Source organism: Papaver somniferum, chromosome 9 (genome assembly GCF_003573695.1).
Source record: "Papaver somniferum cultivar HN1 chromosome 9, ASM357369v1, whole genome shotgun sequence".
NCBI classification, from domain to species: Eukaryota; Viridiplantae; Streptophyta; class Magnoliopsida; order Ranunculales; family Papaveraceae; genus Papaver; species Papaver somniferum.
Window position 1 is genome coordinate 29,287,456 of NC_039366.1, and position 72,089 is coordinate 29,359,544.

General features: G+C 36.5%; 5 protein-coding genes and 1 pseudogene across 8 annotated transcripts; 3 read left to right on the plus strand and 3 right to left on the minus strand.

Annotated features, from left to right (window-relative positions):
* Window positions 1-1,613: 1,613 nt before the first annotated feature.
* Window positions 1,614-3,739, minus strand: LOC113314268 (probable RNA-binding protein ARP1). Of its 2 annotated transcripts, none has more exons than XM_026563057.1 (6): window positions 3,400-3,739; window positions 3,137-3,281; window positions 2,798-2,918; window positions 2,456-2,498; window positions 2,147-2,357; window positions 1,614-1,912 (listed from the first exon to the last, which is right to left on the minus strand). In XM_026563057.1, exons 1-6 carry the CDS (start codon window positions 3,571-3,573, stop codon window positions 1,863-1,865), a joined length of 744 nt encoding a protein of 247 aa, XP_026418842.1. In that variant the 5' UTR covers window positions 3,574-3,739; the 3' UTR covers window positions 1,614-1,862. The 2 variants fall into 2 exon arrangements, with proteins under 2 accessions (XP_026418842.1, XP_026418843.1); XM_026563058.1 differs by having other exon boundaries at window positions 1,618-1,932; window positions 3,400-3,736.
* Window positions 3,740-6,221: 2,482 nt separating this feature from the next.
* On the minus strand, window positions 6,222-13,109 carry LOC113311672. The gene is made up of 11 exons (XM_026560478.1): window positions 12,815-13,109; window positions 12,394-12,618; window positions 12,029-12,306; window positions 11,798-11,925; window positions 11,571-11,728; window positions 11,345-11,463; window positions 10,888-11,157; window positions 7,831-10,787; window positions 6,931-7,042; window positions 6,638-6,718; window positions 6,222-6,483 (listed from the first exon to the last, which is right to left on the minus strand). The coding sequence occupies exons 2-11, from the start codon at window positions 12,611-12,613 to the stop codon at window positions 6,406-6,408; spliced, it is 4,401 nt and encodes a 1,466-aa protein (XP_026416263.1). The 5' UTR covers window positions 12,614-12,618; window positions 12,815-13,109; the 3' UTR covers window positions 6,222-6,405.
* A 14,019-nt stretch (window positions 13,110-27,128) lies between these two features.
* LOC113311673 (F-box/kelch-repeat protein At3g06240-like) lies at window positions 27,129-28,298 on the plus strand. The gene has a single exon (XM_026560479.1). The coding sequence runs from the start codon at window positions 27,129-27,131 to the stop codon at window positions 28,296-28,298; it is 1,170 nt and encodes a 389-aa protein (XP_026416264.1).
* A 12,912-nt stretch (window positions 28,299-41,210) lies between these two features.
* On the plus strand, window positions 41,211-43,119 carry LOC113313527 (syntaxin-related protein KNOLLE-like). The gene is made up of 2 exons (XM_026562315.1): window positions 41,211-41,573; window positions 42,010-43,119. Exon 2 carries the CDS (start codon window positions 42,040-42,042, stop codon window positions 42,976-42,978), a length of 939 nt encoding a protein of 312 aa, XP_026418100.1. The 5' UTR covers window positions 41,211-41,573; window positions 42,010-42,039; the 3' UTR covers window positions 42,979-43,119.
* Window positions 43,120-44,604: 1,485 nt separating this feature from the next.
* LOC113309187 lies at window positions 44,605-46,729 on the minus strand. 3 transcript variants are annotated; one of them, XM_026557602.1, is made up of 5 exons: window positions 46,517-46,729; window positions 46,170-46,333; window positions 46,035-46,080; window positions 45,354-45,848; window positions 44,605-45,259 (listed from the first exon to the last, which is right to left on the minus strand). In XM_026557602.1, exons 1-4 carry the CDS (start codon window positions 46,683-46,685, stop codon window positions 45,709-45,711), a joined length of 519 nt encoding a protein of 172 aa, XP_026413387.1. In that variant the 5' UTR covers window positions 46,686-46,729; the 3' UTR covers window positions 44,605-45,259; window positions 45,354-45,708. The 3 variants fall into 3 exon arrangements, with proteins under 3 accessions (XP_026413387.1, XP_026413386.1, XP_026413385.1); XM_026557601.1 differs by having other exon boundaries at window positions 44,605-44,994; window positions 45,354-45,898; window positions 46,007-46,080; XM_026557600.1 differs by having other exon boundaries at window positions 45,354-45,898; window positions 46,007-46,080.
* Window positions 46,730-56,742: 10,013 nt separating this feature from the next.
* Window positions 56,743-68,786, plus strand: LOC113311675 (annotated as a pseudogene).
* Window positions 68,787-72,089: the final 3,303 nt, after the last annotated feature.

Consider the following 72,089-nt stretch of genomic DNA (forward strand, 5'->3'; position numbering starts at 1 on the left):
AGCAGATAAGATAACACAATCCTCCAACAACTTTTTGGGTTTCTATTTTGCGCCAAAAACAGGCAATGTAGTGGCAAACTCCTTAGCTAAATATGCAACGACTTTATTTTCTGAAACGGATTGGACTTATAATCCACCAGCATGTATAATTCAAAAACTCCTAGTATAAGAAGGAACGTCTCTTCTATATTAGATGGCTCTACTACTTTTGTAACCCAGACTCTTTAAGTCTTTTTTCTAATGATATCCTTATTCACAAAAAAATAAAAAATAAAATAAAATAAAAATAAATAAATAAAATATGTATGTAGGGTAGCTATTAGCTGAAGACATGGTCACGTGGAATGGCTTAGGGGTTAACTACCAGTGGGTTTTACTTACTAGTGGGCTAGCTAAAATTTCTACCTGGATTATTTTTATTTTCTTTTTTATATTCCAAACAAGCTTTTACAAATTTTAGGCAGCACCACCCAGTCTCCCTTACTTCCGTTACCGATTTAGATACGACATTGCTTTCACACAGTTAGTTGATGTCACATTTTCATAATCTGGCGATCCTGATATAAGATATTTTTCATACCATAGAATTATCTCATTGGGCCCATTTGATGATTTTGGGCTAATCGAGATGTTGCTAAATTTATTATTAGGTTTTATTAAGGAGTTATTTTCTAATTGTGCTCTTCCTTGATTGACGATCGGGATCTAAAGCTAAAACCCTATGAACTTGATCTTCTCTCTTCCTATAAAAGCATCACAATACCCATCAATACAGTGTTGAAGAAATTACTGTTCATTGCGGTTAAGGTCAAGAGAGAGAAACCAAGACCCCCACAAAGTATTACGGCTACCACTAATTAATCGAAGACAGACTACGGATTAGTGTATAATGTATTTCTCATAAATTGTTCAACATATTTATTGCCTGATTGTCATGAAGTTCATAATCAAAAGATCCTAATTTACCTATCTATAAAACTAAATCTTACGTCTAAATCTGTGAGTTCTTTTTTAATCTTGCCCCGTGAGATCAAATTTTTTTCTAGAGAGAGACTTGAGCCATATAGGTAAAATAATAAAGTGGGACATTATTTATTAAGGGGTAGAATCGGTTGACATGGTTATATTGATATAATCCGTTGACATGGTTGTAGTTTTTTTACTGAACCTAAACGGAAAGGAATTTGAAGCTAAGTTTTTGGTGACATGTTCTTCTTATAAGTCTTTACATTCCAACCAAAAATGAGAGCATTCCGAGATGTATAAAACCGCCATCTACGATTTTGAGTATTAACCGTTGAAAATTAACGGTTGAAATTAAAATTTGTGGATGATGAAGTTTCGTATTTCGGAATACTCTCATTTTTGGTAGGAATGTAGAGTTTTATATGAGGAACATGTCACCAAAAAATTAACTTCAAATTCATGCCGGTTGAGCCCAGTAGAAAAAATGGCACTAAAATGTGAAGATTATGTCAATATAACCATGTCAACGGATCCCATTCCATTAATTAATGTTGATCAATTTATGATAAATTCCTACATCCATTTATGAAAAGTTGATCAATGTAATTGTTAAATACCTGAATTTGTCACTGAGCAATTATAGCAAGTAATAAGTTTGTCATATAAATTTTACATGTTACCATACATGACTTCTTCTACAGCATTTTTTGTTCTTTTTGCATCTCAAAGTTTGAGAAACAAAAGAGTGAGTTAGAGAGAATGAATAATCATACTATAAACTTGAATAAATAAAATTTTATTTAGAGAGATACAATTGAATTAATTGTTACAATTATAATTTTCATCTTAATGATAATGGTGGAGATTGTGATATTCATTCTCGTTGTTGTTAAGCTTTAAGCTTCTCTTCCCACATCCCCCACCATCTGTTTCCCAACAGCAGTACCTATTCCACAGCCAAACAAACTGTTTGTATATATCAGTTACAAAGGAAAGTCATCAAATAAAGATCACTATTCAATTGCTCGAAAATTTACATTACAAGTCGTGTTAAAAATTGAACTTATGAATTTTTTTTGCATCTACTCACTTGGACTCAAACTAAAGTACACTCATTCGGTTAAGGTGTGAGGCAATTAGAATTTGTTGTGTACAAGCACATCAATGATCAATGAAATACCTGTGTTTGATGATGGTTTTGAGATGAGAGTAGGGACAGCAGACATGGGGCCCGCCACGTGTGCTGGTACACCCATAGTCTGTTGATAGAACTGCTGGTAGTAGGGGTAGGGCACTGGCACCATAGTCCCTGCCGCTGCTTGTCCACCTGGATACACCTGTTGTTGTGGGTAATGCCCATTCATCTGGGACCCACTTGTGTAGTTTACCTTCTGTACATTATTACATTATCACAAATTGCATCTGATCAGATTCGAACGAACAGCTAAATCCATATCAAAATTCATGATTGTTGATTATTTAGACTCACCTGATTGTAAGTGTAATTAGCCGGAATGTAGGTCGGAGAGTATCTGATACATGGAGAAAAAAAATGTTAGTCACGGGCGGTTTTATGCACACTTGCTAAGAAAAAATCCAAAAGTTCCACCGAGCTTGTTCTAGGTCGTGAACGTTACCAAGCACTAGATCCTAGATTTTCAATTCAATGTCGAAAATTTTGCAGAAAATTTATTAAGCCGGATTATGATTATAAACGCAAAGACTTTGAAGAGGGCTATCAGTTTGTATAATTTTATTTGCCTCAACAATCGGCAGAAGCATATATGTATATCCCTACATGAAAGACCAATGGCTCAAAGTCAAGACATACCCGTAATGCACTGGAACAGCAGGATGATAAGGAGAAGCTGGTGTTGCAGTTGGGTAGTACCATTGCACTTGGTTTGCTGCTGGTACTGGTGGTGTGCTGGACCTACTTCCATGGTTTGATCCTATCATACATTAATATTGCAATAAGCTAACATATTATGATCTACTTACTATATTATATATGTTTAATGAAACTAGACATTTCCAATTCATCAACCAAATACTACAGTTTAATCTGATCCAACATTGTGAAATTCTATAACATCTTAAAGAATAAATATATTCAGGATTAAAATATGTTTAGAATTCTGCCTGCTTTCGTTTCTTTCTATGTTTATACCTTGTTGGGTCGATGGAGTAGAAGTAATGACCCTAGGACGACGTGCACCTAGTGAAGCCAGGTTGCAGTTAGCTCTGCGTCCATTAATCATGGGTGTAGCTTCTTCACAAGCATTCTTAGCTGACTCTGGTTCCTTGAAGGTCACCTGCATATATAGCAATGACGCAGAATTAGGAGCCCGAACATCATTATATATATATGCAAAATTGAATAATGTGCATGACTGCAAATATAAAGCTAAGAAAAATAAATAAATAACTTACAAATCCATATCCTTTGGATCTAGAAGTGAGTTTATCACAGATGATAACAGCTTCCAAGATATCACCATACTTCTCAAAATGATCTCTCAATGCTTCTTTGGGAGTTTCCCATGCTAATCCTCCTACAAATACTTTTGTAAGTGTGGTATCACCAAATTGTCCCATAATATTCATTGTCTTCTTCTTTGTGTAATGTGGATGATGGCTTTGAATTATCAGTATGTTTTTTATCAAAGAGAGAATCGGAGAAGAGAAATGGTTTTAGAGAAAGAAGTATGGGTTATATAGAGAGGATGAGGAGGAAAAGATGTGAAGAAGTGTTTGCAGCTTTAGATCATTAGAGGAATAAAGAAATGGAGATTAGAAATTGGAGAGAAAGAGAGTAGACATTAGACAGATAGACTTTGCATAGCTAACAACGTGCTTTGGTGTCTTTTCATTTTTTATTTGTTTTTGTTTGTCCGAGCTTTTGTCTTTGGAATTGGCTGTTTGGTTGTAATACTGAATGTCTGATCTTTTACATTTAACTAATGCTAGTTAACTATGGGCAGTGTGAGCAGTTTTTATCAGTCACTTAATCAGAACCAGTAATCGGCTGTTTTTCAATATGTTGGCGTTTGGAGGTTCATCAACTATTTGCATGTTGTATTTGGGTTTTAGTGGCACAACCAGAATTGATAAAAAAGAGGCTTGAAATCTTAAGTTTCTTGTAAATTTACTAGTAAATTAACCTCTAAAACCTAGTTGGCAAGGGAAGACAGTTACACCCACTTGGTCTATGTTGCTTCTGCCATTGTTCATGTTTCTACATGATCCAAAATTCACCGCATGGTTCAAAATTTGTCATATATTCCAAATTTTGTTTTAAGAGACAAATCTGCGTGGCTAAAAAAGTCGGATGACCCAAAATCTGCATTGTTGCCTGAAAACTGTCGCTTGACTTGGAGATCTGGTTTTCATTTCTTTTTACCTGAACTTTTTACTTTTTAACCAAAAATTCGCCTCCTCACCTAAAATTTGTAAAATGTAGCATAAAATACGTCTTCCCGAGATATTCAAGATCTGCATTGCATGATCCAGTTATAAACCGGGGGCGGTTGGTTATTATTATCTTTGGATTTGCATGTTGTGGAAATGCAGCGAATGGAGATTCAGTTGTTTGATTTTGCATAATTGCATCCTCCTCCATTGTTGCTGTTGATGATTATGATGATGATCCATATGGGTTACCACGTGCTATCTCTGTAAACTACAAATATCCATATATATTCTATAGTGTCTATACAGCTCTAGACCAGCTCAGAATATTAGTCCTCTCATTGGTTGTAGGCCACCATGATCCTTGGCAGACAAAATATGTTACTATAACCTGAATCAACGGCGCTGTTTATATCTCCACAGATTCTGTATCCACAACAAATGGCGGGTTTGACGCCGTTTGTCCTTCCAGTTACCTAATCGTACTCAGGGATATTAGAATTTAGAAGGAGTCAGTCGCGAGTAACGTGGCCAGCTCTATTACTAGCTAAGCTAGCTAATGCATAGAAACAATATAAAAATGCACACAGTACTCTCTGGGAGCATATGGGTTGTATAAAAATCTCAATGACTCGATCCAAGGGGTAGTTTGGTTGCACTCATGTTTTTTTGTTGTTGTTGGAAGAAGGTCTGTACTGAAATTGAAAGAAAAGAAATTACCGAGATTTTCCGATTGAAGAGCAGTAATTTTTTTTTGGACAGACTTGAAAGTGTCCAGATGAGAAGACTAGAAACCAGCGGGCAGACTGACTAGTGGTCTAGCTAGGATTCCAAGCCAGAAAAAGGAAAACCAAAAATAGGTAGACTCTCTTCTTTTTTGACTTTTGCAGAGAAAGTGAATCACGGATAAATTTACTAGCTAGCTCTCATGCATCATGATAACGAGTCAATCGAATCCTTGTTTGAAAGCTAGATCATTTATTATGCTTGAGCAATGACTATACCCTAAAACACAAGCCAAATGAGATGGTTAGCTGGCAAAAGGATTTCATGTACTCAAAGTCATTATAGAGCCATAGAGGCAGGCAATAGAGCCATGGGAATGGAACTTCTAGTTCTTGTAATGTTTTTAATAATGTAATGTGAACTTTTAGAGCTTTTCAGAAGAGTGACTAGCAACTACTGCTACTTCCCAAGGCCTCTGAGACTGCATCACTCTTTCTCTCTCTACAACTATGCAAATAGCTTGCGAGCAAGTAGTAATTAAAATTAGAGGGGTGTGTGAGTGAGTTGGATGCAAGAACTATTAGGAGTAGGAGCCGACACAAGATGATGGTCACGTCGTGGCAACTGGCATTTCCCTTCTTAAAATATTAACAACACAATTTATCTCATCGTGCCAACAATTCCTTGGTTTAAGGATTCCTTTTTGTACTCCGCTCTGCTCCCCTGTCTTTGGGTGGAAAAAACTGAATCATCAAAACGTATGTGTGATTAAGCAGTGGTGGTTGCTTCCTCCCTTCCTTGAGCTCCTCCTCTCCCTTTTCATCTGATCTCAGTCTCACTCGCAAATCTCAAGTACACACCACTCAGCTTCACGTGACTTGCACGTGCAGCATCGCATGAGATGTGCCCTTTTCACGTTCAATCACGTGCCAAAGCAGTGATGTGATTTTGAGCCTAAGACCATCCATCCTAACGAACTTAGCTGGTTGCGCTTCATGTGCCCATGACCTGTCCTCATTCCTCGAGCATCATCATAATACTGCACACACCATTCTGCAAATGAAGTATGCAGATCCAAATGAAGTTTATGGAACTAAAAGTAAGATATCAGTGCAAATTTTTTTTATTGCGCTTTCTAAAATGTACAGTTCTTCCCTGGAGAGAGAGAGAGAAGGGCCAGAAAGATTGCAAAATATAAAAACTACAAATCTTTCTTGTAGAGAGATAAGAGTGAGTTGTTTTGAATCAGTCACAAACTGTTAGCGAAACAAAAGAATGATCAATGCTGCGGTCGGTGGTGAGTCAGTTTAAGGGAGGTGCTGGGAGATTGGTACACTTTGTGCAGTCAAATGGTCCTATCTCTTGGTGCTTGCGTTTGACCTTGAAAAAACAGAAAACCAAGTAAAACGTTTATTAAAAACTCAAATTGAGATGATGCAGTGGGGTTTATCTTTAGGACCATTTTCTATTGGAGATCCGAGAGATAAAAATGATATCAAGAACTTATCAGAGAATTAGAAGTAGGCTATCATACCGGGGACCAAGGACTGGGCTCTGGAACAGGCTTGTCAGGTGGTGAGTTCTGTACTGCACCCGTCTTCATGGTTAGAACGTCCTGCAAAAATAGTAAAACGAAAACGTTGTAGTATAGAACTTAACAGAACTAATAAATACCAGAATAGCAGTCATTTTTCTGATCCTTCACAACCAAAACTTAGGGGTCAATTTGTACTGCATGGATTACTAGGATCACTATATGCTGGGAACACCACGATGTAGCTACTAAAAGACCGTAATGAAATAAATATAAATCACATTTGAAATTACCTCTCCAGCAGCTTCAAGAGCAGCTAGCCATTCATCGGAAAATGGAACAGCATTCAGCTTATACTTCAACGCAAGAGCATCTTTATTTGGGACTTCAAGAGAATTTCCTTTGCTGTAACAGACGTCAGGTATGTCAGACAGTAGGTCCTTTCTAAATTTATTGCATTCAGTGTTTTATCTATTCTCCACATAATTTATTCTCAAGGTATGGTTTGCATAAACATGAAAACCCAATCAGTAGTCAATTAGCTATGAAACTCTTTAGTGATACTAGTAACCTATGCTAAGTTATGTCACACTTCCACTAACGCATGCAACCACATTAGATAACTCGATGGAAGGAACTACTACCACATAATATGTAGTAACATTACATAACTCAATCAAAAGAACTACTACCAGATTAAGGAACCCTATACACAAAAACAGCTCTATAGGGGCATGACTGATGCCTAGATTGCAAAAACATGACAAGTAAAGTGAACTAATTTATTGTACTTATACACACTATGATAAGTAGATACAGGTTTAAAATTCAAACATGTTTCATAGGGGGTTTACCAACCAAGAGTTGCAGTTCCAACTGCAATATTGGGTTGAAACGTAAACATGGATAAGTAAAGTACATGTCTAGATCAACAACGTGATAGGGAATGTGAATGGCTTATCATATATATGTGGAATGTGACTAGATACAAACTCAAACTTGTTTCAAAGGCTTTTGCAGTCAAGAGTGGTAATTCCAAGTTCTAGGTTCAGATGTAAGGTTATAACTACCAAGGAACAGATGGAACACATATGTGGCTGTATTTACTGGTAATGTGATATCAAGAAGTGATTTTGTCCTGCATCAAAGTGGTATGTCATAAAACTATATGAAAGATTAAAACGGGTTAATACCTTCCCATGATTGATGCCTCGGACTTTTTGGGGAGCACACCATCTTTGAGCTCACATTGAAGTTCACCATTTGGAGATCCACTATTTCCAGGAGTAGTATGGGTTTTCTCCAATGAGATACAGTTCTTCAGATCATTGTCCGTAAAACCATTGGAAGTAACACAAGTGGCTACTGAATTTGCAGTTTGGTCTTCACTGATCTTTAAAGTAGATTGCAAGCCCGCATTAACTTTGTGCTCTGATGGATACTTGTTCGGTGTGTCACAGGGAGATTCATGATTTTCAGCTAGGAGTTTACTCTCTAAACACTGGAAAGCTGCAACTTCTTCAAGAGGATGCTCGATCTTGCTGCCATCCATAGCATCACGTTCTTCCAGTTGCAAACTTCCACACATATTTCCACTAGGATATGTTGTTTCCATGCTGGCGTAAACGATACTATCATGAGTAATAGTTAGCAAGCCTAATGTATTACCTTTCTCTAATGCTTTAGAAGATACAGATTCTAGTATTGATGCGCTATCACTCATATTCACCGCAGGATATCTACCATGCAAATCAATCTCAGCTCCACTAGAGGAATATCTTCTATCATTTAGCTGATCCGCGGAATATAAGGGTGAAGTACTATCATTGATCTCCGAGAGAGGATTTCCTTCTTGCTGATCTGCATCAAGTTCATTAGGTAAAGGTTCTGTAGAATTCAATCTTTCCCCATTTTGGAATGATGTGCTATCATTAATCTCCAACATGTGATCAACTTTAACTTCGCTAGGACAAGGCTTTACAAAGTGTTCCTCCGCATCTAGGAGTGAAGTGCTACCCTTCATCGGCGACATATGATGGTTTTCTTGCAGAACCAACTCAAGTTCGTTAAGGTATGGCTTTCCAACTTGTAGTTGTTCCTCAGCCTGTTTATTGACATCTTCTGGGCAACAATTCTGACTGATATCACACTGATCTGGAAGATGACTTGGAGGCTCAAAATGAGAATTATTAGCTTGAAGTTGTAGGATCTTTTCTATGCTGCTTACTTTTAAACAACTTTCTTTTAGTTGCGTTGCGAGACCTACTGGGGTTTGAACATCAGAAATACTCCCACAGTAATGGATTGCTTGGGATTCTTCGGACCTACTTTTCTCTAGTTCATCTGGGCATTGATTTATCAACTCTGCTACTTCACCCAATTCTCCATTGACAGAATGAGCAACTTCTAAGCATTCAACATTCGCTGCTGAAGTACATGCAACACTGTTGTCATCACCATCACCTAATTGTATACTGGGAATAGAGACACATGTGTCTTTCTGTACATCCCACATCTCCAATCCCTGGCTCACACCATGATAACCAGTACATAGTGGCGATAGGTCATCATCACTCATCTCCAAATCCATGTCCACTTCATGTGATACCGGTACAACTTCATCAGGAATGTGATTTGCAGCAACTTCTTCACGAATGTGATTGGAAGCAACTTGTTGGTTCTCAAAATCATCATGTGCTTGGTTCTGTTCAGGATATGTAACACTTGCAAGCAATTGATTATTCAGCTCTGGCCTCAGGCTTACCTCATGCATAATCTGATCAACTTCATCTTGTATGTGATGCCTGGCATCTTCTTGCTTCTCAACATGACTATCTTTGTGTTCTTGTTCAGAATATATAGGGCATGCAGTCAATGGGCTAAGATGCGGCACCAGGTTAACCTCATCCATAATCTGATCCACTTCATCATGTATATTATCTCTGGCATCTTCTTGCTTCTCAAGATGGTTACCTTTTTGGAACCGTTCAGGAGATCCCGCGTGTAGTGGCGATTGGTTGTCACTCAGCTTCAAGCCCATTTGTACGCCATGATAAATCTGCTCAACTTTAACATGGTCCTGGTCTCTAGCAATTTCTTGCTTCTCAAGCTGATCATCATTCTGGACCTGTACAGGAGATGTATGACATACAAGCGATGTTTTGTTTAGCTGCGATCCCAGGTTTACTTCATGCATAATCTGATCAACTTCACCATCTCTGTTATTTCTGACATCTTCTTGGTTTTCTGGAAGGTTATCCATTTGAAATTGTTCAGGAGATCCAGCATCTGGTGGCAGTCGATTTCCACTCAGCTCCATACCCATGTGCACATCATGCATTATTGACTCAACATCATCATGTTTTTTATTCACAGCAGTTTCTCGCTTATCAAGCTGATCATCATTTTGGACCTGTACAGGAGATTTATGACATACAGGAGATGTTGTATTTAGCTGCGACCCCAGGTTTACCTCATGCATAATCTGATCAACTTCACCATCTTTGTTATTCCTGGCAACTTCTTGCTTTTCTGGATGGTCATCCATTTGGAATTGTTCAGGAGATCCAGCATGTTGTGGCAATTGGTTTCCACTCAGCTCCATACCCATGTGCACATCATGCAATCTTGACTCAACTTCATCATGTTTATCTCTTTGGACCATTGCAGGAGATGTGTGGCATACAGATGTGTGAGTTAGCTCCGAGCCCAGGTTTACCTTGTGCTGACCAACTTCATCATGTGTGTCCCTCCTTGTGTTTTCTTCCTTCACCTCCTGCTTATCAACATCAGTATTAAGATTATATGATTCCTCTTGACTGCTTGTCTGGTTAAAAGAACTCATGGAAGCAGACACATTTGCTTCAACCTGCACATTGCTTGGTTCAATCTTTGGTTTCAACTTTGTATATGAAGCAATACTAGCAGCAGGCGGAATCGAACACTTCGAAGTTGAGCTTAGGGCATTTACTTCAACTTTAGTAGTTTCAGCTTTTGACAGTCTAGCAGTCTCATCCAGTTTAAGTAGAGGTTTCGGCTCCACAACACGGTTTGATTGACTACGTTTCCTTGCAATAGGAATACCCGAGTCTCGATGATTGCTTAATTGAGCATTAACTGATTGATTGCTTTGAGAAGCTGAAGATTTTGGCTGCAAATTCACAGAACTTCATAAACAACAGTTGCTAAAATACACATCAAAATTGCGCCTAGCATTAGAGAGCTTTGCTAACATAAATAGGTTGTTGTACCTGGTCAAAGAATCGAAGTGATGGCGAAGGCATCCGCAAACCAGTTATTTTTGTAGGTTGAGTTTGTGGATTTGGAATATCCTCACTAATACAGTTAGTGTTATGTGCCGCAGGATTGTCAACTTCAGCACGAGATTCAGTAACTACTGCATTATGTTTATCAGCACAGAGAACAGGATGTGGAGTCGTCTTCTGACCAATCTTAGTACCTTCTACAGGCTGTGGAGGCCGTAAATCAGTTGATAAATGCTTATCCTTAGACAAATTTACCTGTTCAACATATGCAAAAACATTATGGGATGGGGTAGAGAAGTTGTTCAGATACTTCCTCGCCACAAAAAAAGGTGGCCAATTGCACATAGAATAAACATGTGGTAGGTAGGTTGATTAGATAAAACAACAGTCAGTACTATTATAATTGGAGAAACTTATATTGATATGACTTTCCCATCCTTACCGAAGTTTTACTTGAACGAAGTACATATGGCCTACTGGAGGAGGAGGATGCAGAGTTGGCTTTTTTCTCAGGAATCAATGAAGACCCTCTTCTCAGTCCTACACTTTTGTCTGCAATAACTGATTACAAGAGGAGTTATATGGATATCATTCACATAGTATCTTTAAGTCCATGAAGCAATATGCATAGCTTACTGAATAATTAGAAAGTAACACCGAGAGGATACCTGGTGGAAGATTTCGATCCAGCTTTGAGGCTTTTGAACCCACAGCAGTGTTCTTGGATATTGTAGAAACTGAAGAAGATTCTGCCTTTAGAATAGTGGGTTTTGGAATCTTGGAATCTTTAACTGTTCTATTTACTGTATTTGCATTCGGAAGCCTCCTTTGAGTAACAAAAGGTTAAGGCAATGCAATATTCACTCAAATTGATAAGCAAAGAAATTTTAAATACATATTAAAGACAATACGATTGAAAACAATAATGGAAGGATATGAAGATAAAGTGGAGGGTCTTGGACAACCTCCACCTGGAGACACACTTCCAGGCGGTGCCTTGGTCAGCTGCACCTTTCTTGAAGCCTTGAGATGAGATGACAAACCAGATAATGCTTACAATCAGTACCCATAAGTCATTTAAAAGTAAAATTATGCAACCTTGACAGTAAAATTCATGAAAACTTACCAGAGTTATTGGAGATGCAGCTTTTGGAGCGGAAGAATGGGTCATAGACATTGAATCACTTGTAATCCTTCGACCTTCATTTAGAGGTGGCTTCTTAGGTGATCCACTGAACAAATTTCCTCTAACGGAATTTAAATCTAATTCAGCACCCCTCACTTTTGCTCCTTTATGAAAAGAACTACCTCCTTCTTCAGCAACACTAGACAACAACATAGGACTAGACAGTAGCCTAGGACTAGGTTTACTAAGTCTAGACAATTCCGAAGGATCCAAAACACCTGAGTTACAGAACCAACGCAACCATTAACCTCAAAACACCACAACATTCTAAAGATAATTACAGAAATGGTGATAAACCAACACACCTTCATCAGTAAAAAAAGCTTTATTCCAAGCTAAACTTTTCCTCAAATTGTATCCCCCACGCTTTTTCCTCCTTTTTGTTTGTTGAGGATCTTCACAAGGACTCCTTAAGCTTAGATTCTGGTCATTTAAGTTCTCTTTATCATTACTCTTCAACATTGCTGGTGATGAACAATTAACCGTAGTAGAAGTAGTAGTAGAACTCTCACCCTTATCCTTCATTACCACTGCAAATTCAAACATCACCATTAACAAATTAGGGATAAAAATGCTAGATAACAATGTAGATAATCCTGCATGCAAAAAATCCTTAATCTCTATTGCATTTTGACCTAATTTTTAGAAACTCAATTAAAACAAGCATTAGTGTTCAAAATTAAAACTCCAGAAAACCAAATCTTAGAAAAATGACGGAGTACTTACCAGGAGGAGGTTGAAATCGAGAATGATAGACCGGATTATTAGTAGATCTATCAAGTTAAAGTGGAGAGCATGAGAAATCAATGAGATTCTCATCATTATCGTTAAGATTTGCAATGTGAGTTGTTGTTGGTGTCGGGTTTTTGAACTCCGTTTTCAAAATCAACGATGTATCTGACATTAAATCATCATCTACTCCATTAATCTCTATCAGTGATAGATCATCACTCTCCATCTCTTCTCTCACGGAAAATTTCGAGATTCGATTGAGAAAATGAACAAAGCCCTAATTTGGAACTCTCAGCTTACGGATAATAATAAATTTCTGTGTTTTTTTTTTATCTTTTATTTTTTTCTTTGAATTGAAACCTTGTCAAGCGGGAATGTACGGGATAAGTAGGACGATGGTACCCTTGATTATGAGCAGTAACGTTTGTCTTGTTACGAATCTTTAAGGGTAAATATGTATTTGTGTTGAGATTACAGTTTCTGGATTGACAGTGTATGTAATTTCTCTACACACCTACAGAAATTTCTCAGCTTTTTTACAGGTTACCATATTTGCCATTTCGGTCTGTGTCGATGGGTAAGTTCAACTTCTTCTTCATCATCTTCAACTCTACATGTTATGCTCCAAAATTAAGGCAGTATGGAGTGTGACCTTTTCGCATGGCAATGGCTTTGGAATTAAGAGAGGGCACCATATGGGGATACATATTAACTTTTTGAATCGGTATGTCGAGCATATGTTGCATACTAGGGAAATCGCTAACAGCAGGAAAGCTGTTGTATCCCGTGAAAAATGTGTTGCATCGATTTGAGCTCATGGCTGATTTGCTTGGTACACATTCTACTGAATCTGCTGCCATATTATTACCTTTGCTTTGTTCTGGGTATCCAATCCATCCATGTAAGGATGCCTCTAAGATTTCCTTTATTGATTCCATCCAGCGAAAGTTTATATCGGCAAGATTTGCAATTGTTTATTTGATGTAAGGGCTGCACTGCACATCAAACATCTTTGGTCATAGTCATTGCTTTTACCACCTTCCTAATTTATGGCCAACTGCCATTACTTGGGCCTGCTACTGCAGGACAAAAAGGATCCTTAGGAATGAATTTTAGACAACCCCTTGACTAACCTATATACACTAAAAGATCTTTTATATTCTCATCTAATCCTTCCAAATTTCATAAATCCTAATTAAATTTTTGTTTTGATCTTCTTATTCAACGATTTCCGATCCATCCAAAGTAAGGTAAATCTCCCTCAAACCATTCTTTGATTACCATTTATCCTTCGATTTACAAGTTTAAAACCATTTTGAAAATCGAAATCTCTTGTTTACCCATAATCGGTTTAAGTAGATCTATGGAGGCAGGTTATGTTCTTCGTCCCATGAAGAACATGCAGAGGAATCAGTTTATATGGTGATTAGTATAAATTGATTTTGGGTAGAAATATGAATATGAAAAGACTTCACCAGAATCGGTTTACATGTGCACTAGAATAAACAGATTACAAGTAGTATTTTTGTTTGAAATATGAGGTTTTAAAATGGATTTTATATATATGTCATATAAACCGATTGTAGAATTGTCTCCTTAGATTCCATTTTACAATGGGTTTTTATGTATGTACCCCATAAACAAATTCCTTATGTTTCATTTTCCTGTTTACTTTTGAGGTTAAACTTGGATTACATGTCTTGTTTTGTAAACCGATTATTAAAGTAGTTTTTTTTTATTGCAGAAATGTACTTCAGCCACCTGAGATTCTATTCACGCAAGCTCACACGATCCATAGGGAACCCCAACCCACTATAACTCTACAAATTCAAGTATGGATGTGAGACCAAACTTGAGCATTCCCTCGAATTGGTGGACAAGCTTGCACTCGAAGAGCTCCTTGAGGTCATCGAATTTGCTAAGAGGAGGAGGGATGCGATCGCAACCGGGTGGGATCGCAACATACATTTAGAAGATTTGTTTGAATAAATGGAGGAAGCTCGAGCTTTTGCTGCTGCTGCTGCTCCGGCTCATGATGATGTTGCTGCTGATGATGACGATGGTAATCTCTATTGAACACCTTTTTAAGTTTTAATTTTTAAGTTTTTAATATTTTGGGTGGCTGGTTTAACTATTACATAGATTTTTGGATGATTAATGTTTGTTTTCTTGGATGATTATGCTTTTAATCATAATTATATTTTGCATGATGTTGATGATGTCTTGCATATTCGAAACTACAGGAAAACAATTGGACTAAGTAACTGCACTTGAAAACCGATTATCGTGGTTCCATATGAAATCGGTTTATGTGGTAGCTAGTATAATATGATTTTGTACGCCTTAGAAATGCAGTTTTTCAGTATCTTTTTCTAGTTAGAATCGGATTACGTGTGCATCTATATATATAAACCGATTGTTGTCGCTGGAAACTCACTATCGGTTTATGTTTCCAAACTTAAAGTACGATTCTCAGAGACATTCTTGAAGACCGGTTGTACTAAATTATTTCACACTTTTCAAAAAAAATTTAGCGGTTGGGGTCTTTCTCTATACAAAGAGACCTCATCCCGGGACCCAATTTGCCCCAAACTACTTGCTCATTCTATTCTCCCTTACTCCATATACTCCACAACTACTCATCTCATACCTTCGCATACAAAAAATGACATCGTTTGACTCCGCCGAAAATTTATCCATCACTAAAGCATGGTATGCCAAAACTCGAATTAGAAAGCAGTCCTTCATAGGGTAGACTCCGCAACCTTTTGGACAAAAATACAACAAATATATGCAAGATTCTGGGAACCCGAATGGAAGAAGTGTTCAACAAGTCCATGATAGGCACCAAGTCATTGAAAATGTGATACCTGCTTATTTAGCTATCCAACATCGGATTTTGAATGCTATCCACTTTAGCTTTCTCCAATGAATAATTTGTAAGTATTTTGGTGGTTTATTTTACGTAATCCATGTTGTTTAATCTTATAATGAAGCACCACTAACAAAGTAAGTTCGTGTTGTGTGTTTGTAGCACGAAACCGTGAAAGCCAAATACTTGGAGGAAAAGGGAGAAACATTCATATTCGATGAAAGCTATCCGGAGTATATCCCGGACTTAATGATGGGTGAATAGGACTCGGATTCCTCCATCGAAGATTGATGGTATAAGAAGTTTTTGTATAGGTTTTGTCCGTATATCTCTATATAAACCCTCACGGGACTATAACTCGTCTACTATGGTCACCTGGGGGTTAAAGGCTTGATGAACGTGCTAAGTGCATCCGTGATTCCTACGAAAAAGAGTAGATTTGAAAGTTTGAATGATTTCTTTTCTTACGAAAATGTAACAATCGGTTCACATATAACTACGTAAAATCCGATTGTGAGAATTAGAATTTTATACATGCATTTGTGAACCAATTTTGGTGTCCTCTGTAAATTTCGAATTACCAACCCAGAATCGGTTTAAGAGAGCATGGACATAAACCGATTCTATGGGTGTTTCGAGAAACAAAAAACCAAAAATTTCCATTTTGTTTGATGCTTTGAAGATGGGTTTAAATTAGTTAATCTCAACTAACACAATTAATTAACACTAAGACAATTAATTAGCAGTAATTAAACGGAGATAAAATGGATAACTAAAAAAATTTGGTTAAGGAGTCTAAAATTCATTTCTAATGACCTCTTTTGTCTTACAGTAGTAGGCCCCAAATGGTAATAGGTTCTAAATCAGGAAGTTTTTATCAAAGAAAGTAAAGGTAGTCGATGTTACATTCCATGTATCAAAACAATAACCTATTGTTCATATCCATTACTCTTACTCTATTTTTATGTGCAGGGCTGAAGAGATCCAAAATAAAGCAAAGAGTTCGAACCAAGTGGATAAAGTAGAACTTGCTATTTAGTAACCTGGCTTGATTGGGATATACCTGGATTAATTGAGGTATACCTAATGATACAAAATTTGGATCATTTTGAAATAAAACAGCACACCCCTTAACCATATATTTTTTAAATGGTTAATATATTCTTATTTAATTAACACTAAAAATCTGATTAGGTTAATTAATTGAGTAGATTAAAACTTCTCAAATTATGAATTTGAGTAATGAAATTTTTGATTGAATTTTGGGAAGTTTTTTGATGAAAAAAATTTGTTTTGAAAAAATCTTTTGGAACGGAAATAAATGCACACTACCCAAACACTTCTAAAGAGGGATTGCAAAGCTGTGGTATGAAATAATACTCAAAATTATATAAAAAATCAACACTTTCAGTTTTGAAAGTATGAAAAGTCGGCAAGGTCGACGAATAAAGATCATGCCGACTTTATGACACACAGGAGACGACATAAAATAATTTATTAGTCGGCAAGGTCATCAAAAAATACCCTGCCGGCTGTTGAAAATACCCTGCCGGTTGTTGAGAAAAATGTATTAGTCGGCAAGGTCTTCAAAAAATACCCTGCCGCTTTTAAGAAAAATGTATTAGTCGGCAGGGTCTCCAAAAAATACCCTGCCGGTTGTTAAAAAAATTTTAGTAGTCGGCAAGATCTTCAAAAAATACCCTGCCGACTGTTGAAAAATTTGTTAGTCGGTAAGATCTTCAAAAAATACCCTGCCGGTTGTTGAAAAAATTTACAGTCGTCATGACTGTTATGAAAAGTCGACAAGATATGCATGTTACGACCTTGCCGACTAAAAACACAGAAATCACAATTTTCGATTTTTAACCTAATATAACAATCAAATCACACAACACAATGATGGGTTTGAGTTTAAACATCACTTATAGTCTTCTTTTCGCCGGTAGAGTCAACATTTTTTTTGGAAAATCAAAGTTGAAGATTTTGATATGGCTTTGGATGATGGAAGATGCAGATGAAGGGAAGAAAAGAAGATTAAGAGTTGTTTAGTTTTTTAATTTTAGGATTAATGAAATTAATAAATGGGTTTATTTTTAAGATTTAATTAGTGCAAGAGTATAAAAATAAAATCACCTTTTTTAACCTCCCCTTAATAAGGACACTAGGTCCCCTTAAAATTGGGTATATCCCAATTAATCTGGGTATACCCCAGTCAAGCCAGGTTTAGTAAAGCTTTCATATTAAATTTTTAGATTCACTAATTTTACTCTAACTTTCATGCATCCACATAGTCTGAGCAAATGGTACTTGATTCACATTTTGCCGGTCATTAGTTTGGGTAAGCCTTCAAATTTGGAATATTTTAATGCTGGGATTATTTTGTTTTGTAATTTATGGATGGATTTATACTGGTGTTTTTAGGAGCGATCCCGAAAGAACTAGGGGTGACACAAAAAGATAAAATAGGTTGAAAATACTTATATGTCCCTTCATAATCGGTAGTTTAGTATTTTTTTTATCTACCGATTGTGACCATGTATTTTTTTTATCTACCACAATCCGCAGATAAATAATATCACGAAACAACCGATTATGGCAGGATTTTGGCACAATCTCATTTTGGGGCTACTCTATATTCGGTACTTATATGAACTATCTTGACTACCGATTATGGTAGGATATTTTTCAAAGAGAGCCATTGTATAATCGGAAGTCAGGATAACTTCATTTATAGGCTCCACCAAAATTCAAAAAATAGAGAATTTTGGCAAAATCTCATTTTGGGGCGACTCTATATTCGGGAGTTCAATAACCTAAATTCACTACCGATTATGGTACAATTTTTGTCAAAGGTCTATTGTATAATCGGGAGTCAAGATAACTTTATTTACTACCGATTATAGGCTCCACCAAAATTCAAAAAATAGAGAATTTTTGCAAAATCTCATTTTGGGGCAACTCTATATTCGGGAGTTAAATAACCTAAATTCACTACCGATTATGGTACCATTTTTTCCAAAGGTCTACTTTAATCGGGAGTCAAGATAACTTTATTTACTACCGATTATAGGATAATCAAAATTCAAAAGATAGAGGATTTTATTTTGGGAATACTTTATATTCGGAAGTTATATAAACTAAATTGACGCCCAATTGTGGATTAACTTCCGATTGTAAAATTATCTACCGATTGTGAAGGGTAGTTTGGCCATTAAAAAAACACGAGAGATAAGGGATAGCTATATTTTATGTTTGGGTGACCTTTTTTGTCTTTTTGTGTCGCCCCTAATTCTTTTGGGGTCGCCCCTAAATATGCCAGGGGATTTATGTCGTGGATACTCTGATTTTTTTTTCTTTTTTTTTTGCTAAAATGGATACTCTGATCAAAGTCTCCAGTTATGAATCCTTGCAAAGTTGACGAAGGTTGAAAAGTTACAGAGGTGCTTAATTGACTTGTGGGTGTTGTTAATTTGTTCTTATTTATGAACTTATCAGTATATACAAGTATATATATACTGATAAGTTCATAAAGAAGAATAAATTACTGATAAATTCATATATATATATATATATATATATATATATATATATATATATATATATATATATATATATTGAGAAAGAAATGCTCGGTGCGTAGCACGGGCACAAATCTAGTATGAACTTCTCAATATATATATATATATATATATTGAGAAGTTCATACTAGATTTGTGCCCGTGCTACGCACCGAGCATTTCTTTCTTTTCTAATTTGGTGTGCGCGGGGCTTCACCCTCCCGCAGCGATGCATTTTTGATTTGGTGTGCGTCTGACTTCCCGTCTCCCTTGGTGATGTACTTTTGATTTGATGTGGTGAGGCGAACACATTAAATAGCTAAACAAAACATACGAAATATGTGCAGATTTTTTTGTTTGTTTTGTTTTTTGAAATCATGCGTAAAATTTGTGGTTATTTTTTTCCTTTATGTATTAATTTGAAAAAAATTATAACCATAGTACGATAAGTACGTACTCGACTTCTGATTCGAATTTGGCTTCCATAAAATTCCAAACATTGTAAGTAAAAAATTTGTCTCCTTTAAAAGCCTAATGTTATCCAGCTTTACTGTGATATTGTACCACATGCAAAAATATGTAAAACGGACGTTCTTTACTTAACCTTCTCACTGAAGATGCAAAAAAAATTATGACTTTATCTCTCCGACCAAGCACTCTAATTTCCATATACGGTAATTCTATTATTTTTATAAGCCTCTCTGTCCATCTTCGAGTATCACCACAATATGAAGTTAAATTTAGCGTGTATAGTGTATAGTTCTTCGGCAAAAGATAAAGTCAGAATTCCCATAGAGATTGTTTCCGGGCTAGTATCAACCAGGGTAAGTCAAATGTAAATTTAAAAAAAATGAATTATGATGATCAAAATCAATAGTTGGATGTATGTTTTTGTTATAGTCTTCTAATCAGGTCAAAGATTTTCTTCCTACAATATCACCACGATGAAAGTTGATAGTTGTTCGTTCGTTTCTGATATATCCTCCAACCAAGCATTTCTTCCTCCTAACAAAATATTTATGAAAATTGTTTATAGAAATTTTTAACTTTGTAATACATACATGTCTACCATATATTTCACCTTCCCTGTGGCATATAGTCCTATACCTTATACTGCTAGGATCAAATCAGTGCACCAAGCCACCAAGAGTATTGAACTCTCCACCTTATTTTGTTCAGAAAAAGTATAACCTTAAATGCAACATTATGATACTGTTTGATTGATTATATTTTGGGTGCCCAGTGCTATAGAAGCATCCCAAGTATAACATAATGGATCATTTTGTGCTAAACACCGCATGGTTGCTTTTGTTTTCCTTATGTTTTCAATGTGAGGTTATAATTTCTTCCTCTTAAACATTCAATTACTTACCATGCAAGCAAGTAAGAAGGAATGCAAAATTCCAAATAATCAGAATATGGAATTGTGAACATAAATTCGGAAATCTGTCTTCCGAAAAAAGATTAAAACTCCATTACACAAATTCTCCATTACACCAGCCCCATGGATACCTTCTGGCATAATACTCTTATTTTGCATTGTACAGGTTTGTCCATCCCAAATTCAAGCTTAATGGAGCAAAATTACGCATTCTCCCATTTGAAAAGCTTGAAAATTATGATCCGCTACAAAGCCACCAACAGGTAGGTGCGACTGGTGGTAATAATAGTGAGACTACACTCATAACAAAGTTAACTAAAACAATTAAGATGTAATCACGTCACACAATTCTATAGATACAACACAAAGTTGTTTTCTTTTTTGGGATAATTAGAGTTTGGTACTCGGGTTTAGACCAACACTAAACTTTGGTCTAACATTTGTCCAACGTTAGGACTTGGTACCTGGACCAAACGTTGATCCATGTTGACTCAATTAAATATTAACTTCTATTTAGAAAATATTAAAACAATAAATAAAAATAAAATTGACGTCTTATTTACTAAAATAACCTTCACTTTTTTAATATTTACAAATCCACATCACTAAACCATGACTTCCATTTCTTCTCATCTAATTCGAACTTCAGATTAGCCTATCTTCAATTCAATCTCAAACTCAGCTGCAATATTCAACTACACAGACAACATAAACCCCATTCTTCTTTCTCTCATTAGTATCTCACAACACCACCAGTAGCAACTTCGAATTATCAAACCCCCTGTAACTACCACCAACATTCCACTCTTCTATTTGCGTTGTACACATAACTCGACGTACTCAACACTACCATCACCATTCTAGCTCACAATTCCATTCCAAATCAAACCCAATCTTCTAAATTCACTGTTAGCACATCTACAACTCAAAAATACCTCTAACTCTCAGATTCGTACTCAACAGATTCTGACCACCAAACTTAGCCATAATCTTTAATCTCCCTGAGTCAACCTAAAACCCATCAACATCTTCCATATGATTTCTTGAATCGACTTCCTCTTCTCTGATTTCATATTGAGATTTGATTTCGGTTTGGGTTTTGATTTCATCCCTGAGTCAATGATATTTGGGTTTTGATTTCATCTGATTTGAATTCCATCCCTGAGTCAACCTAAATATTGGGGGTAGAAATTTGGGTTTTGTTTAACACCCAAATTGAGATTTGATTTAATCAGTAAACTAGGGTTTTGTTTGTTTCGGTGAATAAAATTTTGTTTGATTCAAAAATTAGGTTTCAACTTAATGAAATTGAGATGTTGATTTGAATCACTAAACAAGGGTTTTGCTTGATTCCGAAGTTGGGGTTTCTATTTATTGAAATTCGGGTTTTGATTTGGGAGAGTAATTGATGGCTTTATGATTGAAGGGTTTCCGGCGGTTTTATTCCTTACAGAAATCATGGGAACTTGATTAACAAAAACAAATTAAAGTAGAAAGAAGAAAAGGAAGCAATACCCAGTACACGAACCTTGAATTCGATTGTAACCACTAATTGAGACGTATACTGTTCATGGATGTTTATTTTCTAAGAGTGAGAGATCCAGAATTGAGGCCGAGGAAGAAGATGAGTTTGGTAAGAAGGCGGAGAAAGAATAGCCAAGTATTAATTGGTCTGTTGCATGCGAGCCGTAGATTAGTTGTTTTTTGATATTAGATCCACTTCAAGAATTGATTTGTAAACTCAGTATTTTAAGGTTTTTTATTTCACAAAATCAATTAAAGTCAGGTCATAGACAGTCAAAATGGGTCCACGTCTGGTCCAGGTATTGTTGGAAACAGTGAACAAATAATAAAACCGAATCTCAAACAGCTAAGTCGCGGAATAGGTCGCCATCTTTAAGGTATTTCACGACTCTGCCTCTTTGATTGTGCAAGCAGTCAAAAATTGTCGAAAACCTATGGGATAAAACATCTGATACTCTCTTGTTCGATTTCTCTGCACTATGAGAAATCGAATCACAATACTCTTTCTAACACTTGCCCAGAATCACAAAAAAAACCCAGATAACTTTCTCTTTTCAGAAAACCAGCCTTATAACACTCGGGTTCGCTCTTGCTCTCGCTTTAATTGGAGACGAAGACTCTCCTTTTCTGCTAGCTCCCTTCGCCGAAGAGAAGCATCCAACAAATCCCTATTGACAGCCTGAGAACATTATAAGCATTAACAACCATCCCACGTTATAAATATACGGTTAAAGAAAAACAACTCATCATCTGATCAAAAGTACCCTTCAGACCGGCAGAGTAGAAAGATACGACATTGATCATCTCTTCATCGGACAGAGAGGCAAAGTCGGGAGAAGTGAGAGCCCCCAAAGAATTGCACATCGGGCCCGAGATAGTAAAGAAGGTAGTTCCACCCGAGATCGGGGCATAGATAACAGGAGGGACGTTTTCCAACAACTCGCCCCCATGAACAACATTTTCTTCACCAACACCAGACTCTTCTGCCTGCGTCGGCTCCTCTTTCTCGCCCACACCACCAATATCGTCCTCCTCATCAAAAAGATCTTCATCATCATCACCATCAGATACCAGAAGCACAACACCATCGGCGAGGGTGACACCTCTACGAGTAGACTGCTGGGGCATAACCTCCCCTGGGGCAGACTCATCGCCCTTCAGTTCTTTCCCCTTTCCACTAGGTTTACCACCTACAACGGTAGAAGAAACATCAGAAGATTTCTGAGGCAACTTCCTCAGAAAATGAGACAAGGGAATCCGATCGTCGGGATCCTCACCATCAGTCGCTGAAACATTCTCCACATCTCCCTTATCAGCTTTTGATTTCTGCACATGAGTCTTCGTTAGATCCATTCAAGGCAACAAATAGGGGCAAGTACATGTGCTGTAGGTAGAGAAGTATATTTGTTACCTTCCTTGCCTCTCCCTCGAATCCTGTGCTAGGACCTCTATCCCTTTTCGTAGAAACCGAAGCCTTAAATTTACTGCTTTGAGACTGAGGCTACAAAACAGGAATACATCAAAACATGACCCATCTAGATACCCGAGCCGACAAAGTCAAAACATGCGAAGCAACTTACCCGACCAACGTTTACCACCCAAAATGGATAGGGCTCGGCTGGAGGAGGAAGTCGACCACTCAGAAGAGGACCATAAATAGCAAGAGGGACCCGATCCCAAACAACATCACTGGTATGACGGGCGTGCTTGTTAGAAGTTCCTCTCTCTGGATCCTCATCAAACAACAACTTCTTGACACCCTCGGGGAGAGTCTTATGACGATGAGGACTAGCAACAAAACCATCAAGATCACCATTAGTGGAAGTTCCACTCCGATAGTTGGAAACAAAGCTAGCAGGGGGTGTAGTCGCCCGCCTCAGAAGGATCATAGGTCGACCATGGAGTGGGAGTGTATTCGCCTCGCCCTCGCCTCTCCCACTCGTTTAGGAGACTAAAGGTGTTGCCATTCCATTGAGCTAAAGCACGAGAAGGAAGAATATTTGGAAAAGCTTCATACATGAAGGGACGGCTAGGATTGTGCAGTGGGAAGCGCAGCCCGAGTTCCAACTGACCTTTGGTGATGATGGTCGCCTCGGCTGAGTGAGGAAAGTTCACGACATCAGCTTTTTTCGAAACACCTTTTTGGCCCGATAAGAGTTTAATGTCATAACCATGGAGATCAAAATCGTCTTTCAACTGCTGGATGAACTGTTCATCAGTCAAATCCTTGGCAACTCTCTTATCATTCCTACATGAAAACGAAGGAGAACAGTCAGAAAGGATAAAATTAAGGGCGCAATAATCATGGTGCGAAGGAATGTCAACAATAAACAAAGAATCAACAGAAACACTATCATCATCAGAAAAGGTATAACTGACACCCCTCTTCTCTGTCATGGAGGGAGCCGAAGAATCCATGGAAGAACTGTTGGGAAGAAACCTTGAATCAAAGAAGATAACAAATGACAAAGGTCACAACAACAGCAAGGGGAAATCAATGGGAGGATCAAAGGATGATTGAAGCTCTCAAAGAATCAGAAGACAAAGAGATATCAGAGCAGCAGTTGGAAGAAGAAACTAAGGAAAGAGAGTGCAAGTTTTTGGAAATAGTAAAAGTGAAAAACCAAGGGTTTATGGCTTGAATTTATAGTCCCAACTATTGTAACCGACGAAGAAGGTAGACAGGTCATAAAGACGATTGTAGTGGGGGGAACAACATGGCGTGAAACACTGCATGGCAACGGGCGTGAAAGGCGAAGAGGTTTCTTCCCCTCGTGTCGATCACACGAGTGAAAGAAGGGGCATAAATGTAGGTGTAAATAATCCACAGATCCAGGTGGAGCAAACCTAAGTAGTGAAGCATCGACAACAGATGAAGTGCGAAGCACCAAATCATCTTATTTGACCTTGGCGCGAGAAAAGAGACACCAAGGGAACCCGTGAAGATAATATGTGTAAAGGTCGGAGGTGACTCAAGAGATAGCCATCGAGTACAACAACAATAAATGCACTGACCAAGTAGTTGAGAAGATAAGAAGAATCTGGTCAAAGTAAGACTCGGCTAAACATATCAAAGGCGACGTCGGCAGCAATCATTAAGCAAACGACACCAGACAAGAGGACATCGGGAGAAGGTATTACTAGGCTCGGCCCAGTATCTCGGACGAAACCTTATCTTTAACCCGAGAAGGATATCAAGGAAGATGTACCACGACTTACACTGTAACTTGGATATATCATCACTTATGGCTATAAATAGAGAGTTATGTAGAGAGCTAAGGACCAAGTAATCAGTAAGGGTGGAGAGAATATCAAGAGCTTGAGAGAGTGAAGAGAGTGCTTGTTAGTAAGATACATGCTTTGTAACCTTGAATCGAGCAATAAGATCATCCTTTTACCCCGTGGACGTAGGTAATCATACCGAACCACGTATATCTTGTGTTCTTGTGCATCTCTTGCTTGTTTACTTCCTTAGGTGTGTGTATGTATCTCTTTGGATGTAGTTGTAGGATTTTCCACATCTACAGAAGTCATATCAATGTTGTTTGGATCAAGGGCTAAGTGGCAAAATGCCCCAAAATCGATCTCATGGTTGTGAAAATGCCCCGGACGTTAAAGAAAAGATTAAAATGCCCCAAAATCTTATCAAAATGCCCCAACCGTTACTTTTGTCGTTAGATACGGTTATGTGGTCAAATTAGCACGCATGTGGTCCCGCACGTGTGAAAAGATGACATTTATACCCTTATGACAAATAAGCAGACATAAGGGGGACTGTTTTGGACGGTCGCCACTACCAAACGAACAACCAGCAACCACCACCGCTGTCACCATCACTACCACCACCATCCCCACCACCGGCACCACCACCACCACTAGAACAACCAACACCAACACCAACACCACCGCTAACGCCTCCTCCTCCACCACCACCACCACCGGCACTGCTACCGCCTCCACCACCACCACCACCGCCTCCTCCTCCACCACCACCACCACCAACGCCACTAATACCACCATTTCCACCACCAACACCACCACCGCCACCACTACCACTACCACCACCACCGCCACCACCAACACCAACGCCACCACCTGAATCCTAAATCCTAAATCCTGAACCCTAAATCCTGAACCCTAAGTCCTGAACCCTAAATCCTGAAACCATAGATTCTGTCGAAGGGCAAAAGAGACCATTCATAACACAGTTGACCAGTCAAAATCTGTCAAAATGCACCATTTTGATTATTGTAGGTAAAAGTAACGGAATGAGGTTTTTTGATAAGATTTTGGGCATTTTAATCTTTTCCCTAACATCCGGAACATTTTCACAACCTTGGGATCGATTTTGGGACATTTTGTTAGACTTATGTTATGTGTTGGCCTCCAACTCATAGAAACCACCAACGGTGTTATAGTGTATGGTTTACGTTTATGATCTTATTTTTATATTGGTAGTAACAGAGAGAAATGTCTGATACAGGAGAAGAACAACAAGAGGTTACTAAGGCTAAACGAAAAATGATACATGGCCAATGGAACAGAACAACGAATACTAGCTTTGTTTGTTGAGGCATGTAAACAGTGCTAATTAATTACTGGATTTATTAACACCCTTATCAAAGTCTTATTACTCTTTAAAACCTGGCCAAAGTGAGGTATACTCCAATTATCTCGGTATCCCCAATCTCGCCAGGTTAAAAAGCAACTCCTTTTAATATGCCGTACAGGGAGTTAATTATTATTATCATTTTATTTTATTTTATTTTTCGCCCCCAACTTTCTTAAAAAACAACACCTTTTAATAGGCCGTACAGTTTCACCGAGATGTTCTTTAGTATGTATCTCAGTCCATTTCGATAGAAAAGGAGTCGTATACGACCAAGTTACCTCTCCTACTTTTAAGGGATTAATTTTGTTGGAAATTCTGTTAAAAAGATGTAAAACGTGATCATTCATATACAAACCCGAAAGATGGGAGGAGTATCTTCTAAGTCCAAGATGGGATCGATGGACGAGGAGGAAAACACGAATGAAAAGAGATGCCCGCACCTACCAGCAGAAATTATCATCGAGATCCTTTTCAGGTTACCTCATCGATCTCTCTTAAAATTCAGGTGTGTATCAAAACTTTGGAGCGTCTTATTTAATAGCCCTAAACTTATTGATACGATCCAACACAACTTTAGCATCATGGATAGAATCCGCAACGATATGTATTGTATAGATAATGGATCATTATCCGCATCATCATTACTTGATGGTATTGACAGCCGTATTCAGAAGATTCATTGCCCAGTCGTTGATGATCACTTTAGGATTAGTTTTATGGCTTCTTGTAATGGGTTGTTTTGCATACGCACTACTAAACGGCATGATTGTAGTTTATGGGATCCATCTAGGGGGGACTACGAACGAATACCTCCACCACCACCTGATCCATTTCCAGTTGATAAGTTTTTATATAGGAGCGGCTCAACATTTGTAGCTATAGGATATGGGTTTGGTTATGACTCCAAGAGTGATGATTACAAGTTTGTACGCTTTACAAGCTATTTAAACTTGAACCTATCTGAAGCTGAGATCTATTCTCTGAGATCGAATTCATGGAAACGAATCCAACATATCTCTTATCTATTATCTCCGCAAACATACAAGTACGGGGTGTTTTATAATGGATCTCTTCATTGGCAGTCATCCTCTTCTCCCAAAGCCTTAATTGCTTTACATATGACAGATGAGTTTATCAGAGGAATCTCACCCCCGGAAAATCCAGATTTTGAAAAATTCTGTAACACTGAATATATTGATGTGCTGAATGGGTGTCTTTCCATGCTTTATAGTAATGTAGACCTTGGTTATGAAGTATGGTCGATGAAGGATTATGGAAATAAAGAGTCATGGATTAAAATTTACAGCATTTCAAAACTGTCTATACCACTTGAAACAGGATGGTTTGGGAGATTGAGAAGGATCGCGTGTTTAAAATCCGGAGAGATTCTATTAGAGGTTTTTCATCTCGGCATGAATCGGACTACTACAGAGGCTTTGGTTTTATATGATATGAAGAATGAAACGTCTAGGTTTCTTAAGTACCACAAGGATACAATAACTTCACTATCATTCCATAGTTATGTGAAATGAAGACTAATCGCGAAGAAATGTTTAGAGATCTCACAAAAAATCACGATGATTTAACTATACAAAATATTGACGAGTTTGCTCGTTGTCAATAGGCAGTGGTCTTTTTGCTTTGCCAATAGGCACTGATGTGTTTTGTGGATTGTAGTGTTACTTTAGCTCTTTTTTTGTTTTGTTGCTATTCTTGTTGGGCATTTCGCTTTTGTTATATTTGCCCGTACACGACTTGTGTGCATTTTAATCCATGAACGATCAAAAAAAAGTTGTGTGAAATGAAGAGCTTGGTTTCAGTTTCCTCGGGCTAATCATGATGGAACTGATAACCATCTTTACATTCACACCTATCATATTCAGTTCCGATTTTCCTTGGTGATCTACTTTATTATGTTTCTTTATTTGTTTTGAAGAATTAAAGTTTAGTCAACTTTGATCATATATTTTTAAGCTAATAAACAACTTTCTTCATACTATCTTTTTTTGGGACAGGAATAATTAATGTTAGTACTAGCTAGGTGTGGTTTCATGAAAAAAGAAAAAAGAAAAGAACAAAAAAAAAGAAAAAATAAACCAGCAAAGAACTTTATGCATGAACTTAATTAGTAAAAATGTGAATCGGCCTTGGTAATTCTAGGTGACTTGAATTTTCATTTTAGGGTTCTGTTGGTAACTCCGATAATAACATGATTTCAGAATAAAGTGCATGATCGTGGCCTCTCTTAGCACAGAGAACCTTCAGATTTTGTCAGACTACCACAAGAATTGAAACAATCCAAGTCAAATTCGCCGCATTCCATAAACCTATAGGGAACAAAATAAAATCTCACTTCAAGGATACCACCAATATCAACGAAACTGGAACCGTCTCCACCTATACACCGGAACACACAATTGATTATAACAATCACATGTGTGCATGGCAGAACTCAGACATACATTTATCGCTTTCTTGTGCCAACACTAATCTCCATTGATCTAACATGGAGGAGAGTTATAAGAATAGATAACCCATTTGGAAGCCGCAACATTAAGAAATCTGCACCTTTCTTAAAATTCCGCAACAATATTTTTTTTGTTTTTATAAGAAAATAGAGTAGCTGACAAAACAGTTATGCATTCAGCTGGGCTAGGAATAGCGCGCATCAGGCTGATAGCAATCCATAGCATACATAATAGTCTGATTTCGGAGTTTTATCTCTTACATCAAAAGATTGAAGAGAGTTAAAAAAAATTCGGAGGTTTGGACCTTTCCAGTTAAAGTTTCCAAACAGAGTAGAATGGATAGAAAGCTTAGCTAATCTAATAGCCGGAAAATTTTAGTGATGATCAACTTTGTTTAGAGTTCCCAGAACAAGTCCAATTGCTTGTTCCCCCTTTCATTTGGTGATAAGCATGATTGACCTTTCCTTGAATTTCCTGTTTATATTCCTACCAAATGGCTTTGAGAGTATCTTCATTTTGAGCTTCAAAGTTGATACTGGCCTTGTGAAGCTCTTTTCTCCATTCCAGAGCTAATGCTGCTCCTCTTGAGGCTTTGTTGACTCTCTGGGTATTGTCTTTAAGATTTCTTGCTCCCAGGAAGGATCCTGCAGAGGATAGAGCAATTAGAGCAAAGTTAGTATATAGAAAGGTGTCTCCATTAGTATCAGTTTGAAGAACATCCAAAGAACTGATGCTAATAGTGATCCCAATTTTGTCTTTATGAGTATCTATCAGTCTTTCATTCATGTCATCATGGTTTTGATGATAATACAGATTGTTAAGAATATGGGTAGGTTTATGAAACACTCTATTGAGTGAGCAAGTGTTGATAGATTTTTCCAACAGTATCAGGGGCATTAGCGGTGATTTTTATGAATATTATATCACATTAGGCCTTTTAGATGAACCAGCAAATGGTAGCTAAAGTGGCGTTCCAACTTGATAAAGGATTATGAGGTCGGAACCATGTATTCAGACAGTCATTGAAGGAACTAGCATTTCCAAATATTTGGTGGTGAAGACCAAACATATGATTCCATACATCATTAAAAGCTGGGCAAGACATTAGAGCATGAGTGATGTCCTCCTGACTGCATTTACAGATATTGCAAATATGATCAATATAATGCAAAATGCTTGAAGTCTTGGCATTAGTAGGTAGGATTCCATGAGCACATTTCCAGATAAAGAGGTGAATAGCTGGAGAGGTATTCAGCTTCCAGATTTCCCCCAAGGAGAGTTTTGAATATCATTAGCATATTTGTCAGAGACTTGCTTGTCATATAGAAATTTGACAGTAAAGTCTCCCTTTTCAGTGAGGCTCCAAATAATTTTGTCTTGATCCTCCTTATTATGATGAGTCATGTAAATGGTATGCTGCACTTTCTGAGAGAACCAACTGGTGATAAGACTTGGGATCCATTCTCCATTATCATTTAGCAATTGGTTGACAATAATGAGATCATTAGGGAAGTTAGGTGGCTCGTTTAGGATTGTCTCTTGACTTAAGAACCACCTATCTTTTCAGATGTGAATTTGAGATCCATCACCAATTTTCCAGTGGTAGTATCTTTGGATGTTTGACATACCTTCAAGAATACCTTTCCATATCCAAGAATCAGTGCTTTTGGGTTTAGTTTCCATCCTTATAACATCCTGATTGGGAAAATGATAAGCCTTCATAGAACAAGACCATTGGGAGTATGGTTCAGAAGTTAATATCTAAGCTATTTTTTTGATCATTGCATTGTTGAAAAATTCCATGTTTTTGAATCCCAGACCACCCAAGTCCTTAGGTTTGTTGACAGCATCCCAAGCAATATAATATAGACCTTTTGGTTTGTCTAGTTCTTTTTTTCCAGAAGAAGTCTCTTTGAATGGAGTTTATTTCCTTGCAAGTAGCTTTGGGAAGTTTGAAGCAGTTCATTTGGTATATACTTGAAGTAGAGGTAACAGTTTGTATCATGGTAACTTTTCCAGCAGTGGACATGGTAGATTTCCAAACATCTAATATGTGCTTTAATTTATCAATGCAGATGAAATCTTGTACTCTGCTCTTCTTAGTGAACAAGGGAGATCCAAGATATTTATCCTTCAAATCATTTTTTTGGACTTTTATAAAGGAGCTTATGGAGTCAGCAGTGTCAGGACTAGTGTTTTTGCTGAAGAAGATACTAGACTTTGAGAAGTTTATCATCTGACCAGAGGATTGGCTGAAATCCTGAAAAACTTTGACTAGATTTCTATATTCCTCCATGTTTAATTTACAGAAGATCATGCAGTCATCATCAAATAGAAGATGGCTTATGGATGGAGCTGTAGGACTGAGCTTGGTACCATGAATAAGATCTTGAGATTCAACATTGATTAGACTTCTGGTAAGGGCTTCCATGCAGAATAAAAATAAATAGGGAGATAGAGGGTCTCCTTGCCTGAAGCCTCTGGAAGGTTTAAAGAAGTTTCCAGGTGTACCATTCACCAAAACAGCCAGATTAGTAGTGGAGATACATTGATGAATGAGATTACACCATCTTGAGCTGAAACCCATCTGAGACAATCTGTCAAAAGCTTTAGCCATGTCAATATTTATTCCTATAGTTCTTTTATCACCTTTTTTCCCAGTTTTAGTATTCATATGATGAATAAGTTCATGAGCTACAACAAAGTTATCAGATATATGTCTGTCATGTATGAAATGTTTGAGTCTTTGGGCTAGAAGTTTGGAGATGAGATGATTTTATATGTAGGGTTACATAAGGAGATAGGTCTGAAGTGAGCTGGTGAAGTTGGGTTTTCCACTTTAGGGATAAGGGTTATGAATTTGGGGTTCATTTGTTTTAGAAGAAAACCAGAACTGAATTTTTTTTGGACCATTTCTATGATGTCATTTTCAACCACTTCCCAGTTGGCTTGAAAGAAATTATGCATTTTACGCAACAATATTATCATGCATTTTACCAACCCATATTTGTGCCTTCTCAACCCCATACTTCTTTAAGACTTGATATTGGATTCGGAAAAAATTAAATAAAAATGGAATTTCGCGAACATACTTATTATTTTCTTGGTTTTCACCATCTAGTCACCACTCAACCTCAAGCATGGTAAAAGATGACCATAATTGAACGAAACCCCTTAAAACAAAAACATGATTAAACCATAATTTCTCCCTTATAATTTTCCTGTCCAAAAAAAAAAAACAATAAAAAAAAAATAATGTTTGAAAGCAAAACCCCTTGTACAAATCGAACAACAAAATACTACTCTCCTTAACTGTTAAAGAACAAAAACAGGATTAAACCCTAATTTCTCCCTTCTAATTTTCGGTTGAATGCACTGCCAGGGAATAGTTTTTGGCTGGCTTTTTAAGTGAAAAATAAACAACAATTCTATTCATCTCACTGTCTAACCCACCTCTGACGTGGTCACGTGGCAAGACTGTTTTTGACTTTTTTGGGTTTTAGCCGAGATTTAGATCGAATGGCGAAGTACAAGAAAAAGAAGCAGAGGAGAAAGGAAGAAATTAGTCTCGTCACAGTGATATATAATCATGTGTTCTGTCATGTATCCAGCTAGACCTTAGTAGCAGCAAGAGTGCCTTAGTCAATAACTTAGTTAAAAGTAGTTAGTAGCTGTTTATTTCCTACGTAAATGTTTTAATTAAAGATTGGATGTACTCACATGTAGGGTGGTAATGACAAGTTTCTAAGTTTTTTTACTTTAAGGTTCTTATTTAAGTTTCAGTGAAGGATGAAAAACTTATCGATGAATTAAATGAAAAGATACTGATCTCCGAGTGAGACAGAGGTTATTTGTGAATTCAAACATTGAATCATTATTCTTCTTACAAGGTAGTACTATAATCATAACAAGTGGTATCATCCGGTATTCCTTCACAATGACTGGAGGTCTTTCCATCAAATACATAGAAGCGACAATAAAAGAATTGAGTTTATTAATCAAACCCTTAGATGAAATTCCTACCCGTAATGTTGCTTCTTGTACTACTGAAGCTCAAGCACATGGAGAAAATCTATTTGAGATAAGTAGTAACATCCAACAACTCACTTCTACCTCTATTATTACAAATACAAAGTAAGATGCCTTGATTGATATACTACCAAAATCTAACAACCACCTTGCATCCACTTCTCATTCTAAAACTCCTCCTTCTGGAGCCACTTTACCAGGAGGTATTTTATTCCTCATCACAAACCACCAAATTATATCTTCCTAAGTTCATTGGTGACAATACACGTAGCTGGACGGAAGTGTGAAAGGTATTTTCAGATCCATCATGTGGAGGAACAACAAAAAATTGAAATAAACTTTATGTCTTTGGAAGGTAAAGCAGATTCCTGGTTTTTTTATTTTTCAGCTGGTAAACTTTCTCTACCTTGGTATAACTTAGTTGAACATATTTGTTACCGTTTTGAAGATTTGTCTAATGAAAACTATGTCAGTTGCTTTAACTAACTATCCCAAATAACCACTATTGAGGAATATTTTGAGCAGTTTGAAATCTCTTATGATAAATAAGAATCCTTCCATAAACTTGTTTAGAAGTGTGGTTTAACCGATTTCAAGAATGCAAATCCATGTAAGTATAAAATAAGGATTTGCAGTGAAATGATGTCAACATACTTTGAACACGAGCAGTAACTATTATCATTTATTGTTCAAAGATATTCCTTAGTATATACTCAAGGAGATCATGTGCCGAAATGACTTAAAAATCTTTTAATTAAGGTTTTTAGTTTATATGCTTTAATTACCAGCAATTAATGCATGGCTCTAGAGAATAAAAATTCGTAATGTGCATTTATTAATTGGAGATTTTCTATTGAGAGATTTCGGAAATATTGGACACGCATTTATTGGAATTATGAAAACCAAATTTTACTATTCATTGCATATCTTGATAATACTTTCGGTTTTGGAAATTCTTTGGTGTCCAAGCACCCTTGGTCTCTAAATACCTAAGTTTGCATTTGTGGCAAACTATCTTAAGGGCCAGAGAAACTTTATTTTTTGTTGTTTCTGGTGGAGCCATTTATTCAGAGAGAAAAGTATCCTAATTAGGTGAAATCTCTTACGATCGCTCGTTTAAAGACTTATGTGGGATCAAGAAGCTCTACGAGTACCGTTGGTGGGAAACTAGATAGTTGTAGTGTTATTAATTTTCGATTGATTTAATTGACTAACGGTTGTTGAAACTTTGATTGCACCTAGTTTTTTTATGCTTGGGAATCTTCTTTTCTGATATAAGATTCACTCAAACTAGATCGAAGTACCGACGGGATCTTTAAAATTGTTTGCAGACCTAAAGACATCTTATGATTGTTAAAAGACTCCATTCTGTGTGTGATTGATCACAAGAGATTCAAGTGGTGTTGTGCAAGTTATTGAATATTAAAGAAGATTTGAAGACGAAGAAGATTTCTTATTCGTTTTAGTATCTTGTAAATTTGCGTGCACAAACCTTGATCTACTGGGATCCAACTAGAATCAGATTTATTTGATTGATTAGTTTTGAGAGATCATCATCGCTTTATAGTTTCTCTTTGAGATCTACATTGATTGATTGAGAATATATACTTGAATATTTCAGTAGTTAAAGTTAGACTGATCTAACCAGACAAAGGAGTTTATAAGATTAAATGGAAGAGCCTTTGTCAAATGAATCATTTATATCTTTAGAAAGATTGATTAGCTAGAGTGGTTATCAAACAGATTCTTCCTTTGTTGTTTGGAATACGATCAAAAAGACTTGTTATTCACGTGCGTGACTCTAGAAGTCGAAGGCGCAGGGATACTGAGGGAACTAAGTAGCTAGGGGTAGTCTGCTTGGTCTCAACTATACGAAGTTGGTTTAGATTTTGTATACCGGATTAATTCTGAGAGTATTCAATATTGGACTAGGTCCCGCGGTTTTTCTGCATTTGCGGTTTCCTCGTTAACAAAATCTTGTTGTGTCTTTTACTTTGATTTCCGCATTATAATTGTTCACTATAATAAAGTAAAATAAACATACACGTTAACTCTGCATTACTTGATAGTGATCCGAACTTATTATCAAGTAACACACTTTGTTGTTGTTTTGTCTCGATCTTGTATCCATAGTCAATCACACAAGTTATCTTGTTGTTGTAGTGTCTCGATCTCGTATCCATAGACGACCACACGAAGTGTGAACCGAACTGTCGTTTTGTCTCGACTCTGTCCATAGACGATCACATTCGATAGAGGACTTATATGTGGATAATTAAAAGATTGTGGTGTATTTGGGTACCCTCGTTTTTTCAGTGACAAAACTATTCTTTTTTTCTTTTTGAGCAAAACTAACTTTTTCTTAATTTTATGATCTTGTAAAAATCTCAAAATTTCCGAGAGGAAAACAATCTTGCAATAAATATAAAAGTATTTCTTTTTGAATAATGATTGAAAACGTTAAGAACGAGATATGAAGTATACATCGAAAACGTTATACCTATTTTAAATTTTAATAACGCTTAACTGGTATTTTTCTGAAACATGACACATTGTTTCCACATAAAAATGCAACTGAACCTTTTTTTTTGGTATAATTTTCTTAGTGTTATATGTAAGTTAGACCTTTGTAATAACTTAAATACCTTAAATAAATAAATAAATAAATAAATTAGAAGTAGTCTAGAGGCTACTCTTCTATGGAATAAAAAAACAAGTAAATCGAAAACTAAATTCTAAAAAACAAACTAAACTTCAATAAAACCTGTCCGAAGTATTTCATAAAGATTCTGAAAATAAAGAGTATTTTTACTCAAAGTTGATATATTAACTACTCCCTTCGTTCCTTTTTAATAGGTTGGTTCTTTAAATAAATGTTTCAAAAAAATAGCTGGTTTCCTAATTGGGAAAGTCAAATGTTACTTTAATTTTCTGGGACCACTTTTCTCTTAACTTCTTTTGATGACAAGTGTCATGTGGATTGTGGACCATTTCACTTTACTTCTTTTGCTGACAAGTGTCATGGGGACCATTTCACTTTACTTCTTTTGCTGACAAGTGTCATGAGGACCACTTTCAATGATCAGTTCTCTTAATTTCCTTAAATTTCTCTAAAAACAAAACCAGTCTATTAAAAAGGGCTTCGGTTCACCTGTCCCCAAGTTGCATGTGCCCTCCTGTCCCTCCAATAAAAAGATGACACGTTTCATGCGAAATATCCTTATTCGTTTCTCCGTTAATGCCACTAAAGAGAGGCAATAAATGGTTTCTCCGTTAACTCCATTGCATAGAGGAAATATAATGGTAAGAATAGGTATCAGACAGTGTATTGTGCATAGATTTTATCATATTCTCAGCATCTTAGCAATGAAAGTTTATATAGTGTGATTCTGTGATCAATTATGTAGTGTGCAATCTTTTGGCTCAATTCAACTGACACAATCTCCATGCTCAAATAATTCAACTACGACTGTTATTAGTAGGTGATGAACTGACATCATTCGAATTTTTTCATAATCATCGGATAATTCAATCTAAGGTAATTTCCCCCACCCACCTCTTTGTGTTAGATTGGAATTGGGGTTTTCAGTTTGATTCGAATAGTATACTTGTTAGGATTAGGAAATAAATTTAAAAACCAAGCAATCCCATTGATGTTAAACTGTGAATCACTAAACTGGGATCTTGATTTCCCGGAAAACAGAAAATTCCACTCTGATTTTTCCATGCAAGTACTCATTGATCATAGGAGGAATATCCGAAAAGATTGCACAATGATTTTAAACGGCGTTAAAGACTAAATTTTAATCTTATATATTACTAGACACGTGTCTTGTTTCTGTTGGAGGGACAGGAGGGCACAAGTAATTTGGGGACAGGTGATCCGACCCCATTAAAAAGGAACCGAGGGAGTATAAAAATAAAAGTTTGTTTGACTAATTAATGAAAGATAAAATAAAGACAAGTGGGGAAGGATGATATGTCTAAAGATTTGTTTTTTCTTCTCGGTGCTCCCACTATAAATTTTAATTAACTTAGCCGACCATTGGTTTAAAACTTTATGCAAATTGATATTTTGACAGTGATAAGAAAAAAATCTATTATATTAGCACGATCAAAAAATAAATAAAAGAGTTTAAATTAATTAAGCGTTAGTTTAAGTCTTAATGAGTCGTTAGAGTCTAAGGGTTACGATGCATCCACGTGTAGGGCTGCAGTGTAACTCATTAGGGTTTTGTTGTAAGAACTTTGTTCAATTAATGAACTAAAAGAAAAAGAAGTTGCGCTCTAAGGAGTCACATGAGTTATCTAAACAATCAATCACCCCTTTGGTTACGATCAAACACTTCAAATCACAACATCATCTTTACTTTTCTCCAACTTGATTCATAATCATGGAATGAGAAATTTTAGGCATGATGTATCAATCAACTAACGATCACCAAGATAACTAGACCATTTATTAGCGATCATGTTGCACCCCTTACTCATAATATGAACTTAGTACCACATGGATTTGGACGGAGTTTTTAAACTAATATTTTTGTACCTGAGGCATAATCACTTTGTCATTATGATCATAAAACCTTAGCATTCATTAGACCATTTATTCCTGACACCGTAGTAAGTGGGAGTGACAAAGATGATGGAGGAGAAGCAATTCCTCCACATCTCATGAATATCACTAAACGTCAGAGGGTTGTTGATCAATATTACATGTTGATAACCAACAAGCCGGCGGAGGTTTCAAAATTGATTATATCTGATTCAGAAACTAGCGGCATTTACTGCGACACGGGAGTCCTATATATTATCTTTTTTTTTTAGATCCGAAAATTAAGATATTTTATCATATTTTTAAACTTTTATTATTGTTATCATTCACAAAATAGGGATTATTATTATTTTATCATATCTTTTTTGCGTTATGTATTGTTATATTTTTTAATCTGTATCATTCATATAGTCAAATCTCTCTACGAGCATATGATGCCGAATGATCTCTTTATTATTATTATTTTTTTAAACATTCGCTTGTACCCATGCTAGCTCTTAGTCCAATTTACACATGCAACATATATATATATATATCCTTTCTATATGAAGATATTTTTGTTCGTTCAATCATCCTTTGCATTTTTTTGTGTGAAAGTCGTTTTTGCAAAATCAGTTAATGTGTGATCTCATGATCATAATTAGTAACATTATTGCAAAATGTGCAAGACTTTGGAATAATTGCAAAATGTACAACTTTTAAAAGTTAAACATGATATCTTAGGCTTCCTTGACTCCCTCAGTTTAAGACTTTAAGTCTTGGAATTGTTTCAATTGGATAATGAACCTTAAGTTGTGAGCTTTACATGCAACTTGCAAAAATGAGAGAAATTAGGCTATCTATTCGAAATCAATATTTTATTTAGCTCACTTCTTGTGCTTATTAGAATTCAATATTTTAGTTAGCTCACTTTTTAGACAAATATGTTCGCCACTTTGGCATACCCACAGTGGGTGCTAAAGTGACAAAATCATCTACTTGACATGTGCATAAGAATAAGCCCAAGTCACAATTATTTTCTTGTAATTTTTTTGATCGAGATTAGGATTTTAGTTTTGATTTCTGTTGTTTCTTTGCTTGATCCCTATTTTGTGTTGATGGTATGATGGATCTGTGGTTAATCTTCCTCTATCTTCATCCACCCATGGGATATAGGGTTTCTTTGAAGCGAGAGATTTCAATTACCTCTTTCATTAGTGTTGATTCTGCTTGTGGTCTGTAATTCCGTCGGGATATTTATAACAGTTTCCACCTCTTAATATTTCCAAAAGTACTATTGATTCGTCTTCGGTGCTGGCTAAGAATAAATCATTAGGTTATATTCCATTAATTGATAAGATAATTTTCAGACTCCAGTCTTGGAAGGCAATGTTCTTAGATTATCTAAGAAGAGTCCTTTTGATTAAATTTATGGTTATTGGAATGGCTTACTCTGGTTTTCATGCTTTGTTTTTCCTAACAGAGTGATAAAAGAATTGAATTCTAAATTCATGAGTTTCTTTGGTATGCATATGATCTTGGAAAGAGATTCAACCATGTCAGTTGGTCAAACATATATCATTTTTAATGAAGGGGGTTTAAGTGTCAAAGATTTTGAGGCTACTAATATGGCTGCTAACTTGAGGCACATATGGGATCTTGTTTTTGGAATATTTACTATCTAGATAGAAGTAACCTTATTAAAGAAAAAAACTTTTGGACTATGAGTATTCCTTGGTGTTGGGGAAGGATCTTAGAGCTAGACAGCATATTGGCACACTTCTTGTGATGAAACTGAAACAAATATCCTGGAGGACTGTTGGCATCCAGGAGGAGAACCTTTTGGCTGGATTGAGCCAAATATTCACAATATGATAACTGATTTTATTTCTGAGGGAAAGTGGGACTTTCCTATGTATATGGGGGAAGATGTTAATGAGGTGGTTCTTCAAATTTACTGCTGCTGAGTTTAATGTTCATGAGCAAGATCAACTTATTTGGAAAAGAAGAGGTAAATTTACTATGCGACACACTTACTCTGCTATCTTAGGACATAATGACTCTCCTTCTTGGTTTCATCTTGTCTGGTTTAAAAAATATATCCCTAGACAATCTTTATTACTTGGTTGGCTTTTCCAAAGAGACTTAAAATTATAAGTAAACTTCTTAAATAGGGAGTCATTCAGGATGCTTCATGTGCTTTCTGTAATGTGAACATAAAAATTGAAGATCATTTATTTATAGATTGTCATGTCACTGTCTTTATCCGGAGGGGATTATTAATCAACATGGGTTATATTAGAAATATTGAAAGTAGTTCTAATCCTGTGCAAACTATCAAGAAACTGGCTTTTAATGGTTTTGTTTACCATGTTTGGAGAGAATGAAATAATAGATTATTTATAAATCAGTTTCTCTCTACAGACCAAGTGGGAATTATTTTAATGCAGGATGTTAGGTTTAACATGGCCGCAGTTCAACGTAAAGTGCTCGACATGGTGCAAAATAAATGGTTTATGAGGAGTTTGCAGGTGAACTGTATTTTCCAAAGCATTGAATATATTATTTGTACATGGCTTGGTCATGAGGAAGGAAAGGTTATGGTCAACTCTTACGGGTCTAAGAAAGATGAGTCCGGTGGTTTTGGTGCACTTCTCAAAGATTATCATGGAGATGTTTATCTGTTGCTAGTGCTGGGGATCCCTCAATTTCAGTTCTGGCTCATGAACTTCAGCGGGTGGAGCTTGGGCTCAAAATGGCTATTCACTTATACTGATCAACTTAAGGTGCACATACCAACAAACTCTGTGTTTGTGTATCAGCTTCTCAATGACAGTGTGAGTGATTCCCCATGGAACGTCATGCAGATATTTAGGAGGATTTATTGGTTCAAAGAGGAGATTTATTTCTTAAACGATTTCTCATTGCTACAGAAAGACTAAAAAGGCTGCAGATTATTTAGCCAGACTTCATTCTACTGATACCTGAGTAGATCTTAGGATTGAGAAGTTCTCGCCTAATTTCCATGAAATTTGGCTGCTGATAAATTAAAACAGATGTACAAAAAGAAGAAAACTGTTTGAGTAGGGTTTTTTTCGGTTTGTTTGTTAGGCTTTGGATCCGTCCATAGCCATCCAATTTTGTCAAAACAAAAATAAAAAGTCATGGTGATGCCATCTCCTATCTTAGAACGGAAATACAAAGAAAGTGTAGAGCCCAAAACTATGCCCAAGATTGTAACGGAGATTGTAACGTCCGTCCATAGTCGTTAAATGCTGATTCACGAAATAGCCGTTTAAAATTTTAATATCTTGTAACGGCTAGTTTCCTTTCTCTCCCTCGATTCCCTCTTGAATTGAATTAAACCATTCTCTCTTTCCAAACATAAAAGAAAGAAAAAAAATCCCATCTGAGTCTATCTCAATTCCAATTCTTTCTCTGTTGTTTCATCTTCCCCAAATCTCTCCTCCTTCAAGATTTGTAGGGTTTTCTACTTCAAGTTACACAGAGAAAGAAAGAAGGAAACTTTGTTTAGTTCATCAAATCAAAAGGTTCTGAATCTGATTAGTGCTCTGCTGATTTATAACAATCAATCTCAGAATACGATTAGTTCCACTAGTCTATTCTTATATTTTCTCAATCTTTTTTCTTCTACTTCAAGAAACGTGATTGAAGATTTCTACATACAGAGAGAAAGAAAGTTGGATCATCAAAGAGTCTGATTAGTTCTACTGCTTTATTTTTATCTATCTCAGATATATCTTATCTATAACAAAGTAAGCATCTTTATCTAATTTGGGAACGAGGGTTTTAATTTATTTGTACTGATAATTACTCTCAGTGTTGATTTTAGTAGTTTGAATCCTTTATTTCCAGTTTTTACCTTTTCCGAATTGAGAATTAGGGGTTTCATTCAGTTAATTTGGAAATTAGGCCATATATTATCTATTCTGGTAAGTGGTTTTGATTTAGTTGATTGAGATCTTGATAATTAGGGTTTTAATTTAATCTGGGTTCATTGATTTTTTTACCCCAATTGAAAATTAGGGTTTTAATTTAGTTCTATTGTGCTTTCAGATTGATCAGGAAAGTTTTTTTTTGTGTGTTTAGGTTTCAATTAGGAATTAGGGTTTCAATTCTTGTATTTGGGTTTTTAGGTGGTTCTATATTGATTGGTTCTAATTCCAACTATGGTTGATTCTTGATGAACAGGTACTGTGATCTTATATATTTGTGTACAAAATGAATGATCTTATGACCAAATCATTCGCAAACTATGTTGATCTAAAGAAAGCAGCATTGAAAGATTTAGAAGCTGGTCCTGATTTTGATAATGTTGAGATGTCTGGAAATCCTCAAATGGATCCCAACTTTAGTGACTTCTTAGCTGAAGCAGAGAAAGTGAAAGAGGAGATGTCTTTGATTAGAGACATTTTGGGTACAATCCAGGAAGCCCATGAGGAGAGCAAGTCCTTGCACAAATCTGATGCTCTCAAGGCTGTTAGACACCGCATCAATACTGATATCTTGAATGTTTTGAAGAAGGCAAAAGTTATTCGTTCTCGCATTGAGGATTTGGACAGGGCTACTGTAGCAAATCGAAGGTTGTCAGGTTATGCAGCTGGAACACCTCTTGACAGAGCAAGAACTTCAGTTACAAATGGACTTAGACAGAAGTTGAAAGTGTTGATGATGGAATTCCAGGATTTGAGACAGAAAATTATGTCTGAGCACAAGGACACAATTGGGAGAAGGTATTTCACGGTTACCGGAGAGTACCCAGAGGAGGAAGTGATTGAGAAGATCATATCTAACAATGGTGGAGAGGATTTCTTGCAGAAAGCAGTTCAGGAGCATGGAAAAGGGAAAGTCCTTGAAACTGTTGTGGAGATTAAAGATAGACATGAGGCTGCTAAAGAGATTGAGAAGAGTCTATTGGAGCTTCACCAGGTGTTCTTGGATATGGCAGTGATGGTGGAAGCTCAAGGTGACCAGATCGACAACATCGAGCACCATGTCACTAACGCTGCACAGTACGTGAAGGACGGCAGCAAGGAGCTTCACCAGGCCAAGGGTTATCAGAGAAGCAGCAGAAAGTGTATGTGCATCGGTTTGGTATTACTTCTCATCCTTATTCTTATCATCGTTATCCCCATTGTCACCAGTTTCAAGAGCTCCTAGGAATCCACTTGTACTGCTGTAAAAATGAAAAACGAAGAAGATATTCAATGTGTTTTAGGTTTGTTTTCCTACTCATGTCTGGAGTTGTGCTCAAGCTCCTTGCAGAAAAGGAATTAGAAGAGTTCTTTCGAATCTTTGTTCTGAGGCATTGTATCAACTTGAATTAATGAATGTCATTAAATTTGTTCTTTCTTACATTCTTATTTTTAGCAATCGAATCACAAAACATCTCCAATTTTTTTCCTGTTTCGTGCACCGGCTTGCTGAAGTAGTGGTTTTGGAGTGAGATTGCTTTCAGTTAGTATGTGTGCCTCATAAATATTGAATAGCCTGTGAGTGCTGGAGTAATTCTAATGAGAGAAATAGTGTTTTCCGCTTTAGTAGTAAGTCTGGAGATACTGGCATTCAAACCAACCACTTGTGAGCGTCTAAAGCATGTAATTAGGGGGTTCAGCAACTTTTCCATAAGGATTGCAGGATAACTGCATAAGAATATCAGTCCACTTAGACATAACTCGATTCAACCTTATTTATGAACCTGTTGTTGAAGGAAATTTTTGCTAGAGAATGTGCTGCTGAATTAGCATCTCGATCTCTTGATATACTCGAAGTGAATTGGTTTATTTCCAAATTCTCTGATCTGGAGGATTCGCCACCTGATTCTCCAAGGATAAGAAGGTTTACTGTTGAAAATGTTTACCAGAGACTGTGCATCCCCCTAGAGAATAGTCTATGTATGACAGCCCAGATGTTGCGCCAACTTCTCTCCAAGAAGGAAAGCGTCAGCTTTTACTCCGATGGCACTCGAGCAGCTCTGACATTCAGCGTTGTACTGCTGTATAAACGAAAAGAGAAGAAGATTTGTAGTGTTTTATGAATGTTTCATTTCCAGTAATTCAGTGTCTTTACTTCCCTACTTAGTCTGGACTTGTGCTCAAACTCCTTACATTATATGAATTACAAGTGTTCTTTCTTACAGTCTTTTTTCTTTTCGCTATCCAATTGTTTTCTGGCGCCAGTAAGCAGGAGCCACTGAGCTTCAGAGAGGCGGTGGCTATGAAAAACAAAAAGCAAATATTTGGGAGGAAGGCCCGCCTCAGGCGGCTGCTGCGGGCATGCGCACGCATCTGGTCGCTCAACATCCCCGCAAGGATGCGAACTTTCTTGTTAAACTACAGATCCTGTACGTTTAATTCAAAGCTAGTTTTGGTGGTCCTGCGGTATATAAACCAAGAGAAGATAGTAATAATGTACAGGATGTGGGACTAAATGTTTATAAGCAAAATAAAATACAACCAAATTTCTAAACCTCATCTGTCTGTTTTAACTGTCCTCCATAGTCCCGAGATAAGTGAAATTTTGGAATCCTAATGATTCTCAAATTAGGAATGAGATTCCTATGATTTCTCTCTTCCACACACAGATTTGGAAGAAAGGGAAATGATTGAGTGGATCTGTTTCTACATCTATCAGTGTTTTTTTTGGTTCAGTACCACTCACTAACTCCAAGTTCACTGGATTTTGCTTATGGTGCGACACAACTTCACAAGTCTTAAGTATGATCTGATGAGAAGGGAGAATGCTGCAGAATAGCCAAGGAAAATATTTCAGTTAAACAAATGTTTATTTGGTGAGCGCGAAAAATTGCGTATGCTAAGAGAACATTGTCTGTTAGAAGTTCATTTAGAAGTACAAACAAGGAGCGTAACCGAAAATTACGTTCCGCATTTATCTGACGGGAATAGAGAACTCTTAAGCCAGAGATGAGAAAGAAAACAAGGCAAAATGGACATAGCAGATTAGAAACTCATATTATGTGCTATAAGTCCCCCTCAAGTTGTAGTGGGCAGACTTAAGAAGCACCTGCAAGTTCAACTTGTTTCTCAGCAAAGCATATCTTGGACTTCTTGTGTTTTCTTCCTTCACCTCCTGCTTTCAATATTAAGATTGTGCGACTCCTCTTGATTACTTGTTTGGTTAAAAAGAACTCATGGAAGCAGACACATCTGCATCAACCTGCACATTCCTTGATCAATATTTGGTTTCAGCTTTGTATATGAAGCAAATACTAGCGACTGGTGGAACTGAACACTTCGAAGTTGAGCCTAGGGGATTAACTTCAACTTTAGTAGTTTCAGCTTTTGTCAGTCTGGCAGTCTCATCTAGTTTAAGTAGACGTTTGGGGTCCACAACAAGGTTCGATTGATTACATTTTGCTTGCTCGATGATTGCTTAATTGAGCGGTAACTGACTGATTACTGTGAGAAGCTGAAGATTTTGGCTGCAAATTCAAAGAACTTCGACAGTTGCTAAAAAACACGTCGAAATTGTGCCTAGAATTAGAGAGTTTTTATAACATAAATAGGTTATTCTACCTGATCAAAGAATCGAAGGGATGGTGAAGGCATCAGCAAACCGGTTACTTTTGTAGGTTGAGTTAGTGGATTTGGAATATCCTCACTAATACAGTTGGTGTTGTGTGCCGCAGGATTGTCAACTTCAGCACGAGATTCAGTAACGGCATTATGATTATCAGCACAAAGTACAGGATGTGGAGTCGTCTTCTGACCAATCTTAGTACCTTCTACAGACTGTCGAGGCCGTAAATCAGTTGATAAATGCTTATCTTTAGACAAATTTACCTGTTCAACATACACAAAACATTTAAGAGATGGGGGAGAGAAGTTGTTCAGATATTTCCTCGCCATAAAGCAGCAGTTACTATTATTATTATCCGAGAAATTCATATTGATATGACTTTCCCATCCTTGCCGAAGTTTTACTTGAACGGATTACATATGGCCTACTGGAGGAGGAGGATGCAGAATTAGGTTTCTTCTCGGGAATCAATGAAGACCCTCTTCTCAGTCCTGCAGTTTTGTCGGCAGTTAGTGTACATGAATTCAGAAGCCTCCTTTGAGTAACAAAAGGTTAAGGTAATGCAATTTTAAGTCATATTGAGAAGTTTCAAGCAAAGTCGATAATATGTTAAAAGACAAGACAAATGAAAACAATAATAGAAGGATATGAAGATAAAGTGGAGGGTCTTGGACCACCAGGAGACACACTTCCAGACGGAGCCTTGGTCAGCTGCACCAACACCTGAGACAGAGAACCAACACAACCATTAACCTCAAAACACCACTACATTCTAAAGATAGTATTACAGAAATGGTGATAAATGGACATACCTTCGTCAAGCTAAACTTTTCCTTAAATTGCATCCCCCACGTTTTTGTACTCCTTTTTGTTTGCTGTGGATCTTCACTTAAGCTTAGATTTTGGTCATTGAAGTTCTCTTTATTATCATTATTGTTCAACATTGCTGGTGATGAACAATTCACCGTAGTAACCGCTGCAAATTCAAACATCCCCATGAACACAAATTAGGGATAAATGCTAGGTAGCAATGCAGAAATTCCCCAATCTCTATTGCATTTTAACCTAATTCTTAGAAACTTAATTGAAACACGCATTATTATTAGACAAAAATAAAACTCTAGAAAACCAAATCCTAGAAAAATGACCAAGTCATTACCAGGAGGAGGATGTTGAAATCGAGAATGGTAGACGGGATTAATCGTTGATCTATCAAGTTGAAGTGGAGAGCATAAGAAATCAATGAGATTCTCATCATCATCAGCAAGATTAAGATCAAAATGGAATAGTAGGTATGATTGGTACTGGTAAAAATCCCTCAAGATCATCGCCAGGAACTGAAGGTTTGCAGAGTTAAAGCTGAGTAATTAACGATGGGGGAACAAGAAAAAAAGAGAGTAAAGTTTTTGGATGTAACTTCTAAGATCAATTCCATTGGGCTTGGGGTGGGCAATGGGCAGATTCGCCTATTTTCTCCCCCAGTCCCCCCACAATGGCTTAAGTTAGGGGTGTGCAACAGACTGACGGTTGCGGATTAGGGGTCACCCGCAACCAAACCGTCAAAGTTACGGATTTGAAAAATTGAACCGTGATCGTTCCAATCACCCGCGGATTTCACATCCGCGGATCAGCGGATAATGCGGACCGGATGCGGTTTAACCGCGGATTTAGTCGGAAGAAAAAAAAAAGTAAACAAACAAAATCGGTGAGAGAATTTTTGGACATGCTATGCTAGGAATTTCATCAAATAACTTGCGTGCATAATAATGAAAAACAAAGTAACTGATTTGGAGTAGCATCAATATTCAGGGACTAATAAGACGAAAGGAGAATTCCATAATGTAGATATGAACACCATTCAAAAAAATCAAAAGATATTTGGACTGAAACTAACATGAAATTGAACGAAGGGGAACTTCAGTTCGTTTCATTTCAAAGCAAACTTCGTTAGGTTAAATAGCAGAATACAGGGCACCGGCTGGAGGCTCATAAGCTTTGTTTTGCCAGGCATTATTTAACTGAGCTTTATCTTTTTTTGTTATAACCTACGGTGCGGGTGAATTCGCGGATTTACACCCAACCACAACCAAACCGATAAACCTTGCGGATTTGAAAACTCACCTGTGTCCGTCCAGAAGACTCTTGCAGATTGGTTTTCACCCGCAATTTTGCGGACGGTTGCGGATGAAATCCGCGGTTCCGAATTTTATGCACACTCTAGCCTAAGTAGATGGTCAAGATGGATGAGCAAAGATTTAAATCCCAAAGTTTAAACTAAAGATGATCAGCGTAGGTAGAGCCGAGCCTCAACTCTGGTTTAGACGATGGTCGTCTCAAGTCGAGACAGTTAGACGTGTTTGAGCTGACAACGACTAGTTAACGACTCTAATTTCCTTTCCTATAAATTCAACTATTTTCAACTCTAAAATCATACTTTCTATGTCCAAAATTTCTATAATCTCTTGCAATTCTTGATCTCTAAATCACAAGAAAGAAATCCAAAAAAAATGGTCGGTTTATCACAAACATAAACATACTCCAAAAATATATATTTCATCCTCAAAAGTTCGCGGTCTAAAGTATAGTCTGGACGAAGATAAAGCTATTTATATAGAACACACAATTGAGGGATAGTTAAACGAATTGGGGGATATAAATTACTATCCCCATCCAATAATGTCCGCTAAGGGGTGTTTTTTAGGGCGGAAATACTAAAATACCCTTTAGGTTAATACCCTTCCATCTAAATTAAAATTTAAAACTAAAAATCAAAATCAAACCCTATCAAGTTCTTAAAAATAGGTTAAATTGAATTGTTGTTGAGCAAGAAGAAGAAGAAGAAATGGCTTTATTGAAAAGGTACGTGATACTCAATCTTATTTAAAGTGTTGTTGTTGTTTGAAAACTTTGTTTGGGTTAGAATCATAAACTGAAATATTTCAGTTTTAGTTTCAATCCACTCCCGACATTGTGTTCATGATGAATACCATGTTGATATCTTGTGCCGGCATGGTTGTTAGGATGAATACCATGCTGATACTGAGTGCCGACATGGATTTTAGGATGAATATCATGCCGAAACTTGCTATTTCAGACAGATTTTCTGTATGTTTTTGTCCTCAAACCGGCGCGGTTCACTTGTTAATCGACCATGCCGACACTACTACCGACATGCTCGATAATGAAATTTCTGTGCCAGTAGTGTACTTACAATTTCAAAATTGGGGGATATTGTGTATCAGCATGGTGAAAGTATGAATACCATGTCGATTTGGTCCCTGTTGGCATGGTGTTCATACTTTTACCATGTCAATACTGAGTTTTTCAGCGTAACAGGCGAATTCATTGAAAAAAAATCGAATTTTAATATATTAATACTTATACATGAGTAATTGGAGCACTTGTATGTTCAGCTTGTTTACTTTCCTTGGTTGGTTTTCACATAAACTTTCATGATCATAAATATCTTGATTTAATGTTGTTGCATCAACAAATTCAATGATAATGATTTATTCTAATGATTATCAAACTAATCTATTAACTTAACTAATTATATTTAACCACTAAACATGATTACTGAGGGGTATATTAGGAATTATATAAATTATTCGGATAGGGGGTGACCTTGATTTAATATTTAAATTCCGTTTTTGTCTTTTTCCTATATCCCCCAATTAGTTTAACTATCCCCCAATTGCACGTTCTTTATATAGGTTATGTAGTTTTTATGCATGATAATACCAATGGTGCTCAACAACAACATAATACGCTTTGGGGGAATATTCGTATGGATTTTAGTCCGGAAACGTGGAATATTCAAAAATGTGATGCTAATGGGTTGTCGAGTCGTTTTTATACAATCAACAAAGACATGAACAATTGGGTAAACATGAGGAGTCGGCTAAACCTGCCAAGCGTTGGTATGTCAGGTTTGGTTGTCATATTTTAGCTCCAAAACTTGGAACTGGTTACTAAAGTCAAATTCGTTAGATTAGACTAGGAAGTCTAGAAGTATTGAGACAAGCTCATGTTACTCCGAAGAACTTGAGAGGGTATTGACATCAACATTCATATCATCCTTCCCTTCGAGGCTAGTAATGCAGACTTGACTTGTTTCACTTTCTATCGTAGTTACTTCCAATTCATTTAGATTGAAAACATAACATAAGAAATTATATTTATGAATCTCTAGTAGTAGTGACTTGATCATTATAGTATGGTCAAAGTGTCAAAAATAATATACAAGTTGTTTAGACTTTAGTATATTCGATTATGATGTATAACATTTATCTTTTGAACTTCGTAAATGCGACATAACACTATATTTGTAATTCGAAACTAGATTGTGTGTTGAACTTTAGGTTGATTCCATGCCCGGAAAACTATATTTAACTACATGAATTTAAGGAAACAAACTTACGAAACTTTTTTTGTAGTCGAAAGGAATCAAGGATATATTCAATGATTGTTCTCTTAAACAATGATCTCTACTAGGACTGATCTCATGGATCTATAACTGGACCGATCCTACCTGGGGATCTACAGCAGAACCGATCCATACCTGGGGATCTCTTGCAGGATCGATCTCTAATAGCAAACTGTATTTCCAATTTATGTATACACTTTAGGGTTTACATAGTTTTAGGAATATGAGTTGTTATTTAAGAAAGTTCAAGACGTGGAAGTTATGTGTATTTGAACATGTGCCAAAATATTATATATTTATTGTTCAAATATATTCTGAAAACTCATTGATCATCATCTTCCAAAAATATATAGTGTACTTACAGTTCAGGGGAACCAACAACTTTTGTGTTTTGAGGAGGACCAGCAGACGATTGATCCTGGGGCAATTTCCCCTTCAAGAATCACTAGTTTTACCACAATCATCAACTTTTTCACTTTTACCACCTTCAACAACATTTTTTCTACCAGACACGATCTGGTTACGTTCCTCAACTATATGAACGACATCTCTAAGATCGAACTCACGATCATCAACGTCTGAACCATCATCAACCTTCGCCTTCTGCAAAATAATTGGTCAGAGTCAGATAAGGAAACAAATAGGGACAAGTACATATACTTAAAAGAATACAAAGGAAAATGGTATTTGTTACCTTATCTGTCTCTTCTCTGGACTTACCACCTTTGCTAGACCTCTTTAGACTCATAGGAGGCTGCAAAAAGTTGCAACAAGTACAAGGAATTAGAAGAACAGACTAAGAAAATTGAATATTGGGATATAATCTTACCTTCGATGTTACCTTCACTGGGTCAATATTTGCAACCTAAAACTGGTAAGGCTCAGCAGGAAAATCGAGAAGAGGTAGCTCCCCACTCAAAATTGGACCACGGATGATCAGAGGAACCTTTTCCCAATTCCGAATTTTGGTGACGCTTTTGCGATAAGCACCTGCCGAGAAGCCAACCAAAGAACCCACCGAAATGGTGCCACTCTTGTAGTTATCCGGATAGCTCTGCCCAGTACACTTCGGAGCATCATATGGCTCGTACGCGAGTGATCACTCTTGGAGCACTTACCTTTACCTCAACCTCTCTCATTCAACGAAAATACGAGTAAAAATTTTACTCCACTAACCCAAGGACCGAGCAGGTTTAAGATGAGACATCACAATATATGCAAAATGTCGCGAGAGTGATATATGAGCGGTTTAAGGCCAGCCTCGAGTTGACCTTTGGTAATAACGCTGGTGGTAGATGAATGAGGAAATGCAGCGTACCCATCCTTGTTCAGAGCACCTTTCTGACCCGATAAAAGCTAAATCTCAACACCATGAAGATTGTGAGCATCCTTGATGTTGCTTACAAACTGAGTGTCATATCAACGGATTCGGAAACGACCTTCTTTTCATCCATGCAGTCTGGAAGCAGCTGATCATCAACGAAATAACAATCAATCCTATCACGAATATCATATGCAGAATCAAAGGCCGAAAATAAAGGATCAAGCAAAGGAAATTATTCTTCAAAAAAAAAATAACTTACACGCCTCTTTTCAGTCAATGAAGGACTTGATGAAGATCTCTCTGTCATTTCTGATGATGATAACAGTGATGATTACTGCAATGGCAACGAAGACGACGCAAACAGAGAAAGGGGGATGAAAAGTATAATGATGATGACAATAATATAAATAAGTCAGAACGATTAAAGGAATGAAACAAGAGTTTGCAAAAAGTGTTGAAGAAACTTTAATGGAGATCGCAGAGTTGCAGACAATGTAGAGAAGAATGATGAGGCTTAACTGCTCAGTTTCTCTTTATAAATGGGCGAAGCAACCCAGAAAGGAAAGTAAACGGCAAAAAGGGTGGGGGGCGTGGCGGTCATAAAGACAATATGAAAACGGTTACTGGATAAACGAAGAGTTTCTTTCCATCGTGCCCTTGGCACGAGTAGGAAGAAAGAGGCAAAATATTGTGGTAACATATCACGAGGGCACGTGGAGACATCTGCAAAGCAGAAGAAGAGTGAAGCACCAAATCCTCTCCAAAGGTCCAACGTGGTAATCTAGACATCCACCACATTTGTCTGAAAGCACACCACCTGAAAAGCGAATAAGGAATCAACGTCAAGTTTGAAATAGGTGACGGAGCATTAAATGCTACTGGCACATCCGTGCAAAATAACGAGAAGGATAAAATAGAGCGGGACCCGATAAGGAAAGACTTGCGATACACTCAAGGCTCGGATCGAGACAACCAACATATGGGTAATACCAAGAAGATATCGGGACAACACAGGGAAGATTGGGTCATACCTCGCGACGAGGATACAACACTTCGACGGATATGCTTAACACTGTAGTTTTGTTGTATGCACATCTCGCCTATCAATACCATGCTAAATTTTGAGAGAAGGGAGGTTTGGTAAGTTCGAAAGTGAAGAGAGACTAAGCAGAGAACTCTTCTTGAGAGAATCATAGCTAAACAAGTGATTTGTAATCGTTATAACTAAATATAAATATTTTTCAACCTCATGGACGTATGTAATCATGTCGAACCACGTAGATAATTAAAAATATTCAGATATTGGTGCTTATTTTTTGTGATTTTTTTTCAAGCTACGTGAATACAAAGAAAGTGTGGTACCGCTTGACATTTGACCATGCCCAAAAATTAGAACGGAGAGTGTAACGTCAGTCCATACCAAGTCTTTAAATGCTGACTCACGAAATAGATGAACATATGACTTTAATTATTGGATCCTAATTTCAAATTGAAATTTATGTTAAGATTATCTTGCACTCGACCAAGCCGAACATTAATCTGTCACACCCAAAATATAAATTCGACTAGGAGTTCTTCACTTCTAGTAGATGAACTTAGTCCTAACCTCCATCAAAACTGTTAGAGCATTGCTCGGTCGAACTCGCATGCGTTGCTATCTCAAACATGTTTGTCAATGTTAGTGATCAAAAATATATGTCTTGATTTCTAGTTTACTTATGACTAAGTCTTGGTCTAGGATAGTTAGGAATAGTTGAGCTCCAGACTCCATGGCGATTATCTTACGAAGACGAAGAACTACTCAAGGAACCAGTGGAACTTCATCCGACCAAAAGGTATGTGGAGACTTGAACTCATCTGTCACTCAAAAGTCTATCTACTCTATCTCCTACTCTTGAGACAAAAGTCGTATAAGTATGATAGTTTTCATACATACACATTTGCTATTTCGAGCCGAGTTTACTCGCCTATCTTTTTCTCGAAATATGTGTTGGTAAGCTTTTGCTTTAACCATTTTCATATTTACCCGTGACGAAAGTCATGATGACGTTTCAATCTTGAAAATAGCTTTGATGACGATAGTCGATTCTTTATGTCTAACGACTATTATAACATTATAGAAGAATGTTTCAATGATTGAAATGTAGAATTGAGATTACGTAACCAACTGTGAATATAAGCATATATAGTGTGTTCGCACATTAATGTATAAATCCATGTGCCAGAAACCAAGTGCGTGCATATGTTTGCATGCGGTATTGGTGAAGGAGACAGGTTGGGTACGCGTACTGGCGGAACTTTTCCTCCTGAAAAATTCTGCTGAGTTTGGAGTTTACGAACTCATAAACCAGTCACCTTAGGTACGCGTACCCATACGCGTACTGGCGAAACTTTTCTACCCGAAAAGTTCTGCTGAGTTTGGAAACCAAAACCAACTCAAATCCGGTAGCTAAGGTACGCATACCCGTACGCGTACCCAAGCTGGTTATATTTCTCAAATCGGTAGTTTCATGAACTTAAACAATAAATCAATAAGGAATGCAATCTTTACAAACCGTTGCTATATTGTTCATGAATTGATTCAAGTGAATCAAACCTATTTTTTTTTGTGTCTATGTATAAAGATCTAAGCAATTGAACAACTCTTGAACTAGTTCTTATGAGTCATTTGAACTAGTTATGAGAAAGATGAATACGGTTAATATGAAAGTGCTCATATGGCTAACCATTGGTTAACTATTTGTGAACCAACTAAGTGTACACGTTTAGGTACGGTTACTCAAACCTAAATGAATACATTTCATTTGTGTGTGTGACAAGCTAAGTTTCGATCTAACGGTTGAAAGATATTAGCTTGGATAAATCAGGTTTTTTCATCTAACGGTGAATATTGAATGCTTTGTTACCAAGGTAACTTGGATGGCAAACCCTGATTTGAAAACTATATAAGGGAGACGTCTAGCAACTAGAAAAACTAACCCCACACCTCCTGTTTGATACTAGTTGGTTTTGCTAGAGTCGATTCTCCTTTAACCGTAGGTTTCTTCTCGAGATCCTGTCGGTTAACGACTTAAAGACTTCATTGGGATTGTGAAGCCAGACGAAACTACTTCTCTTGTAGTTAAGCAATATGATCTTGCCGTTTTCTATCGTACCAGTTCAATTTTAAGATTTGCTTGAGATTATATCTCCGATAGGGCAAGATAAAAAGAAATCACAAACATCTTCGTCTCTTCGTTTGTGATTCCGCAATATCTAGTTTCGCTACCATACAATTTAGATTATTGTGAGGTGATTGATAATACTAGGATTTTCTTCGGGAATATAAGTCTGGTTTATTAATTGGTTCATGTTCACCTTGATTTTATCAAAAGACGTAACAAAACTTGTAGGTTTATCTGTGGGAGACAGATTTATCTATTATCGTTGACTTTTATGTGTGATATAGATTTGTTTATTAAAGTCTTCGACTTTGGGTAATAGCAACTCTTGGTTGTGGGTGAGATAAGCTAAGGGAATCAAGTGCATAGTATCCTTCTGGGATCAGAGACGTAAGGAGCGTAACTGTACCTTGAATCAGTGTGATATTGATTAGGGTTCAACTACAGTCCAGATCGAAGTTAGTTTGTAGTAGGCTAGTATCTGTAGCGGCTTAATACAATGTGGTGTTCAATCTGGATTAGGTCCAGAGGTTTTTCTGCATTTGCGGTTTCCTCGTTAACAAAATTTCTGGTGTCTATGTTATTTCTATTCCGCATTATATTTTGTTATATAATTGAAATATCACAGGTGGTGCGTTTGTATCGATCAACTGTGAAATCCAACCTTTGGTTGTTGATTGGAAATTGATTGATCCTTGAATATTGGTCTTTGGTACCATCCAAGTTTATTATCCTTGTATTTGCTAAAGACTCGCAAATTCTTATTTGCTTGAGTAAAGATCAAATCAAGTGAGAGAGATATTAACTCCTCGATATACTTTTCTTTAGATTGAGTCTGACTGTCTAGTTGATTCTCTAGAAAGTATATTGGATTTAGTCCATAAAGATTGCTAATCGAAATATTGGGTGTGGTTGTTAGACCCCCTCTTTTTCAAAAACGAAGTCAGAGGTACCTGTTCATCCGTTTTTTTGGCCGAACTTAGTTCTAACCTCCATTAAAATGAAGATCAGTTACATGTTCTTCACTTTTTTCTAACTGAACTTATATCAAATCTACTAAGCTTTAAAAGTTTCATTTTCACCAAATTTTAGCTTCAAACAACAAAAACTCATTGACGAATATATTCTTTACCATACGAGTTAAAGGTTCGCATTCCTGGAGTATATCACTCGTTTTGAATTCAACAATCTAAAAACGTAGTTTCTCATAAAGTTTTGAAAAAACTTTTCTTCTCCTTCTTCTCTCTCATTCTAAAACTAACTCACCAATCTAATCTAAAACTAAGAGTCAATAAACGTAAGTAACTTGACAAATTAAGAAATGGCACTTCGGCCATTAACTAAAAGGGAAATTTATTGGTGGGTTGTAAGCCTAAAAAAGTGTTTATAGTAGGGTCCGACTGGAATTTTCTTTTATCAGGAGGTCCAAATTTAAATAAAACATGGAAATGACCGGAATACCCATTGTTCCCAAACACGCCTCTAATATCATTCGATATTCTTCACTCTCTCATAAAAAAACCCAATATCTTTGTTCTTCCTCTCTCTTCATTTTTCCTTTCTCTTCTCTATTTTAAGAGGAATTCTTATGATTCAATCAGAGAATCGCGAACCAAAAACCTAGATTCAGATCTAAGAGAAACCAAAACTCAAAAATCCAAACCTAGATTTCGATTTTTCCAAATTGAATCAAGATTTTCTTCTAGATCTACGAAGATAGTACTGCTCCCATACACGAAGAAGGTGATTATGAAGAATCACCAACACCAAAAACCAAATCATCCAGCAAAAAACAAAAAAAAAAGTATTGAAATCAATAACAGAAAAAGGTATGAATCAGTAGTACATATATGTTGTACTAAAAAAACCTAGTTTATTTTAACCAATATGATACATCACTGCGCATAAGGTATTTTTTTTTAGCTCTTGACTGTTTAAATCAGCAGTTTTAGGAGATAGATTCATCAGTACACAACACAAAAATTGATGAAAATCATCATAAGTGATATGCAGTTTGTGTTTTTGGTTTTCTGTGATATAGATCTACCAGTACATAGATACTGATGAAAGTGCTTGAATAATCATCATAAGTGACATGCAGTTTGTAGTTTGTGTTCTAGGAGATAGATTTACCAGTGCGTAATTGAAAAACTGATAAAAAATGCTTGTGTAACCATCATAAGTGACATAAGTTTTCTATTTTTGGTTTTCTGTAACATAGATCCACCAGTACATATGTCCAATACTGATGAAAGTGCTTGAATAACCATCATAAGTAACATGCAATTTGTATTTTGTGTTCTAGGGGATAGATTCACCAGTACATTACTAAAAAACTGATGAAAGATGCTTGAATAACCATTATAAGTGACGTGGGGTTTCTTTTTTGTTTTGTTTTCTGTAACATAGATCCACAATACATATGTCCAATATCGATGAAAGTGCTTGAATAACCAACATAAGTAAAATATATGATGGTTTCTTTTGCTTTTGAAAGTAGAAATCAGCAGTATGTATATGATGTACTGAAAATTCTAGTTTATTTGGACTAATAGGACCTGCAGGTGCATATATGAAAATCATCATGTAATTATTGGCCTTATGTTTGCTGGGAAAACCACTGCTCTTCTTGGAAGGATGTTGTCTGAGAGAGAAACCGGAAGGTTTGATTTTTTTTTTTTTACAGATCTGCTTGAATTGTTGATTAGGCGGTTTTGATGTTGTTAGAACTTAGATCTGATGGTTAATTTGTATACAATTGCAGTTATATATGTATTTTCCCTAAACCTATTTTTTTTTTTGCTTTGGCTCTATATATGTTTGTGTTATGTTCTTAGCAAGAATCATAACAAGTAGCACATTTGATTTGGTTTGTAAGGGAAACCAACCCTGTTTATGAGAAAACAACCCCCAGAGAGAATAAATCTCAAACACAATAATTCACCGATTATCTTTTACAATAGGTCACTGATATATATATATATATATATATATATATATTACAGAGAATAACTACATTCTACAACTACTAACCGTACAAACAGATCTAATTTATCATTAGATCCTAAATGATGTTTAGCCCATACTATATTCTCTATAGCACATAATTGTCCCATCCTCTTCAATGCAACCTAGTCCTCAAGGTTGTAAAAAATTTGTTGTAGACGCTGGCAATTGACGGAGAATTTCCAAAGCCCATGAAAATTTTTGTTGTAGATGTCACTTGGCATAGAGCACTTCCAAGATTCTGGGAATTGTATCTTTCAACTAATATCATACACAAACATTTACTAAAACATCTGTTTAACAACATAGTATGAAAGCACATACTTATTAGCCTAAAAAAAACAGTTGACGAACGATCCCCTGTCAGAAATTCAACTTTATCTTCAAGGTTGGAGATAAACATGTTTTGACAATCAAAATCAACCTTGATGAAGGAAGAGAATTTGATACGACACGAAAGAGACCCATGTATCTTTCATTCCAAATTCCCTTCAAACTGTGGATTTCATGCTTACGAAATTGCAAATGAATCCGATTAATTATGGTAAAAATATATGGCGCTTCAAAGGCTGTAGATACTTGGAATGATGGAACATCTAAACAAAATATTTCATTGTTGGTTGATAATTCAATTATGTCGAAAAAATCAGATATATTAAACGCAGGTAGACCTCTAATTCTTGTTCTAGTGGTCTTCATTGCTTCTTCAAAGTGTTAGAGCATAGCTCGGTCGACCTCGCATGCGTTGCTATATCAAGCATGTTTGTCAATGTTAGTGATCAAAACTATGAGTCTTGATTTCTAGTCTATTATAGCTAAGTCTCGGATTAGGATAGAAAAGTGTAGTTGAGCTCAAGGACTTCATGGCGATTCATTATACAACGACGAAGATCTACTCAAGGAACCGTCGAACTTCATCAACAAAAAGGTATGTGGAGACTTGAACTTATCTATCACTCAAAAGTCTATCTATTGTATATCCTACTTCTTATGAGACAAAAAGTTGTATGCTATATAGACTGGATCATACACACTTGACATTTCAAGTTGAGTATTCACTACTTATCTTTTTCTCGAAATCGTGTGTTGGTAAAGCGTTTCGCTTTGATCAAGTTTATCTTCACCTAGTGACGAAAATCATGAAAAGTTTCAATTACTTTGAGAATTGCTCTGACGTGAAACGGTCTGTGAATAACGGCTATATAACGTCCTCTGAGAATGTCTTAATGATTGGAATGAGAGTTTAGATTACATAACCATGTATTCCTTAATCCGAAGTTTTCGAACTTTGTTGATTGAGAGAAACCGGAGGAATTGGCTTTGCCCAGTCCGCGAACTGACGGAAGTTCTCTTACCGAGAATTTCTGCTGGGATTTTCCAAAAACTCGTTTGCATGTTTAGTCCGCGAACTCAATCCGCGAACCTAGTTTGCGAACTGGCGGAAGTCTCTTTGCCGAGATTTTCTGCTGAGTTTGGAAAACTCTGCCGGTTGCCTTAAGTCCGCTAACTTGTTTGTGAGCTTAAGTGGTTATGATCTAAAGATGTGCTTTGAACATGAAACTTAAATTACTAAGGAATGTTTTATGCAAACCGTGGCTATAAAGTTCATGAGACGATTCATCGAATCGAATCATCTTTGTTTCAATTGTGTCTTGTGTAGTTAAATAAGATCTCATAGCAATTGAAAAACTCTCTAACTAGTTCATTTGAGTCAATTGAACTAGTTATGGTGAAGAAGAACTAGGTTAATATGAAATGCTCATATGATTAACCTTTTGGGTTACTATGTTGAACCAACATACACGTACTCGTTTGGGCATGGTTTTCACAAACCTAGTAAACGTATACCCAAGTGTGTGTGACAAGCTAAGTTTTCGATCTAACGGTTGAGAAATATTATCTTGAATACAAATCAGGTTTTCATCTAACGGTGAATATGGATTGCTTTGTAACTAAGGCAAAACCCTGATTTGAAGGTTATATAAAGGAGACATCTAGCATTGTGAATAACTAATCCCCATATGTCTGTGTGATACTAGTGCGCTCGCTAGAGTCGATTCTCCTTTAACCTTTGGTTTTCTTCTCTAAAACCAGGTTAACGACTTAAAGACTTCAATGGGATTGTGAAGCCAGACCGATACTACTTTTATCGTAGTTGTGTGATCTTATCTTGCATCTTATATCGTACGAGTACAATCTTTGATTAGCTTGAGATCGTGAAAGTTCTCCGATAGGTAAGATAAAGAAGTCACAAAAATCTGCGTCTCACTGTTTGTGATTCCTCGACAAACCGCTTGTGTAGTCAAGAAGTATTGTTGACAGGTGATTGATTAATCTAGGTTGTTCTTCGGGAATATAAGACCGGATTATCAATTGGTTCCTGTTCACCTTAATTTTATATCTTAAGACGGAACAAAACCTAGGATTTTTCTGTGAGAGACTGATTTATCCTTTGATAGACTTTTCTGTGTGAGATAGATTTGTTTATTATCAAGTCTGCGATTTTGGGTTGCAGCAACTCTTAGTTGTGGGTGAGATCACCTAAGGGAATCAAGTGCGGAGTATCCTGCTGGGATCAGAGGCGTAGGAGTACAACTGTACCTTGGATCGGTGGGAGACTGATTGGGGTTCAACTATAGTCCAGTCCGAAGTTATCTTGGAGTAGACTAGTGTTTGTAGCGGCTTAATACAGTATGTATTCAATCTGGACTAGGTCCTGGGGTTTTTCTGCATTTGCGGTTTCCTCGTTAACAAAACTTCTAGTGTCTGTGTTATTTCTTTTCCGCATTATATTTTATATAATTGAAATAATACAGGTTGTGCTTTAAGATCATCAATTGGAAATCCAACCTTTGGTTGTTGATTGATATTGATTGATCCTTGGATATTGATCTTTGGTACCGTCCAAGTATTCTTTGTGTTTGATTAGGACTCGCTGATTTCTATTAGCTTGAGTAATATCAAAAACAAGAGAGAGATATTAACTCCTTGAGATACTTTAATCTAGATTGAGTCTGACTGTCTAGTTGATTCTCTAGCAAAGTATTTCGGAGTTAGTCCATACAGATTTCTAAGCGAAATATTGGGTGGTGTTGTTAGACCCCCTCTTTTTCAATTGGTATCAGAGAAGGCAAACACGTTTAAGACCTAACAAGTCCGTGTTTGTAGCGATCTGACTCTATGGACATAGGTATTAACGTACCACCAGTCTTCGATGGCTCCAATTACTTATGGTGGAAAATTTCTATGCGAGTTTTTCTTCAATCGCGTGATTTTGAATCATGGGTATATGTGGTTAATGGCTATGATGCTCCCATTGTGGAAGTTGGTGATGTAAACGTTCCCAAACCTATTGGTGAATACACCGTTGTTGAGATAACTGCTGCAAAGAAAAATTCCGACGGTTTGAATGCTATTATACATGCCATTACCCCAAATCTTCAGCATCATGTGACAAATTGCACTAGATCTAAAGATGCTTGGGATATCTTAGAAACCGTATTTTAATGCAACTCCAATGAAAAGGATGCTAGGATTCAAAACCTTAATTCCAATTGGGAGAACCTTCGTATGGCAGATGAAGAAACATTTGATGAGTTTAATCACAAAGTGTCTGAAATTCTTAATGCATCTTTTCCATTGGGTAAGACTATTCCTGAAAAGGACATTGTGATGAAAATTCTCAGATCACTGCCATCTATATACGAGTCTAAGAAGCATGCCATCGTTGAGGGAAATAACCTCGATAATCTTTCCAAGAACACCTTGGTTGGAAAGCTTAAGATCTTTGACCATGAGCATACATCCAAAGTCGGTAAGGATGTTTCCTTTAAACCACAAAAGAACACTAAATTACTTGTCAAAGGTAAGAGTGTTCATGTCTCTGAGGATGATCAGTCTGAGGATGATTTTTCAGATGAAGATCTTGACAAATCAGTCTCCTTGATCACAGGACAGTTTAGGGATCTTCTGTTGAAGAGAAGTAAACGGTTTTCAAGAGACAAACCTAAGTCATCAGACAAACCTCACGGTCGCGTACCTCCTAAAAATAGGGATGTTAACGAAGCTGATGACGAGGACATGCCTTAGTGCTTTAAGTGTAAGGGTTTTGGAAATTTTGCTAACGAATGCCCAAATCGTAGAAAATACACTGGGAACAAAGGTCTAGTTGTAACACTTGATGAAATGTCTGAAACCTATGATTCCGATGAAGATAGGAAATCAAGTATAGGGCTTCTTTATGAAAACATCGATTTTGATTCTTGTAGCAATATATATATCAACCTCAATGGGTTCGGAGAAGAGAGAAACCCAATTAAGCTGGAAGATTCACTGAATCCGATAACTGGAAACCCTATCAGTGATGTTTCAGGATCAACTGTATGTCTAGCTGCTTGCACATCTCAGATGCCTGAATACTATCCAAGATTGACGTGCTTGTTTTTTTCGATGAAGGGACACGAACTATCAAGGTGTTACAGATACAGGCACCAAATAAGGCACGCCAGTAAACTTCAACGAAGAGAAGACCGATTATCAAGGAAGCTGAAACTTTCTCAGAAGACCGCCGAGGTATATAGGATCTTATCTTCGTCTAAGAAGTTGGTTTCCAAGAATAGAATAAGACCATTTGAAAATAAAATATGGTCAAATTATTTTGATAAACAGAGATCAGAGGATTCCTCCCATGAGGAAAAAGATGGACAAATCGTTTTTCATCGCAACACGACTTGATTGTGTTGTTGGGAAAATATTGTGTCATGTGCCTGTTCGAAAAGAGACAATATTGAGTGCTGATCCAGGCTTTAGAAAAGTTTCATTCTTTTCTTAGATTTGTTATTTTTTTGTCTATCAAATAAAAAAGAGGGTTATTATCGACAATTCTACTCTTTATAGGGTTTTAGAGTTGGGCGTATACGAACCTGTCAACAGGTTTCGAACCCTACATTCTTTTTTTCCTTTTGACACCCTTTATAAGACTGTTTGTTGAGTTAAGTGACTCCATCACACAAATCAAGTTGTTCATAACTGTTCTCAAAGCATTATGTCATCAGATGGAAAGGATGTCAACATGATTGTTAAGTCTTCAATCAAGGAAAAAGAGAAATCTCCTGTTTCCAAGTCCCTGAAAAGAAAAAGAAAGAATACAAGAAAACCCAGGGCTGTTCCTTCTAACTCTCAGAAGTTTTCCGATGTTCTTGATGAGTTAAAGGAAATAAGAAGGGAGATTTATGAAATAAAGACGTTCGTGTCTAAATATTTGGAAATTCAGAGGACCCTAATTCGACCTCTTCAGCCAAGACAGTTCGTGGGTATTGAAACTTATCTTCGTGAAACTTTTGTCCTGATGGTTGTCGATAACAAGGAGTTCGGAAATGATAAAGAATTTCTCAAAGGAATTGTTGCCTAGTATGTCTTCTTTTTGGATTAGTTGGAAGAATAACTAGTGCTTTCAATAGCGATAATTGTGACTACACATAGCTATTTTTGTTTTCATCTTATTATGTTTATTTTTTAGGTTTATTGGTATTAAATTCTAAAAATATTTGGAGGATGATGTTATTGCAGTATTGATCTTTATGATTTTGTTATATTGCAATTTGATTACGGGATATGTATTGTTTGCGCCCGTGAACTTGAAGGTCCCATATGTTGTCAAAAGCAAAGTCGTTCATGAATTGGTATTCGTATTGATGAAAGGACGAATGGACTTTTGACAAATACAAAAGTTATGCCTATGCAGTCATGTATTTGATGGAAAATAGGATAAAATCTTTTGTTTGACAAGGATAAAGTCTATTATGTCGTTATGATGGAAGATATAATAGATGCTTGTATGTTATTCACGGTATTGATCTCCATTATCCATTTTGTTATGTTTTACCGTGAAGGCTCCATTTTGTATCTTATGTTGAGCACCTTACAACTATGTCGATTAATATTGGCCTTGTTGGTTGTTCCATGAGATGCTATATGTTGAGCATTATTGAACTAAATTAATCATCTTGATTGGTTATTTAGTTATTTACTCCAAAAGTCTTCTTTTGTCGAGCAAAATCTTTTGACAATTAAATTGATTGCTTCAGTGATTAGTTTTGTTGTGTATTCCAATTAGATTAATTAGAGGTTCTCTTGTAATTAATCTAGTTGAGTTTTCATATATTCCACAAGTTCTTGTGTTGAGTATATGAACGGCTATACTAATCATGTTCTATTGGTTGATGTAGTCATATATTCCGTAAGGTTTTCCTTATGTTGAGTATTTGAACGATTAAGGTAGTCATCTCTGTGTGGTTATCTTAGTCGTAGCTCAGTGAGTTTTATTATGTTGAGCACAATGAAGTAAATTGATCACTTTTGTGGTTTGACTTAGTTGCGTATTCCAATTAAATTAATCATGGGTTTACTTGTGATTAATTTGATTGAGTTTTGGATATAGAAAATCATTTTCCTATGGTTTTTGGTGTCCAATTAAAAAATCCTTCTTTTCTTTCGAAATTAAGGTCGCTCTTGTTGTTCTCTCGGGAATGACATCAAATGGGGGAGAGTTCTTTTGAACTTGTGCTTAATGGTAATATCTTGCGGGTGTGGAATTTTATAGGGGTTATCTTGTATCTTAAAACTCCTTGATGAATGCATTTATCTTTGGCTTTATGATTGCATCTAAATTAAGTTGGTATGTATTTTTTTCTTTTAGTTTATGAAATGTCTCTTGTGGAAATTTCATTATGATCCCGTTCTTTTACCTTTGCCAATTTTATTGACAAAAAGGGGGAGAAATAATGTAGTTCACACTATAAATACATATGGTTTTCAGATCATTGTGTAAGTGGGAGTGGTTTCCATGATCGAGATGGAGTATTTACTAAAGGGGAGTGATACATATCACCATAATATTGTTGTTAAAGTCGTGATGCAATTGGAATTTGATGTTACATAATAATACTATGTCACTATATAATGATGATCGAGAATCTCGATTTCTCTCATTGTTATAGCTACGGATCTTCAACAACGGTGGTGCTAAACTTACAACCTTTGGGATCATTGGAGTACTTGGAAGGACGAAGATTTCAAGGAACGTTGAAGATTAGACTATGGAATAGGAGCCACTAAAGTTTATCTTTTTTGTATTTCATATGTATTAATAATTTTGTCACTAAAATTGACAAAGGTGGAGATTGTTAGAGCATAGCTCGGTCGACCTCGCATGCGTTGCTATATCAAGCATGTTTTTCAATTTTAGTGATCAAAACTATGAGTCTTGAGTTCTAGTTTATCATAGCTAAGTCTCAGACTAGGACAAAAAAGTGTAGTTGATCTCAAGGACTTCATGGCGATTCATCATACAACGACGAAGATCTACTCAAGGAACCGTGGAACTTCATCAACAAAAAGGTATGTGGAGACTTGAACTTATTTATCACTCAAAAGTCTATCTATTCTATCTCCTACACCTTATGAGACAAAAAGTCATATGCTATATAGACTGGATCATACACACTTGACATTTCGAGCTGAGTATTCACTACTCATCTTTTTCTCGAAATCGTGTGTTGGTAAAGCGTTTCGCTTTGATCAAGTTTATCTTCACTTAGTGACGAAAGTCATGAAAAGTTTCAATTACTTTGAGAATTGCTCTGACTTGGAACGGTCTGTGAATAACGGCTATATAACGTCCTCTGAGAATGTCTCAATGATTGGAATGAGAGTTTAGATTACATAACCATGTATTCCTTAATCTGAAGTTTTTGAACTTTCTTGATTGAGAGAAACCATAGGAATTGGATTTGCCAAGTCCGCGAACCCAGTCCGCGAACTGACGGAAGTTCTCTTACCGAGAATTTTTGCTGGGATTTTCCAAAAACTCGTTTGCGTGTTTAGTCCGTGAACTCAGTCCACGAAACTAGTACGCGAATTGGCGGAAGTCTCTTTGCTGAGATTTTCTACTGAGTTTGGAAAACTCTGTCGGTTGCCTTAAGTCCGCGAACTTGTTTGTAAGCTTAAGTGGTTATGATCTAAAGATGTGCTCTGAACATGAAACTTAAATTACTAAGGAATAATTTATGCAAACCGTGGCTATAAAGTTCATGAGCCGATTCATCGAATCGAATCATATTTGTTTCAATTGTGTCTTGTGTAGTTACATAAGATCTCATAGGAATTGAAAAACTGTCTAACTAGTTCATTTGAGTCAATTGAACTAGTTATGGTGAAGAAGAACTAGGTTAATATGAAATGCTCATATGGTTAACCTTTTGGGTTACTATGTTGAACCAACTTACACGTACACGTTTGGGCATGGTTTTCACAAACCTGGTAAACGTCTACCCAAGTGTGTGTGACAAGCTAAGTTTTCGATCTAACGGTTGAGAAATTTTAGCTTAAATCTAAATCAGGTTTTCATCTAACGGTGAATATAGATTGCTTTGTAACTAAGGCAAAACCCTGATTTGAAGGCTATATAAAGGAGACATCTAGCATCGTGCAAAATTAATCCCCACACGTCTGTGTGATACTAGTGCGCTCTCTAGAGTCGATTCTCCTTTAAACTTTGGTTTTCTTCTCTAAAACCAGGTTAGAGAAGCCAGACCGATACTACTTTTATCGTAGTTGTGTGATCTGATCTTGCATCTTCTATCGTACGAGTACAATCTTTGATTGTCTTGAGATCGTGAGAGTTCTCCGATAGGCAAGATAAAGAAGTCACAAACATCTTCGTATCACTGTTTGTGATTCCTTGACAAACCGCTTGTGTAGTCAGGAAGGATTGTTGAGAGGTGATTGATTAATCTAGGTTGTTCCTCGGGAATATAAGACCGGATTATCAATTGGTTCCTGTTCACCTTGATTTTATATATTAAGACGGAACAAAATCTAGGGTTTTTCTGTGAGAGACAAATTTATCCTTTGATAGACTTTTCTGTGTGAGACAGATTTGTTTATTATCAAGTCTGCGATTTTGGGTTGCTGCAACTCTTAGTTGTGGGTGAGATCAACTAAGGGAATCAAGTGCGCAGTATCCTGCTGGGATCAGAGGCGTAGGAGTACAATTGTACCTTGGATCGGTGGGAGACTGATTGGGGTTCAACTATAGTCCAGTCCGAAGTTAGCTTGGAGTAGGCTAGTGTCCGTAGCGGCTTAATACAGTGTGTATTCAATCTGGACTAGGTCCCGGGGTTTTTCTGCATTTGCGGTTTCTCGTTAACAAAACTTCTGATGTCTGTGTTATTTCTTTTCCGCATTATATTTTATATAATTGAAATAATACAGGTTGTGCTTTAAGATCATCAATTGGAAATCCAACCTTTGGTTGTTGATTGATATTGATTGATCCTTGGATATTGGTCTTTGGTACCGTCCAAGTATTCCTTGTGTTTGATTAGGACTCGCTGATTTCTATTAGCTTGAGTAATATCAAAAACAAGAGAGAGATATTAACTCCTTGAGATACTTTAATCTAGATTGAGTCTGACTGTCTAGTTGATTATCTAGCAAAGTATTTCGGAGTTAGTCCATACAGATTGCTAAGCGAAATATTGGGTTGTGTTGTTAGACCCCCGCTTTTTCACAAAGATATCAAAGAACTCAAACAAATAGAAAAGTCTTCCTTTTGGTGATTTATGTGTAATAAAACTAGAATTTTTAAGGGATTCTAGATAAGCTTGTTTGAAATCTTTGAAAGCATCTCTCATTTCTTCAACCATTCTCGACAATTCTTGATAATAAGCTTCGTTCAACATCTTTGTGTTTTGTTCCTTCTCGTGATCGTTGCTGCTCTTGATACCAAATGTTATGTTCTTAGCAAAAATCATAACAAGTGGCACAATTGATTTTGTTTGTAAAGAAAACCAACCATGTTTATGAGAAAACAACCCCCAAAGAGAATAAATCTCAAACACAATACATTCACCGATTATCTTCTACAATAGGTTCACTGATATATATATATATATATTACAGAGAATAACTACATTATACAACTACTAACCATACAGACAGATCTAATTTATCATTAGATCCTAACTGATGTCTGGCTAAGACATTTATTCAAACAATTAGGATACATGTATTTAACCCATACTTAGCACATAACAGTTTGTGTATTTGCCAATTTAGGAAAACATGAGATCTTAACATTGAGAGTCTCGCCACATATATAATTGTAACCTGATTTTGCTATAAATTTGTTTAATTCAGGAACGTGGAGGTTGTCAAATCGAGCAAGGATACGAGGTATGGGTTGGACTCTATTGTGACACATGATGGGAAAAAGTTGTCATGCTGGGCTATGCCAGATTTGTCATCATTCAGAGCAAAGCTTGGAGATGAGGGTTATGATAAGGTATATTGAGTTATCAGAAGGTTGACTGGTAACTAAAATTATGATTTCATTGGTATGCTCAAACAAGTTAAATTTAGGTGTATACAGAAAGAGATGGTAGTATAATTGAGTATGTCGAAAAGTTGCCCTAAAGAGAATGCTCACTCTCTTGTGCGCCTCAGAACTGTGTATCTGGGAGTTGTTAGTTATCTCCCGGTTACGTAAACATCTTTAACAAGTGTGGATTTGCCACCTAGAAAAATTACTTAGGGGATGTTAATATATTATAATTGGTCTATTTTCCCCGGAACAAACGATTTCCTTTTGATGAAACATGTATCTTATAGATGCCTTTCAGTTGTCTTAGTGAACATTATTTGAATTTGGGCAGTAAGATTCTTACGTTCATGTTCGATTGACTTTGCTTTCCTAAAATATGACTATTGGTATGTGGTTTCACAGCTGGATGTGATAGGGATTGCCGAAGCTCAATTCTTTGACGACCTTTATGATTTCTGCTCAAAGGTAGCTGATCATGATGGGAAGACCATAATTGTAGCAGGACTTGATGGGGATTACTTGGGGTATTTCTTAATATCATTTCAATTAATGTGCATGAGTAATCTATTGGTTAGAAAACTGAAATCCTCAAAACCAGCAGTCTGGAAAAGAAGTGATTAATGGGGGATTTTAACAAACAGAAATGGTTTAATTGCCTAAACAGGCTGTAAATATCATCCAAAGTAAACAAGTCTTGGTTGCGACACTTACAGTTACTTGGTGAAGTTATTAACAAGTGTATTCGTTGCTAATACGTTCCAGTTTCTCTTTAGTCCAAAGCATCAATTGCTGGTTTAAACTTGTGCCTCTATAACCCTTTTATTGTTTAAATTCCTATGCTTGTGGCAGACGAAGGTTTGGTTCTGTTCTTGATGTTGTACCAGTGGCCGACACTGTAACTAAACTAACACCTCGATGTGAGCTCTGTGGAAAACGAGCATTTTTTTTACCTTAAGTAAGACAGAGGATACTCAGACAGAACTTGTTGTTGGATCAGATGTTTACAAGGCAGCCTGTCGACAACATTATGTTGATAGTCTAGTAATAATTGAAGCTGCTAGGCTTTTCCTTGACTCTCTAAAGGTTCAATCTGATCCACATGTCGAACCAGTTCCACTAGCTTGGTAATTTGTTCTGTTAGTAGTTTAGTTTTTGTTTTCGTTTCCTATGGTCTACGAGAATGCATCTTGTATTGTGCTTCGTATGTATATAATCTGGTGTGTGGTGAATCAAGAGTTTTAAGTAATCACATGTCTCATACTGTGGATGAGATTTATGAGGCTAAGATTTACTAGGCTAAGATTGGAGGCATGAAGAATGTTTGGGTTTCTTTTGGTTAACAGTCTAATAGTAATATGTCACTTGGTTGCCTAACTGTTTCTTCATTTTTCCATCTCAATTTAATCAAACCGTTTGTCTCTAGTTTACGAATTTGCAACCTTGTTGATTGATAGAGACTTCTCTAGTTCTCTTTTGAGGGCGGTGATCTTGTTGCAAGGCTCAAGCTCCTATAGTCCTATTCCTATGTTAAAATTTTAAAATGGGCCTAACACCCGAAAATGTTACGATTAATTTAAATTACGTTTCTATCCTAACCTAACGATATTAGATCGGGAAAAATAACAGTTTGGTCCAAAAGACATCTAAAATATGAAAAATACGCATATAACCTTCCAGATTTATAATTTAGTCCAAATATTTACAGTTTAATCCAAAGTAACACATGACGATGTCAATAATTTTAAATAATATAAAAATAATTAAAAAATGAATTATCTTTCGAACCGTTTATCCAAAATTCGCAAATTTTATATATTCGGAAAGCTCTTTTCGATATCTACGAAAAGAGTACCCATATGACTATATAATTTTCATTTTTTTTAAGTTTTAGTTTACATTGTTGTATAAACATGTACATCTACAAAAATCCAGAAAATCCAAAGACAAGACAAGGTGCACCAGTTTGTACACCACATACAACTTGTCCATTGTTCTTCTCCACGTTCTTAAGCTCCCTCGAAAAGTACCTAAACACATACCAAGCATGCTATTAAAATTATCTCATGATATCGAAAAACAACAACTTAAGATGAACTTAATCACACCTTAAGTTCCGCCAGTGGCACTACTCATCTTCTCTAATCATCAAAGAGATGAATGCAAGTCCATTCTAGGCTCCAGGTAATGTTAAATTCAGAGGAATGACGATCATTATCTATCCCCTAATTTAGGCTCCTGATATTTTCAACAATAAATAGAATGACGATTAAAAAAAAGATTGCAGTCGTCGACATTAGAAGACGGTTATACATAATCAAACAAACATTTGATCACACCAGCAAGCCAAACCAATCTTGTATTCTCTAAGATCATTTTCAAATTTGTCACTTTACCCAAAATCTGTAAACTCAATCTTTGTAATATCTTATGGATTGTTTTAAAATCTCAACCTTTGTTAAAAGAAATTTCCTTTGGTCAAAACCAAAACGTCAGAACCTAAAAAAACGAAGGAAAGCAAGGACGGGAGAGTAATAACGTTGTTAAGCAACCGAACATGCTCACCTAAAGAAGTTTTTGATTCAGTAGTACCAAGAAAATATATTCAAATAAACATTTGATGAAAGAATTTTCTTATAATCAAAACATGTGTACAACTATGTATACGTTAACAGTCAATAGGTGTACAACTATGTACACCTGTACTTCGAAGAGAACATGCAAACATCCACCGCCTTTTAAACAACACGCCTACTCAAAGGATGTGACTTGTCCATTATATAAACCCTACGCCTAGTCGAAGGATGTGACTTGTCCATTATGTAAACCCTACATCAGTCATGCAATATAAGTTGAGTCTAACATGCTTAATTACTATTTGTAGTTTCAAAGATTAAAAAACAAAAAATGTGGTCCGCTAACTTACATTAGCCTCAGAATTCTATTGTGATGGGTACAAGAACATTGAGATCAGCTCTTTTTTCTAGGACTTTCATGACTGCGTCTATCAAAGCTTTCACCCCTAGATGGAAGAGTCCTGCGAGGAGATGCACTCCTCTTCCCAGTATTAAGACTGCGCCGAACAAGAGAGGCACTGGAAAAAGTGAGAATTTTTTCATCAAAATAAGGTGCTGAAAAGGAGAGCATAAGAATCAAAGATGTTATACCTAAACTTCTGAAATTAATATATTTTGGTTTACATAGTCACTCCAGAGGCTAAAAAAATATTGCAAAAGACGGGGAAACCAAAACAAATTCCCTGAGCATCAGTTAATATTGTCCTACAAGTGAATAACGCAGACTACAATGAAAAGGAACAAGCAGAATAGTATAACTATGTGCACATTAATGATAGGTGTACAACCATGTACACATTAAGAATGAATAGGTGTACAACTATGTACACATTAACAACTCGATAATAAAAAGTGATTGCTGAAATTCAACTATGTACACATATCTGCACATAAATGAAAAGTTGTTTCATAAGGATGTTTTTACCTAATTTCCCCAGAAGTCACAAACCCACGCATCTTCACGGGGATTTGACTATACTCTAGCTTTGATGTCTGCAATTCGATCAATACAACAACAAACATAAGAAACTTAATGATTCTGCATATTCAGGAATGTAATGGCAGTCAACTTCCGTATAGTGGCGCGTACCCATCACATTCTTAGGTTATATAACTAACAATTGAGAGATGTAAAACTATGTGCGCACTGAAAATTAACATGTGTACAATTATGTACACATTAAGAAAACAGGAGTACAACTATGTACACACGGAAAATCAACTCAATATATAGCCCCTGGCAATTTGAGCCCAATTCTTCCAATTAGTTTTGGATCCAAAATTACGTACAAAGCAACCATGATAGAGATCCCGCAACCTTGTGCGTTACCCGTAACCATGATACAGATCCCGCAACCATGTACGTTATCCTTTTAGTTGATTGGAGGACAAGAAAAAAAAAGTTGAATTGGCACCTGCCAGAAGCAATAACGACATGTTAATATGTACATCTATATGCATGGAGGTCTCCTAGCCATGACTAACTAATGCGCTCTTATTTAATCGAATTCTAGTAGTCAGTGGTGGCCACTATGAAAGCCAATTAGCTATCTTCATTAGGCAAATTAAGCAACCAATCACCTCTATACTACAAGAGACGAACACGTCCAGGAGTAGGACTAGTCTCAATTATGCTTTTAATTAAGGTTTTCAGTTCATTTTTAATATTATCATGTGTAAAGAGATGATATTTTCAGAACCATGGTACTCAAGGACCTAAACCTTGAGATTAACCTTGTAAGGTCGCACCATAGATTGCACATGAATTCATATGTAAGATAATTAAGAAAATTAATAAAGAAAAAAAATGACACAAAACGTGTACCTCCAACTCCACTAGTGGCATCTATGACCAACA

What these genes read in the sequence shown, in the direction of transcription:
- LOC113314268 (XM_026563057.1), bottom strand. Translation starts at nt 3,573, where the DNA reads ATGAATATTATGGGACAATTTGGTGATACCACACTTACAAAAGTATTT. An exon ending in GATCCAAAGGATATGGATTT is followed by an intron (nt 3,282 to 3,399) that starts GTAAGTTATTTA and finishes CTATATATGCAG; the next exon opens with GTGACCTTCAAGGAACCAGA. An exon ending in TACTCCATCGACCCAACAAG is followed by an intron (nt 2,919 to 3,136) that starts GTATAAACATAG and finishes AATGTATGATAG; the next exon opens with GATCAAACCATGGAAGTAGG.
- LOC113311672 (XM_026560478.1), bottom strand. Translation starts at nt 12,613, where the DNA reads ATGAAGGATAAGGGTGAGAGTTCTACTACTACTTCTACTACGGTTAAT. An exon ending in GGATCGAAATCTTCCACCAG is followed by an intron (nt 11,464 to 11,570) that starts GTATCCTCTCGG and finishes TCTTGTAATCAG; the next exon opens with TTATTGCAGACAAAAGTGTA. An exon ending in GAGGCATCAATCATGGGAAG is followed by an intron (nt 7,043 to 7,830) that starts GTATTAACCCGT and finishes CGTCTGTTACAG; the next exon opens with CAAAGGAAATTCTCTTGAAG.
- LOC113311673 (XM_026560479.1), top strand. Translation starts at nt 27,129, where the DNA reads ATGGGAGGAGTATCTTCTAAGTCCAAGATGGGATCGATGGACGAGGAG.
- LOC113313527 (XM_026562315.1), top strand. Translation starts at nt 42,040, where the DNA reads ATGAATGATCTTATGACCAAATCATTCGCAAACTATGTTGATCTAAAG.
- LOC113309187 (XM_026557601.1), bottom strand. Translation starts at nt 46,685, where the DNA reads ATGATCTTGAGGGATTTTTACCAGTACCAATCATACCTACTATTCCAT. An exon ending in ATTTCAACATCCTCCTCCTG is followed by an intron (nt 46,334 to 46,516) that starts GTAATGACTTGG and finishes TTGAATTTGCAG; the next exon opens with CGGTTACTACGGTGAATTGT. An exon ending in AAAAGTTTAGCTTGACGAAG is followed by an intron (nt 46,081 to 46,169) that starts GTATGTCCATTT and finishes TCTCTGTCTCAG; the next exon opens with GTGTTGGTGCAGCTGACCAA.